Source organism: Rhea americana, unplaced genomic scaffold (assembly GCF_003343005.1).
Source record: "Rhea americana isolate MKP2758 unplaced genomic scaffold, rheAme1 scaffold_17, whole genome shotgun sequence".
NCBI classification, from domain to species: domain Eukaryota; kingdom Metazoa; phylum Chordata; class Aves; order Rheiformes; family Rheidae; genus Rhea; species Rhea americana.
Genome location: NW_028185816.1, coordinates 7,253,242 through 7,316,058, shown reverse-complemented (window position 1 = coordinate 7,316,058; position 62,817 = coordinate 7,253,242). Strand labels below are relative to the sequence as shown.

The following is a 62,817-nucleotide window of genomic DNA, read 5'->3' as shown; positions in this document are numbered from 1 at the left end:
ATTTTCCATGATGAAACTTCAGCCCTTAAATCCTTTACTTTCTTTAGACTATTAGGCTCCAAACTTATTGACTCTACAAGATCCTAAAAAAGTCACCTTTTCACCAGAAGGGATACAGAAGAATTTGACTGATTCAGTAATGTTATTTTCTTTCTTTAATTTATTCCATTCCAAGAATTCTCTCTCATAAACTGGAAAGAAGATATTCCTATTCCTTGCAATTTGTTTTGGCATTTCCCTCACCACCAAGTGCCACTCTGCACCTAATGCTGTGGCACTTCACGTCCTTGCTTGAGGTACCGACTAGGACTAGGCTAGTGGAGCACGCTATGTGGGAGCATATCCTGACTCTGTGTTAATCAAATCAGGTTACAGCTGGCGCAAGCCAGGTAAATCTGGACCTTCCAGCTGGATTTCTCTCACCTCACCCTGAAAATAGAATTTCAGGCAAATCTATGAGATTCTCTGCTTCTCTGAGTGAACAGGGGAGATACAGTAGGGCTGAAGTAGGATGGTGGCAACAGTCATATGTTTCCCTGTGCTCAGGACTTACAGCTAAGTCCTGAACATTCAGTACGATAAAATAAGTTTGCTATTCGTAAATAGCAGGGCCATCTCCAAATTTTTGAAGTCTTAGATCCAATGTTAATGTATGCCTCTCCAGCCCCAAATATAGGCACTGAATGTATATTATATTTCCATTTGTGCATATGTAGGACTGTGAAAGAACTGTAAGCTGTGACACAGCTGAGGGAAAAGCCATATCCTATTGTCATTTCATAATGAACAAGAGGTTTGACCATATTATAATGTGGGATGCCTGGCAACTCCTGCACAGGATTAGCWTGAAGGTCCTTCAAGACTGGGCACGCAGGCCTTTCAAAAGCACTCATAGCTAGAAGGTGGCCATCCCTCCGTTCTGAGAAAATTTAATGACAATAAAGCTCTGCTTCTAGTGGCTGAAGACTGGTCAGCTTTAACAAACTTTTGAGAAGACCTTGACCATATTCAGAAAGTGAAGCTAGTGAAAAATACTCCAATGAAAGCCCAGTGAACTCCAGATTTTTCATTCTTGGGGAATGTCTTATGGTTGAGTTTCATTTCCATTCCTAATGAAAGCAATAAAGCAATCCAGAAAGCTATTATAAAGCGGAATTATGAATAAACTAATTGTTGGTCAATCAAGTAATTTGTTTGAATAAAAGCAAAATACTTCATTTAGATCTCAGCTTGAAATATTATGAAAAAATAGGAAAAAATATTTTGCAATGCAAAATTGAAAACGTCATTTTAAAAACGCAGTAACATTTAATTTTCAGCAAGCTGACTCTTCTGTTTTTCTCTTCAAAAGGAACGTTAGTCAAGATCATCACTTTTAAACAGATGTGTCRTTTTCGTGAAGCAGCATTTTCTGAGAGTCTAAATATAACTGGCTTGTATGTAACATACCTAGCTGATAATATATTAAAATGGTAATCTAATGTCAATGAGTTTAAGGTGTYAAAGAGAAACTATAGTGCCAAAAATATCTGAAACAGGCCTACAGATAAGTTCCCCCCCCCCAAGTTCTTGGTCAGCCAGAGTATTTTTATGGACAAAAATTATAATAAGGGGGAAAAAAAATTACATAAGTTGCCCCGATTTTCATGTAGGTCCAGAATTTTTCTTTAACGGATGCCATTTTCTAGCTCAAGTGGAACAATTTTCAAGCCAGAATAGTGTGCTACTCACAGCAGTCTGTTATAATTCTTCTTCTTTTTTTTTCCACATCCTTAGTTTAAGAAAACCTCTAGAATATTTTCTAGCCAATTGAAAATGGAATCCCAGAAGAGCACACATTTGTTGGTGAGGTAAATAGCGTTCTCTAGGCAACTTCAGCTGCAGCTGTTTGGGTTTATAGCCATTGCTTTGCATTGCAAACTCTGTGTAGCACCGCTCCCTACTGCTTGATAAAAAGAGAGGGATGAGTCCCTGTAGCTGTCCATTGGTATTAATGGAGACCCAGTGGCGATTATGGTAAGCTGTTTTTGTTATGGTAGCAATTAAGCTCAACAGTAGCTTTTTGGAATCAATGGAAATTAAATGCAGATAACAGACATAAATGGAACATTTATTGGAAATAATTTAAATTATGTATGGTTGTGACTTAATTAATGGAAATTAATGACTACCATTTGGGAATAAGCAGAACTGCTGGAAAGTAATGAAAGTCAATACAAGCAGTTACAAATGGTTGAGATAAGGAAGTACTTATTGATATTAGTGATCTTCAATATTTTCCATTGGAAGTATAGTCTAATACAGACCATATTGCTGTGTACTTTGTCTACAGTACAGAGATAATAAATTGATAATAATATTATAGAAGTAAAGTACTACTAATTTGGTAACTTGTTATGCTGAGTATTGAAATAATTAATGCAGTAGATCATTCTTAATTATGCTCTTATAGATAAACTTGAAACTAAGGCTGTTATTGATTAAAAGAGGTGCCACACTGCAGACTTTTCTAACCCTGTAACTATATTGTTCTTGAATTTCATGTAGTGTTGCTCAGATTTTTACATCTGACTTGAATTACATGAATGTCTTAAAGATCTGTGTTCCAACCAGATGTGAGAAATTACTTTGGTTTGGACGGTTTCAGGGAAGGACCACCTAATAATCAGGAAACAAACAATTCTATATTATTTTTTACTATATCATTTTTTACCAGAAACAAAAAGTATAGCCATTTTTTTAAAAAAATATATGTTGAGATCCTGTCACGAAAATGTTTTCTACCTGCCAAGTATGATATGTTTTTTCCAGCCTGCTCTATTTCTGAAATCAAGGTTATATACTGTTTCACCTTACTTGATAAGCCCCTTAATTGAAAGCATTACAAATTTCTGTACATATTATTACTATTTACTTTGCTTTGTGCATGTTTTGTTACAAAGCCACCACTTTATGCAGAATTTCTGCTAATTAAAMACCACTGGTTGTACTAATGGGAATAATTGTGTATACTGATAGACTACATATATTCTAGTTAATCATATAAATATAAATTTATCTTCCTTTTCTTATCATTAATTTTTTAACTTTTTCAGTTAGTTTAGCTAGTTTTTAACACTACTTGTAAGGAGCCACTTATTATTACTCCAAATTTAAAATGAGAGGTGTTACCTCTTTAAGAGGAAACGTGGGCCATGTGGTAATTTGTTTTGTCTTGTCTTTACTTGATTGAAGTACTTTATCTCTCAGAATCAGTTTTGTGTTGCTAAGTCACATGCTAAACATTAAAGACATTCATTTTGTTCTATTTATTCTGTGAGGTGTAATGAAAAACCCTCTACTGCTGTGAAATTCTCCTTGGCAAACTGAAGATGACGGCTAGGAATTGACTGCAGAAAGAGCAAGAAAAAAGGCAATGGGAATTTATCTACAAAGGGTGAATAAAGGTTGGAAATTTCTTTGGAAATACTTCTAAAACTCTGTTGAATATATCGCTGAAAAATTTAGAGAATTCACTAGTCTGTTTTGCCGTATGCAATTTTTAATACTGGTAGTATCTCAAGGTAGTGGTAGAAACAAAGGAGCTATAATAAACAGGTTCCTATTTGCTCTCTAAGATACTATCTGTACTTATCTGTGATAAGTCCAAGAAGTACAGAGACCAAGTTTCAAGTACTGAGAATGACTGGAAAATATAATTGGCATTATTCCTTTTAATTATACCTGGTGATTTGTTCAGGGATTTATAACCCTGACCTTGATATTTTATAAACAGAACCTTCATTGAAAAGGGATTAAGGTTGGTTATGTGTAGTAACTCACCTTAACATAAACTCCACCTGTAAGAATACGCCAGGTTGCAGAACACCTCCTCATCACCCCCTTTTGCTCACACAACATGCTTATTGCTAATGATTGACTACATGGCTTTGGAGGAGGGAGCACATCACACACAAGCCTCCTCTGGGTATAAAACACTGTCTTAYTCATCTCTTATTTGGGATCGACAGACCTGGCACACACAAGATCAATAAGCAGTATTATACGTATTTGTGGGCAGACCATAACTGAGAGTTTTTGGCAAAGCAATAAAAGAAAAAAAGAAAACAGTATTTGGTTCATCTGTTCTGAACCCCTTAGTCTCAGGTAGCCAAAGCTTGCTAATACAGACGGGCTTGTGTACGCGGACAAGCGCAGACCGCGCCGAGCTCTGTCGTACCCTCCACGCCGGTCAGCGGGGGCTGCTTCTGGCCCCAAAGGCCTGTGTAACTTCAGAGCTAGCGTGGCTTCCACGGCTCCCAGGCTGGAGCTCGGGTCAGGACACAACAGAAGAGCTCTGGGCTGTCTTAGGTCCGCCTGGTCKCTGGTTGTCTGAAGCAGAAACTGTAAGGGAGCCAATATCTTCGGTCCCAACAGAAAAAAAATGCTAAGAATTAACCATTTTTCCTAAGTGCAGCTCTCACACGTACAGAACTGCCTGAATCCCGCTCCTGGTTTGTGGCTTCTGTCCCACTGGAAATTCTGGGAAAGATGGCCATTTCTCTTACAAATATATACCATATACCCCCCCCACACACACAGAGTTGTGAAGCGGTTACATCTTTACTGAGGATTTTGTTACAGGCTGGGTTAAGCCTTGTTGAAAATGGTAGGTTTAACCACCACCCATGGCCCTTCTCTTATGAGAGACAGTTCAGCACATGTTTCTGCCCAAAACAAAGGCRAACGCAGGGTTGCCCAGGAATTTAAAAGATCTGGGTGGGGAGCTTTGTTGAGTTTGTTTTGGGCAGGGATGTATGTGGAAAAGAGACAGAGCAGATGATTGAGAAGCAGAGACAGCCCTCAGGAGCAGACGGGGAGGAGAGGTACAGAGTCTGCAGGAGCAGCAGTGGATGGCTTGGGGAGGAGACTGCAGAGAGGGAATTCAGTTCTCACGTTTTCTGGAAAAACCTTGGGAATACAGACAAGGAATCTTTCTCTGATTACATGATTCCTCCTGTGTTTAAGATAAGCGGGGTTCAAGCATCTTGTGAACAAATCGAATTTCAGCAGGGATGGATACCTGTTTCCCGCATTAGCTAGTTTTCCAGCTCAAACAGCTTGCAGTGTCCTGAATATGATTTAGCTGTGGGTCAAAAAGGGCAACATTATATCCAGTCCCATTCAAAGCTGCACAAAATTGTAGTCATTCCAACTAATGAGAAACTGTGGATAAAACATGCAAGACAGGAAGTACAATCAGGAAGAAATTTGCTTACTTTTGATCTATTTTCTTGAAATGCATGACCAAAGTATCTTGCCAATGACTTTAACCATCAGCGAATTTTGAAAGGCTGCTTATTTAGCTGGCCTTAAAAGAATCAGTTTAAGAAAGCTCTTACAGGTCTATTTTCTGTATTAATTGAGACTTACAGTCTAAACAACAAAATTATTTGAAAATTCCCAGATAATTCAGTCTTTACTTGTAGATTATGAACAGTGAATCTGGTAAATTCTGTATACAGCCAAAACAAAGAGTCTGAGACCTTCTTTAGTTAATAAACATAACTGAAATACTTGAACAATCTGATAACAAACACAGAAACAGGCCCTGGACTGCTTATTTAAGTCACAGTTTTCACAACAGCCTGGGAAGATTTACCTGTGTTAGGGCTGCAAATACAGTTACCTAGAGATTTTGGTTGGATTTTTGGAATCTTATAACTGTACTTTAGTTCTCTGTATTTGAACTGGAGCCAGAATACCAGTTACTGCAGATTTATAGCACTTTATCCCCTGTAGTGTTAACATAGGAGGCCACGGAGCCCTCCTTCTTCAACATGCTCATGAGAAGATAATCATCATTGTACCAAAATTTGCAGGAGCCAAGTCTCCTCCTGCCAGAGTCAGTGGAAATGCTATTGCTGACTTTAGTGGTAGTATATCTCAGTTCTAACATTTTTTTACGACATCCCTTTTTGGAAAGGATACATTTACTTGAGCATTGGTTAATAATTATCTGTATTTTTGTTCATATTATCATCTAATGAGACTTGCAATGTATTTCTCATTTTTAACACAATACTCACTGAAAGTAAGGACTGCATGCATTGAGCAATATTTTTAAAAAGTGAACTAGCTTTTTTCCTTGATCTTTCCTTTTTAATTAGTCATTCATTTAACAGGAATGTGTTTATGATATGAAGTTTGACAAACAGTTCATAAAATCTAAATTCTATTTTATTCTTTATGATACAGAGAGAGGGGGGAATCCTCTCATCTCAGCAATTTTTCACACTGTGCTGCAGCTCAGCATGATTTGAAATGATAGAGATATGCCAAGCCCAGCAATGCACGTTACACAGTGGAAATGCCAACTGCTTCTTTAGAAGAGCACTATTACTGGCACCACTGTTCGCTGTTATGGAAATGAATTCAAAGGATCTGGTCTGCTGTTCGCAGATCATGCATTATGTTATCACTTTTCCATTCTCACATCATTTATTTAAAAGCAATTGTTTCCTTGATTCATAGCAATCTCCACATACGCGATATGAAACACTACATGCCATGTTTTATCTCTCCCTGGGTGTAAGTCTACCATATGTTGATGTTGATGTGAGATGAGGATGCTCAGCACTTCACAAAAGCAGGGCCTCAGCAAAAGGAGAATGCAATGTTTCAGCAAGTACAAGTAACAAATGGACATGATGAAGGTAGTGATTAAAGACTGTTATAAATACACTTTAGGTTCTGATGACGCAATACTAGGCTACTTCTATTTCATTTTTGCAACTCATTTCTTTACAAAGTACCTCTGATAGTCCTGTGGTTTATTACTGTTTTCATGCCAGTGCTTTACATACTATTTTTATTGAGTGATTCTTGACTAAGGGAAGAGTTTTGCTTTTAGAAACACAAGATGAAGCACTGACCTTCACAGCACTGYGTGTTTGTTCTGACTGCCTTCCTCTTCCACCAAATTTCACTGTGTTGAGGGCACTCAACCGTCCTGTTCAGCAGACACGGACAGCGGAGCTCACTTCACCTGTAGTGGAGGTAGACATCTGCACATCAGCTGATCATTCACACTCCCGTTGTAGTTGATGGAGATAAATAATAAGCACCTATAGGATGTGATTCATCTTACCTATTATAGACATCTAGAAGAGTGTGAGCAGAAGCTTGAAACTGAAACTTGAAACTTGAGTGCCTCAGGCTTCTCACAGACCACACTAGAAGCCCTGGAATTCAGTGATGGCTGCTTATACCATATGTATCCACTCTTGCTCAGGAGAATCCCAAGGCTTGATACTTTTCTCAGTATGACCTTAAGTCTAGGATAACTCCACCTGAAGCCATTTTCAGGATTTATACAAATTACCTCAAGTCATTTTCCTTATTACCTTGAAGACACTTTGATAAATGGGCACGTTTCAGGGTTTCAAAAGCAACTGAAGTCATCCGATGACTATGCAGCATTCACAGTACCCTAAAAATAGCACCTCTGGATTTCATCTAGATTTCATTTTGTTATCATATCATTTCAATTTCATTTTGGTATCACTAGCAAGCCATGTTCAACAGTCATAATATTGTGAGGTGTCTGTAATCTTCTACATAGTCTCATTCACTATGGAAAAAGAATAAAATTGTTTTCAAGATTAAAAGTAGTCATGCTAAAAACTGAAACAAAGAAAATTCTTCTGTTACTAATTGAGATGTTGAAAGCAACATGTGTTTGATGTTGCTTGATTGAGAAGCCACAGAGCCTCTTACATTGAATCCTGTCATATGCACTGCTCTGTCACTTCTTTATGTATATTTTTGGTTTGTGTTTTTAGAGAGAATTGCCTCATGATTCTGAAAACTGATTAAGTAAGATAGTACTCAGTAAGGCTGGCTTAATCTAGTCTCTATCCTAGCAACACTCTGCTTAATTTTGCTACAAGAGCCAGCAAAATCTCAGTGAGGCCCCCATATTCTGCAAATTCAAAATTTCATCATCAGCCAACTAAATCCCCCAGATCTGAATATAGCTGACATATTGAGTAGAGAAAATACAGCTTTCAATCTGAATTTTGTAGCCTGGGTTTCCCTCTCTTTCCTGTCTGAGGGCATAGTCATGGCAACTACTTGCACAAGTTCATAGCCAACTGAAACGCTTGTGACATACATATGTGCTAAACGAAGGAATGTAATAAAAAATTTATGAGTTAGTTACACTTTGAAGCAATAAAGTGTTAAAGAGTTAAAAAGAGTTCCTTTTTTTCCAGGTCCTTCAGGCCAGGAACTGTTTGCAATGCACAGCGCACACTTGGGATCTGACTGCTATTATTATTCCCTTCGGCAGTGTACTGTATGCATATCTTTTTTGATTTCCATGAATGTGACAAAGATCTACCAAGTGAAGCATGATGTAGTGATATGAAACTCTCTAAGTGCTTTTCAAAATATGGAACCCATAAATCATTCACCTTAACCTAGGCCCAAATTTGCATGAAACTGGGGTAGATCATCTCAGACGCTAATTTACCAATAATCCAACCAATCCCAGCTGCGTGTGAAGCGCATAATAGAGTTACAAAGGTAGGTTTCACATTGCTTCAGGGTTTGTAATGGATGTTTTGCACAGCTGTAATGATGAGTGGGTGAGGAGAGTTCAGAGCGAATAAAGTGTGGGTGGTGGAAATATTCACTGGCCTGACACGGCCAGAGGAGGAAGCACAGGGGCCTCCCAGTCTCCATGATGGGAAAGCTGTCAAGGATCCCTGGACATGGGTTCCACATATTTATTTATTTCAGCTCTGACACATTCTCATTAGGAAGGCAAAAATGTGAAATTGATACAGTTCCTTTTGAAAGCAAGGAGCTGACTGCGGCTGAACAACAGTGCTGTTTTATAATCTGTTTCCAAATGTGTGGGTGCCTCTTGGGTTTCCTCAGACATTTTATGGACCATTTTCAAAGATTTCTATAAAATCAGGCCAACAATGTCTGCATCCTCTACCACATCAGTGAAAAATTGGACCATGTTTCAGAGTCATGTAAATTCCTTCTATAAGAAACATTTACATTTTACAAAGTATAAATTTAGCAGACCACTTCTTGGGGTGAATTCATCCCTAGTGTACCTCCTTCCCATCCCACAGGGATGGGTTAACTAATAGGCTAGCATTAACAAACAGAAAAATGAGTAGCATATATAACTGTGAACATTACAAAGGTTTCTTCCAGGATTGCCAGGATATGTTCAGATAGTTGATAAGATACTTCGTTCTTACCATTCCTGTATTTTCATGGGAACTTGCCTAAAAGTAAACAAAACTCAAAGCCTAGTTTATGTTTCTTTATTGTATTATTATATGGCACAGTGAGTGTAATAAAGCAATCCACTGAACATTCTCCTTGACTTTTCACATTCATTGATACTAGCCAGGGTTTTCTAGCACACGAGATATGAAGGTGAATCAAACTATTGATTAATAGAAGAAAAGATACCTCGAGTGGTAAAACATATATAAGAACTTTCACATCTAAGATCCTAGCAATTTTAATACAGTCTATTTTTTTAATGGCAAAATATTCTTAGCAATTAGGACTTGACGAGGCTGGGACGTATTAGAAGTATCGTGCTAACTGACTAACACTGTTAAAATTCAAGAAGTGTAATGTTTAAATAATGTTAGATATTCATGGTCCAGTGCAGGAGTAATTACGATCTTCTGACAGGACTTTAAATATGGGCTCTTTATTTGCCTTGAATGGTTGTTCATGGTTCATATGCTGTGTTGTAACAGAGGGAAATTACTCATTCTAGAGAAAGCCCTAATAGCTTGTTTAGCAACTTTTAAATTGGATGAATAATTCCTAGCAGACAAGTATCTGTATCACAAACCAGCACCAGTAACAGGCAAAAGTTTGATTTACCTCGGAGACCGAATGGCCATCATCTAGAGAGGGCCTCTGCAGAACATGTCTGGAGAAACCCAGGGGAGCAGGGACACCACAACCAGGCTGTTGTGTTGGTTAAAAAGATGCTGTGCTCCAAAGCTACCTATGTTGCTCAACAAATAAGTTCACTTAAAATGCTTCACTGAAGTCTGTGGCAAACTTCATTAATTTTGGAGGGGTGGAACAGTTCTTTTTGCACAGAACAATGCATTTGTTCAATCTGAAGGACAAGTAGGTTTTTCAAAGTGTTCTTTTAGCCAAGAAAACAGTATCTCAAAGGACTAAAATTGTCTTTGATTCTGTGAAAAAATTAGTGATATTGATAAGTGTCATGTCTGGGGTTTTAAGGAAAGCAATGAAAATTCAAAATTTGCCAGTATTTCATTCTTTTACACTAAAAGACTCATGCTGCAAAAATGTGTAAAGGCCACTCAACCAAGAAAGAGCTTTCTGAACAGCTGATGTGAAACTTGAAAAGAAGCAATGTAACAAATGAAATGTGTGTGTGTGGGGGGGGGGGGGGGGGAGAAGTGCTTTCATTCCAGTTTAGGAACATCTGGTTTATTGCAACAATAACTACTGTAATTATATCACTGCTGGAAAACTTGCTCTAGGTTAGGTTAAGTTTGTGGGTTTCTATAATAAATACTGCTTTGGAGGAGTGGGGTTTCAGTATTTCAGCCATGTCAGATCACACTGAACTGAACTGTGATTTGAGGCAAAAATAACAAAATATGGAAAACATAAAAGCATTGTTTCTAACCATGTATTTCTTGAGATGTGCTCTTGGTCTATTCCTTGTTATAGTAAGTGGAGTACATGCCAAAGCAGCAGATTTTTGGATGATTGACCATATTTCACTGATAAAAACTACAAAAGTAATTTGTTGACAGTTAGAAATAGGCTCATTAGTGCATTATAGAAATACACATTGCTGTAAAAAATTAAAAATTCTGAAAAGGACATTAAATATTGTTATTCTCATTGTACATACAGGGAAAACTGAGGTACTTGCTTTAGGTCAAATAGCGGCTTAATGGCAGAGCTGGGTCTCCAGGTAAGAATACACTGGACTTTTCCAGATGAGTGTGTGTGTGATACAGCACTTAGGAACAAGCTACCGTATTATTTGACAAGACAATCAAAATGAAGCAAGGTTTTCTTGCACATGAGATATGAAGGTGAATCAAACTATTGATTAATAGAAGAGAAGATAGTTCAAGTGGTAAAATATATGCAACAACTTTCACATCTAAGATCCTAGCAGTTTTAACATCGTCTATTTTTTTAATGGCAGTTCCAGTAAAATGCTTTTCCATCTAATGCTTTCTATCTGAAGTCTGAGTTTATACCAACCTTTAGCTACAGCAGAACCAACTGAACTCTCTCCTTGTATTTCATGAATATTATGCAGCAAGAAATAGTTGTCTGTTTGCTTGGTGACAGAGTACACTTAAAGACCTTAGTATAAATAGTAGTCATAGCAATATCATAGGTGTACTTGGGTCTGTGATGTGCCAGATGTTGCACAGGAAAATTTTCTGACAACTGTAAAATATAAACAAACTAACTAGTTTATATTCCACTAATGTTAGAATATGCTTAGGCTAGATCTTACAAGTGTCTACAATGTTAGTTCATCAAGAATGCATAAAAAAAATGGGTAATATCTTGCTGAGGATGGCAAATAAGAATGTTATTCCAAATATATGAATTCCCATTAAAATGCTTCATTACTATAAAACGGTGTGCAACAGAGGCAAGGTAATAGATCCCAAACTGCACCAATCCTTAGGAAATTTAAGAATGATGGCAAAATAGCTATTGTATTACTGTTGTTTTGTACCCTATGTCCATCTCATGATATGGGGTTGTTTGTCTATGTATTCAGATTCACATTTGCACACAATAGGTCAAGCAGAATCTGAAAATTACRTATATGCACCTTTATGACAACTGACCCAGTGTTCTTGTATGTTTATAGTGGTAAAATATTATGTAAGAATCAATTATGCTACACACACAAATGTCGGTTTATGTAGTCGGAAGACTTGAGTTTTATAAAGACATTTAACATTATCTTTAGTTCTATCATCTCCTGCAGCTAAAGTAATTCCTATTGGCTCACTGCTTGGAACCAAAATAAGTTCTTTGCTCCACTACACAGAATAAAATGATGCCAGAACATTATACTCCAGTTATTTTTCTGGGTGTTATTCTACTAGGAAAGTTCAAATTAATGGAGTATAAATTGCATCACATTAATGGTAACCAAATCCTGCTGAAGGCAGACCAGTGAAAACATACTATGATTTTCCCAGCAACATAGGAGAGAAAGTAACAAAGTTCTAAATTTCCAAAATAAAAAGCAGATTTCTTATTATTCAGGAACTGCTCTATCTGAATTCCCCAATGTATTACAGATTTTAGTATTAATTTTTACTAGCCTCATCAAACTTGCATATAGATTTTTCTTCTATAAGGTTCTTTATATCTTATATATCTGATATATATGTGTGTGTGTATGTGTGCATGTGTATACATGTGCACACACCACTCCTACATGCATACCTCTGATATATTTCTCTTTGGGAATGAATAAAGATCAATCCAATTTTCTCTGTTTCATAAAAATCTCCTTTCTCAAATAAAATCACATGAATTCTAACAGAAAAAGCTCTCACTTGAAAATTTCCTCCTTCTCACCTGTCTCACATTTCATCACCAGTTTTAGAATTCTGTTAAGTGGACTGCTGACATTTTATAAGATTTAAAATATATATTTTTACATGCTCATAATATGAGCACTTTTCTTTTGTATGTGCTCTAGTTTTTATTTCATAGGGTTCGGTTACACTCATTGACACAAATGGCTTAACTGGCTAYGATTTCATTGCCAAAAAAGGTTACATTTCAGACTTCCAAATAGAAGAACAGATCATCAACTGATGTCAGTCTTCATACTTCTGTATCAAGAGGACTACAGAGCAATTTACGTGTGCTGAAGTATGAAAGAGTTTGTTTGCTTTCTGATATGTAGAAAATACAAATGGCCTGATGATGAAATAAATGAGGCACGAGCCTGAAGCTTGCTCTGTGCTCCTGCTAAATGCAACCCCCCGCTCTGACTTGGTCTCTCAGGCAGAAGTCAAAGGCAAACAGATTGCATGCTATTGGCAACAGCATTGGGCCTGCCTTACCCACCCTCGCTTTTATATACCACTAGAACTGGAATGAACCTTTCACTTCTCTTTTTTTGGATGTTAATAAATCTGCATATCTGCTTCTGCCTGCTGAGACACTGAATTTTGGAAGACGTTGAATAATGCTTGGATAATGCTAGGTGTCCTCAAATGCTTTTCTTGTCAATGGCTCTAGATACCTTCCAGCACCAGGCATCGATTCAAAAAAAGTTAAATCACTGAAGGGTTTTCTTCTATTTATTTTGTGTCAGAAAGTYTTGTGGTACTTAGGATTGAGTCCTGTAAATGTTGACCTTTTTCTCTTATTACTCTAAACTGCAGGTGAGCTATTCCATATAATCCATACCCTGTTCAATTTATAAATTGAAAGAAAAAGGAGAATGCTCTTATTAAAAAAAAAAAGCAAAAATTTGAATATCAAATAATTGACTGAAAGATGATTAAAAAACCCCACAAGATAGGATTTCCAATTCTCTAGCTTTTCTCCCCTTTTATAGTGTTTCATTAGTACATCTAGACAGCAGAAAAAATTGCTTATAGTTAGCTATCTTCCTTCCACGGTACTTGTAAGTCATCACTGATGGGTTCAACTGCTTTTCACCTCTGCTCAGCTCATAGCAGAATTACCTGCACTGAGGATGTGCTCCCTTCCGGCACTCAGCCCCATGCCTCATTACAGTGGCCCTGGCTGCTCATGTTCATAGCAAAATTCTGCACAGGAAGGATGGGGCAGCACCTGGAAGTGTGAGAGACTCCAGCTTCTTCTGCAGATACTGTTGCAGATGTTGCCTTCTAGACTTACTCAGTTCTAGACTTTCCTCTTTTAAAATGCTAATGTGGAATAGAAAGCTCTCTTTTCAGAGAATAATAATAACAAAAAAAATGTTTGCAAGTGAGGCCATGAAGTCTATCAGAAAGAGCAAAGGTCTGGGATATTTGCAGTGATATTACCAAGCTTAATAATTGATAGTTTTCCACCACATATAAGATGTAAAATAAACATGAATGAGAACTATTACATACACACACACATGCACACACAAGAATAAAAAGAGCTAACCCTAGTTCCACTTCTGTGAAGTCCTGAGTACTCTCATACCTAGTCTGTCACCTTCTTCTTTTTTGTTTTTTCCTCCCCCCTAAGTTGCTTTGTTGTGGTTGCAAGAGCTGGTTGTACTTTGGAGACTCCATCACTCACAGAACTGCTGAAGCTATTCTCTGGATAAATACAGAATAGCTTCACATTAAGGTTCTGTGGACACGTTAAGAGTTACGTATTCTGACACCCAGACTTCATTCGTTCGGATAGTGAATAAATTCCACTAAAAACCAGGGAGACAGAGACACAACTATGAGAGAAAGTATGTTCCTAATATTACAAAACTTTGTAGTAATCACTGCATGTGCTCTTGGTGAGTGGTTTTCTTGGTGAGTGGTTTTCTCTGACTTCGTTTTGCAACTTCAAAATCTTCGTTAAAGAGCCTTCGGTAGCCTAAGTGTGTTTCACAATCAGCTAGTTTCATGCAATAGCCATGTCATTACAGGTACAAATTAGAGATAAACTCAAATCATAAAATTCAGACGACGAAATATGGAACACTCCACAACTCCAAGTTCAGATACCAAGTCTGACCATGCAGAGTTGAATGCTGCACCAGAATGCCAGACAAAAGTATAAAGCATTGGCATAAAGGACTGTACACACGTCTCAGGTCTGTGTAAGGAAAGCCGTTTGTAAGGAAAACTCCTTGGAAGTTCAGACTGTTCAGATTAATGTCTGCTAAAAATGGAAAATATTGGGGACTACTAAACACTGCAAATTTTTACAGAAAAAAAAGTAACAAACCTAGATACTCACTTCACAATCACATTTTTAGAAAGGTAAATAGGTTTTAAGTGCAAGACATATCCAAAGCTACAAAGGGAATTAATTTCACATCCAGAAGCAGACATGAAGAATGCTTTGCTGATTTTCACTTAAATGGTTAGATCAGAGTGCTCAGGCYATGGCTACTCAGCCATTTCATTCCAGCAGAAATCCCCAGTGCCAACAAAACGCGTGGTCCTGCCAGTCCTCCCTGCTCCCCCACAAGGCCTGTCCACTGGGCTCGTTGCTTGGTCTCATGCCAGTTACCATGTAACAAGAGCGGACCACTGCTCTCCCTGCAAATGACCCAAAGTGGTTAGTTTTCATGGCTGAATCAGTGCCCTAATGAGGCTCCCGGATTTCCCAGGGGCCGGGTGCAATGGGACAACCTCTCTCAACAGCAGCCCACACTGACATAAGACTTATTAAGTGATTGCTTAACTGTGCCCTCCTTCACTGTGTATTTGTCACTCACTCACTGTGTTGGACACACTGAATTTTGCTGTCCAAAAATCATTCCACATTTAAGCGAAGCTTTCCCTGTGCCATCCAGCATCTTTCATTTCACAGCAGTCCCTAATGCCACTACAGTAATGCATTTAATTAGAGTTGCATCTTTCGAGCTGGCTACTTTTTCCACGGTTTTTCTTTTTCTTCCACTCCCCGTTCCAATTCAGAAATCTCTCCCTTGTAGCCTCCAGAGAAAAACCCACAAGGGAGAGCTCATTTTCCCTTCCTCAGAAAACTTAATGTCCTTTCCATGCTCTCCCACGGCGTGTCGGCCTTTCCTCTCTGCCCTGCGTCCTTTAGTGGCTGCGTTCATACTGGAAGAGCTTTTCCCACGTGCTGGACTGTCAGGGGACGTCCAGACCGTGGCCAGCGGCTGTGGTGAGCATGCACGGGGGTGGGAGGAGGCAGGGGGCCACCGCTGCGCGGGACAGCAGCACTGCAGGAYGCAGTCCCGCACCAGAACCAGGATCTGTGCGCGAAGGGCTGCTGACCTCCCAGGATCTGGGGCCTATGCAGACAAGTATCAATAAAGGCATTAAAATAGAGAAAGAAAAAATGATGGCATCTCAAATTGCAGCCCTTGATTTGCACAGAGAGGTTTTGTGCGTCCCACAGTCAGGAATGTAAATTTGTCATCTGTCTACACCTGCTGCATTTGCTGCAGAGCTGCTGCAGAGTGACAGGACACTTAACCTGGAACGTTATTTATGCAAAAACTTTGGACTATTTCTCACCTGATAATCTGTTAATAGCACTGCCTTTATATATTAGCTGCTGTTGTGGTTTTGGGACCCCCCTCTTGTTTCTCAAAAATACATCTGGGCTGCAGAGGTGTTACCCAGAGTAATGAGGGATCCCAAACTCAAAATTCAGATCCAGCCTTTTCCATCCTTCAGGTCAATTTGGCTCTATGCTTGGGATGCCTCTCTCATGGGAAGCTGTGAAATTCTGTGTTCCCATTGCTGCCTGCCTGCCCCTGCCGGCAGGGGCACACGGAGCAAGAACAGTCTCACACACCTGCTCGCTAGAAGCCTCCCGTGTGTTAGCAGACCTATACGCCAGGCACGACACCAGGTCGCAAGAAACAGAGTTCCACGATCTTTTACTCACGGAAAAATGAAACAGGCTTGCAGCTTGGGATTTTTTTGTTTAGTTCTGTGTGTGTGTGTGTGTGTGTGTGTGTGTGTGTGTGTGTGCACATGTGTTTGTGTGTTTATGCCAGATTTATCCAAACGATGGCTGGCAATACTTCTTGATTTAGTAGTTGAAACAAACAAATATAGCAAGGCCAAGATAATATCTAGTAATACAGTACTTTTTTCATCCTTAGGCATTGACAGGAGTCAGTTCTAAACTACTTTACAAGAACCCCCAAAGTGCAGCCACACTGTACCTGCAGCAGTAGGTGCTCGGACTGGGCCTGATTTTTCAAGCTGCTGATCAACATCTGTTGGTGCTCAAGCTCTCATCAAGGTCAACAGAGACCAGGAACATGCAGCACCCTTGAGAACTAAAAAGTGTTTCAGAAGATCTAGGTCCAYGGTTGATTCAGGTTCAAATCAAGACTATTGATATTGTCTTTAAGTTGATACCTTAGACCCTCGGTCACAAGAGGTGAAATAAGATTAAAGAACTAAGTTTTTTAATCTATTGAATATTAAAAATGGCCACTTCTGGCTTTTCATTCGCACCATCTGTTGCTAGCAGGTTGTATATGCAGTTTCAGGACAGATGATTGATAACTGTTCCTGATTTTTGAGCACTGAGAGGTTAAAAATAAATCAATAGCCACASAGATAAGTCCCTAGTCATTGATTTCTCTAAAATATTTTGGCAACATGAAAAGAAAATATACCATATGAGGCTTCCTAGAATTATTTCTCCCAGCCACATGTGATATAAATAAAACAAACCTCAAGGATCTGGCTTAGAATATGGAATAACATTTTGCTACAGTCATTTCGGCTGTGTTTACCACAGCAAATGTTAAATTATAGGCATCATCATACATAATATTTGAATATTTCAATGATACCCAGAGCTCTCAACACTCTTGTTTCTTTCCCTTGTTCACAACAATTTGCYAGCAACATTTCAGAATAGAGCAGTCATTTTATAGCAATCTTTTTGTGTCAAGAAATTAGTGCACAGTACACAGCCGCATCTAAGATGCAGCATGACCTCCTGCTTTGGCATCCTTATCATGTTCTGGGGYGCAAAAGGATTAAGATAGTCCCAGAACGCCTGAAGATTTCTCTGACCTAGGGGACCCCCACCTTTGGTTTGGAGGTAGTGCTGTCAAACGTTGTGAGAACGGGTGCCGTACTCCCAGCCGCCACGGCTGTCCTGAGGAGTCACTCCTCTCGGTGAGACCCAGTGCGGCCCTACTGGGGCCACATGTTGAGCCAAGCAGTGCAGATCGAAGAAGTATCATGCTAATACAACTCTGTTATGCTTCTTCTTTGAGAATAGCCTGGCTAAACAGAAGTCCAACCCAAACGAAGAATGAAAATTGAGAGAAAATGRAGAAAGAAGCCTGCAAAAACTTTCCGTTATCTGAAGTATAAGAATGAAGACAACAGCAAAACTATTAGATGAAAACAGTGCAATTAAGATGACCTATTAAAATGCAGAAATCATGTTTTAATGTATAAGTAGCAAATAAGTAACAGACCAAAAAAAAAATAAATAAAATAGATCCACAAAGATGGTTTAAAAAAAAAAGTTTTTTTTTTCCCCTGGCCACTACAGCAAGACTTCTCAAGAGAATATCTGGCAAATAAATGTAAAGTGCTAAACACATCTGAAAATTTGGTGATTATTAGGTGCCTAACTGGAAGCTGAGTTCTTCTGGCCAGTTTCCTACAGAGTGAAACTTTTCTGCATAAAACAAATATTTACTACAATTCCCCTTAGGAAACTGGGTAATAATTAGGCATCTGACAGCATCCACCAGAAGGTGCTGTGGCAGGGAGGAAGGAAAGAGTTTAGTCACAGGATACTGAGACCAACTGAGAGGTGGGGGGAACTATCGTGACCCGTCCCACTTCCTCCCGCCTCGGCTCCCAGACWTCTCCTGAATGCCAAGTGTTCCCGGGTCTGGTCGGAGCCTCCTCCCAGTTCCAGCCTTTCCCCACTGAGGACAAGCAACTGAGGGAGCTGGACCGTAACAGCAGCTGAGGCCAGTGGGGGGAAGGATTCGGAGTCTTGCTGGCAGCGCAGATGTAAGTATTATCTGATGCAGCATCAACTGGAAATGCATTATGTAGATCTTAATGAAGAGAGGGGGAGGAACAAGTTGAACGGCTAATACAAGGCGTGAGGGCAGGTGCTAGCGGGAATTAAGCAGCTAGATGAAAGGTCCTTWTTTGATGGAAGGGAGGGAGCAGGAATGAGAAGGCACAGTATCTTCCTTTGGGCCAAAAGAGAATCTCCATGTCCATCTTCCTCTGTTTTTAGACCTTGATGAGTTTTTAACATGCCTCAGAAGCTATGGGTTGAAGGGCCTGAGTTCCTACAGAAAAATAGAGGTGTTCTGAGTCCCGCCATCTTCTTTGCGCTGCTGATACAATTTCTTAGTGGTCATTTGACAGTACCAACTGAGGATCCAAAAGCCTCCTAAAAGCACTGAAATGACCTGAGCAATGATTTGGAGATTTGGCTATTATCACCTGCACTTTAATGACAGGCTACATAACTTGTACAAAGTCAAAACTTGACTTCATATCAGAGCAAGGGAAGAAGCCAGGCATCTCTGCTCGCCATCACATGTTCTCCCGCTAGCAGGACACTCTGCTGCCACATGACCTTGCAGCTAGGACACTGTGGACAACGGATGTTTTTTCTCTCTGGAAGCCAGTCAGGAGCAATGTCTACTGACAGCATGCAGGATCAGATCATTCTGTGGTCAAAATAGGAAACATTATTCATGCTTCTTTTGGGACTGCAGCAACTCCCTGCACANNNNAAAAAAAAAAAAAAAAAAAAAAAAAAAAAAAAGGCAGTCAGCTAGAAAAAAAGCATACTTAGGAAAAAGCTAAATGATTTTTCATTAAAGAGTGGATTAACTATCCCCAAGGCCACTAGCAAAAACATCACAAGCGCATGCAAATGATGGGTGTTTTAGATGGACCTACACAACCTTTTTCACAACCTTTTATATAACTTTAGTGCAGGCTTAGACAAAAAGTAGTCTTGTTCTTTACAAGCCAGCATGAAGTATAGCCAGAAAGTATTAGTCATCAGAGATTTTTGGTAGTTATAGTTTGGAACCCCAACTGGAGTGTTTGCTTTATACAGTTGTAAAAAAAGCTGAAAAATCCAACCAAGAATCAGCCACTATCTTGGACAAAACATACTTCTCTTTAAACAACTTTTAACTAAAGTAGTGTTATTAGAAGAAATTTTACTTTTTACCCCCTCACACAAAACAAATACAAAAGAAATAACCCTTCCCTCTTCCCCAAGGAACCATGACAACATTTTTTCAGTAAGATTTTGCAGGATTACGTATTAAAATATAGGCTGAATTGTGTTTTAATGAGAAAAAACAAAAATAAAATTATGATTTTTGTAATCAAAACAGACAGATGTAAAATACTTCTCAGAAGGCTTTTATCCCCTTGAACGAAGCCGACTATTTTTCATGCGTTTGTCTGAAAAATGCATTTTAAATTTTGCAAAGCAATACATGGATTTCTTCAGTTATTGGCCATTCGTGACAATACATCCATCCTGCTTATTTCTGTGTCCCAGTCATTTGGGGAATTGTCACAGTTTTGGTCAAATAAAAAGTACTTTTGCACACAAATAGGATTTGCTTCTGCAATCAAGATGATTTTCTACAAAGCATTCAAGCAGTAAGTACAAATGGTTATGTGTACTTTGAATTCTTGAAATGAATCATGGAAAACCAACATAATAATGTGCTGTTATTAAGTGCTATACAGTTGCTACAAAAAAGGAGGAGAAATCTGAGGTAGTGAAATAAATCTTCAGCTAGTATAAATCAGCACAACCCTACTAAACTCAAGAGAGCTACACTGATTTAAATGGACTGAGAACTTGATATGGTCAGTGTTTCACTATATTAAATAAACTGTGGCACAGGGTTGTGAAGAAATATGATTTGCCCTGAAACCAAGGTGTCATCATGGTCCATGCTCTTAAGGATCTCTTCAAGAAGGCCTTGTCAAGCATAAGACACAGCAAAGAAAAAGGAAAAGAAGGCGTGGTAGCTAAAGGGTAAGCTCAGAGCTCCTCATAGAACCAAGGAGACAGATGTGACTCAGGAAAAGTCTAAGACAGCATGTGATAGAGCACGTACGGAGGCACCCGAGCGAGTGCTGAGACAGAGCTGAAGCACTAGCTCTGCTGCTCTCTCTTAGCTCCTTACTGCTCTTTGCTCCTGTCCATGCCACCTTCTCTCTTGCTGACATAGATGGCAGCGGGATATTCACCTGGATCAGAAAACTGAGCTGGGTTAAAATCAACTTGGCAGAAGATTGCTTGGTTTCAAATGGATCAACTTCCTAATTGAAGTTCAGTCAGTTCATAACTCTGCGGCAAATGGGAAAGGGTGATACTGGGGACACCCAGGACAGCTTCTCTTGGTGGGAGCACCATTAATATTGACTTAAAGAGTTTTCAAAAGTACATGAGGAAGAGGAATTCCTATGTCCTCTGGTCAAATTCTCTTGCCTGTCAATATTCAGGATAAAAGGGAAGAGAGTATGTTAGGAGCAGAAAAGCAGTGAGTCTGAGGAAGCCTGACTTAAGAGATTTTTATTACTAGCTTTCTCTCTGCTCCTTGCTCCCTAATCACTTACTGCATCAGGAAGAAGTGTTTGAGAGATAAGGCCATTCCTTCTGGGCCTTGGCACATGGCAATAATAATGTGGCAGGTGCCCAGCAACACTGTAATTAAAAGCAACTCTTCGGCAATTGCTCACTCACCCAAGCAGTGCAGCGCCGGCTCCCCTCTATTGCTCGGGACTGCTTACTTTTCGCTTGTTCACCCAGCAGCTCTCACCTCCGCAYGCCACATCACATCTGCATGGGAGCTCCAAGCAATGCACAGGATCTGATCCTCATGGCCTTGTACGACTCCACTGAAACAGACCCCTCACCACTGCTGCACAGCACATGGTGTAGGCAAAACCTTTCCCAGCACGATTGATTTTGTTCAGTATGCGATCTCCTCCCAAACAACGATGTGTTACCTCAAAGGTGGCTTTGCCTTAAGCATCACAAAATAACACCAACCCATGAGAAGCCAGACTTCAGAGCAGGTAAATTTAATTCAGGTTGTAACAGGTATGTTATTCTCAGTTCTGTAAGCTTCTGTTTCAAGAGTTGCTTTGCTTAAGGAGCAAAATTATTTTAATCACAAACGCACTCTTTTCRGGCTTGTTGCCTTTAACGTTCAGGATTCTGAGGAATTTCATAACAGTGCCTTTACATCATTGCATCCTGACACAATGTTAACCATTGTGAGATTAATGCATGTTATTTGCATTTGCTGAAGTGTGTAGCTTTCCTCTCTCTTCGCCAAAATGTAATGTTTTCCTTTTTGAACTATGAATATTTCAAATTATGCACAGTTCTTCTGGGGAATGATAAAGACATCCGTATTTTAGGAAAAACAATGCTGCTTTTAAGTGACACCAGAGTGGAGCGGTTATGCATTACCTACTCACGCATTATGATCAAGATTATGTCAGAAAGTTGTACAAAGCYGAGGGCACACGAGAGGTATGACGCTTCCAACATCGATCTCTACTTCATGGTAGGTAGCTCCCCTGCCTGTGACATCCGCATGGCTTTGATTAGACACCAGTACATTCCAGCAAATCTGTAACTATCCTTATGGACTCCAGTTGAAGAAATGTGATAGCAATGATCAGAATAAAAATTGAGATAGTAGTTACTTGTATGATTGACATTCTGCTTCAGTGTTTTCACACAAAGAGCTCTCTCTCTCCCTGACATGCAGGCACTGCATTCCCAACGCATTCTTGCAGCCTACACCACATAGGCGAACAATAGGGAGCCTTCTTTCATTTTCCTGCCTCCTCTCTGTGAACAGAACTCTGTTGACAACCGAGTCTGTTCTCACTCCTGAAGAATTCCAAAAATTGAACGATATAAGGACAGCCTGTGACTTTCAGGAGGCATCTTAAAGCAGTCTATTTTTAAAATTGTGGTTTGGTGCTTCTTTTTTTGTTTTGTTTTGGTTTCAAAGGAAACCTAAAAAAATGCAGTTACCCTGCAAATCAGTCCTCAGACCAGAGAGCTGTTCTGAATATGGCACTGCTAACAGCAGCACTAAAATGCAAATATGTGGGTGACTTTCCCTCTCTGACCATTCCAAAACAGCCTTTACCCCCTGAACTTTAGTGCTGATGCACAGTGCCAAACTGACAATCCCTGTGCAATTGAAATCTTTTTCAGAGGAAAAACGGACATTGGTTTCCTTTCCTCATTAATAAGCCCCAAGCCAGAAAAGGACAGGCCACAGAGAAGATTAAGAAAGTCCAGCCTTCCTAATTTTCATTCTGACCTTCCCTCCTAGTCCCAAAAGAACACAGTTTTGGACAGATGAAAAGGACTTAACGAAAAACAAGCAATGTGCGCAAAAGACCCAGATCGCTCTCTCCTTGGGCACACATGAGCAAACCTCTCTCACCATGCTAGCATGGCTGGCTGCAAACCAAAACAAAACAGAAGTCACTGCAGTGAGTTTGCTGGTGTGTTATCTCTTTCTTTTGTTACACATCTACACATCTTGTTGATACACATCTATACCAGGGTAATACATCCCATAAGCCAGAAGTGCTTTTGAATTTCTCCTCCATACTATGCTCTCACAAAGCAGCAGTGAYGAGAAATGTTCTCTGCCATCTTCAGCTGCATCCCATTAGTGAGGACCACTATGGGCCTTCATCACCTTTCAGCTGGACTGCAGAAATGCACTATACCTTGGCATGAAGTGCTCAAGGACTAGGACACTTCAACCAGTGTTGTATGAGTGATCAGCATCTTTACAGCAGCAACRCTCATTTCAAACCCAGGAATCTGATTTCCCGTAGAGTCGCCATTGACTTCATTCTGTTTGAAGCAGACGCCCAGTATTGAAAATTGCATCTTGACTCATTAAAGTTATAAGCAACTAAGTATCAGATGCTCTTAAAATAAAAGGCACTCGAAGTGCTATATATAATAGAACAAAACAAAACAGAATAATGGCTCTGCTTCCTGGCTCTGGCTAAATGTTCATCGAAACTACCAAAATGTTTTATTCGATCTGCCATCAGATGGCCATATATATTGGATAGCCATATATATTGGATTTGGTACCAAATTACATAATCTGGTTACAKGCGTAGGTTAAGCAGAACTTTAATGTTTATTKTATTTCAATTTATAAAGTTGTATCACATGATCTGAATAAGCCAAGTTAACTATGAAACAGCAACAGGAGACTCAAATAGAAATACTGGATTTTTGTTATTGCAATACCCGAAGGACTTAGCTGAGACCAGGAAGCTACTGTACTGGATCCTCAGAGCAAGAGCTCAGCCAAGTCTCAAGCCACTTCCTATATCCTTCAATATGCAAATCCTCCAGCCCCTAGCACACATCTCTCACCTGCTCTGTTCATTGACGGAGATAGGACTGAGTCTTTGCCAAGAGCCTAATTTCAGTCCTTCCATGTTCTTGGCTTGCCTCTGGCGTGCTCCATACACTGAGGCTCAGAAGGCTGGATGTGTAGAATTGCTATATCCCTACACTGTCCCACTTTTTTGTGGTAGTATGTTTCTTTTGCATCACCAGACTAATCCAAGAGACTAGAAATGAACAAAACCTCTCCCTATCTAGTCAACTGTACTTATTTTCTGTTTAGAAGAAAATATGGAGCTATTTTACTCTRTTTTCACTGCAGCATTTCTCTTGTTGGCATCCTTGATTCTGAATGTGTGTGCCTATGCACATGTACTATTTCCACCCATTCAAGAAGCCTGATGAATTCAAAACACCCTATGTTAACACTGCTTATACAACACTTAAGCATTGTCTGCATCTTGCCTCAGAAGCTTGTATACGAGGATGCTTCAGGGAAAGCCCATTCTTAATTTAGGCCCAATTTGTTCTTGGCTTCTGACTTCTCTGGGTGGATCTGGCACAGTCAAGGCCAAAATGGAACATCAATAAGCAAGTGTGCTGACGTCACCGAAAAATGAGAACAATTGGAAAATGACAATCAAAGGAAGGTGAAAGATCTAGTCCCAGGGCTTCCTGTTTCAGCTGAGAGTTTATTCAGATGGCCTCCAGATAATCCAAGCCAGATAGAGGGCACACAGACTTAGGATGATGTTTATTCTCTTGATTTTAGCTATCAAATGCAGGAACAGTCTATCCTGGATGCATTTATGCCCTACCATTTCCACACACCCTTGGATTTAGGCTTTGATTTATGGTGCTGCAATGTTAGAAGTGATATTGAATTGGAAAAGGATCTAAGAAACATAAATGAACAAGAATAAGCAAGAGATTTCTGTCCTCTGACATCTATCAGGRTATAATTATGTAGGGCATTATTTCTATAGCAATTATACATACTTAGTAGGCAAATATAGTGCCCTCCYTTACACATCTTTGCTCTTGAAAAGAGCTTTAACCTTATTATAAATTTAGTATTACCCTTAGAGTAGTGTACGGAAACCACAACATCCATGAAAATCAGTTCCAAGCTATGCTAAGTCTTTCCTGCAAAAATTGGTTAGCCAATTCACACAAGGCTATTTTGAATTAGATAATTCAGTTGTTAAAATAATACTAAATATGAGGAAAAAAGGACRAGTTAGTCTAAATGGGAAGCACAAGTCAAAGTCAAGACATTTAACCAAGTTAAAAACCTGATTAACTTGTCTTCACTGCACGTGATCTAATAGCATGCAGCTCCAGACCAGCAGGCAGATCTTCACCATCAAATTCCATTACCTCCACTGCAGAGCRCCAGCTCTGGAAGTCAATGTGGGAACAAGGTTTCCTTAAAATATGTAAGGAGTGAAGAGGAGAGATGCTAGCCTAGGCAAAGGAAAAGGACAAGGTTKAGAGCAGTAATAGCATTAGTTAATAGTATATGCACACTGCAGAGTTGACAGACTGTTTGCTTTGCTCGTTTCCCTGTACAATGAGCTGTGTTCACGGCTGAGTTGCAGGGATAACCCTGCTGTAGCTCCACTGAAATCTATGACTTGCACTAAGAACCAGCAATTTCTCGCTCTAAAATGCATTTCTTAAGCCCCTCAGTGAAAACTTTTTGTTAAGGGTAGCTCTCATGGAACTACTAAGGAAAATGCATCTCCTTTTCAACCTCAAAGAAACSAATGAATTTAGTTAAGTACTAAAAACTGGAACTAGTCAGAAGGACTAGTGTATTCTTCACATCTCTTTCTATCCTATGAACCCATGTGCTTGGGAAGATGTCTCTCTCTCACATAAGAGTATTTTCAAAATGTAGTTGACATTATAATACTCATTTATAAGGTATATTTTCTGTTGATTTTTTTTTGCTCTGGCTTAGGTGTTTTATCCTAGGTTTTACATTTAGTGCCTTTAAACTCAAGATCCATCTTGAATATTATGCTASCCATACTAATCCAGTGCTTCCCACTTTTTAAGATGTGGTTTGCATTCGAAAAGCTCTTAGGTCACAAGACCCTGAAATTCACCATGCCTAATATACAGTCACCRCAAGTCACTGAACTAATTTCCTGAAGGGTACTACTATTAACAAATTTAATAATGCTTGCTCAGGTATTTTACTTTGAGCAGATGCTTAAGTTCAGCCTGATCTGTTGTGCATTTTGCTGAATCAAGAGCAATAATAGTAGATGCAAAGGTCCAGTCATCTAGAAAAAAGACAATTTTATTACTGATGCTCAAAATGTTGTCTGAAGCAATGGTAACACAAGCATTGCTATACATGCTGTATGGATGTACACACAGGACGTAAATTAACTGAAGTATTAAGCCGTCATGGGATTTTAGAATTGTTGTCTAACTTCATCCCCAAATCCCAAGTGATTTACTATTGCATTGCCATCTATCCGAACTCATTCAAGACAGAAAATAGCCAAGGAAGGTTCTTACTGAAAACCAGACACAAAGMACATCTGCTATAGAATACTGAAGTAAATTAATCTTACATGGCTTCACTTTTCAGGCACAAGTGGCTTGGTGAGTGCCAGGCAATTGCTGGACAGCTCTGAAGCAGAGCCTGGTGGTGCGGGTGGCCCGCGGCGGGAGCCTGGCCAGCCTCAGAGGAGCCGTGGCTGGACATCCTCGCTGGCTGAGACCCGCCACTGGCTTCCCTACCAAACACTCCTCCTTCCTTTTCCACACAGCAAAAGTTGGTGTGATGTGTTCAGCGGCTATCGTTTGAAATGCCTTCACCATTTCTTTTAATTGCATTGGGATTTAGGATCTCACTGCAATTAAAAAACTGAAGTCCACCTCTCTGCCCAATTTCGGACATCAGAAACCATAGCGAGRACAGAACACATTATGCTTCCTTAAAATGAGAATATGAATGCTTCTGTTACCAAAAAGGTATACAGAAACATGAGCATTGCAATGAACTTGACAGCTGTCTTCCCCTCCTGAATCAAGAGCCTGAYGATAAAGCAGAGAGCGGGGCTCTGGCCCCTCTCCGTGTCGCTACCCCAGCCTGCRCGGCAGCGGTGCTCCTCTGCAGCCCCAGCATAATAGCTGGCAACTGACATTCATTTGAGCAAACTTAATCTGCAATAATTATGTATTACAAATATATTTATTCTTTTTAGGGAGAACCCCCTTTAAGGCTCCAGCTGAGACATTTCTCACACATATTATTTAGCTTTTCCTGAGGCCTTAATGAATTGCTTTAAATTATAGACTTAGATATTGATTAGCCTCATTCAGTTGAAATCTAGGCTTAACAATCTATACTGGTCTATAGTTTATTTGTGATATTATTCCTAATAAAGAGCTGCAATTAATCCACATCAAGAAAAATCAATTAATACAGATTTGTATCACAAAGAAAGAAATCCTCCTTATTTCTGTCCACTAATCCTAAAGCTTAGGCCTTTCTTTGCTACCAAGGAGGATAGAAAAAAATATTGATTTCACCCTATTTCTAAAACTTATAGCGATACAATAATAGCACGCAGAACAGAYGGGGCTTATCAATTAAAACTATTTCTGTATTTGATGGTAGATGAGGACACACCATGCCTCAGTCTTCTGCATTATTAATTTTTATTAATATGATGGACTACAAGTTCTTGCAATAATGATAACCATAAAACTTGCATTTACTGCAATTACTCCACGGATAGTTCTCAAAGAGTTTGAAGTCCCTTGTAGTATGGTTATGAATTTTGCATCCTATGAATTACAATTCATTAGTGGTTCTTGAAGCAAAGTTGCAGTTAGCAGCAGCTGCATAGGAAARCAAAACTATTCTGTATAATTTTAGTCTAATGATATAATGTGAAGAAAGACAAGACGTTGTCCAATCCAACATCATTCTAATTTTATCCAGGTCTATCTCACATTTGAGCTGAGCTACTATCTTACCTAATTTATTAGAAATAAAAAAATCTTATCAGAGTTGTCTTGCAGGAAGCATCACATAAACACTATGAATTAGATTTCGCAATTCTAGAAGCCAAACTTTATCCATACTACACAAAGAAGACAACAATGTGTCATTGTCCTTTCACAATTCCTACTGTAAACAGTTTATGTGATTTATTCTTTTGCATGCTAGATAATTACATATTTTATACCAGTGTATCATCAGTAGGTTGTTATTCTGACTGCCCCATAATAGAAATTGTGTATTTTCCCACTGCAGTGAATGCTATTCTTAACATACATTGGCCTCAACCRGCTAAAAATATCAGAGTTCTGTTGCCTGTGGGAAAGTTATGCTGAAGTTATTTCTATTAGAAGTTTAATATTGGTCTCTTCCATTCTTCATACTGTATGTGTCATACACATTCAATGCTGTCTTCTCTCATATGCAATTACTTACATGTACTTAAGCGTCACATATGGCACATATTAGGCAAATAATGCCTTAATTCACTCTAATGATAACATTAATATGAATGATTAGGACTAAGATTAGTACTAAAGCATACCATTTTAAAATAAATTGTGATGACTTAGCGACAGCTATATGAAGGATTAAGGAATATGGATTATTGCAGGTTATGGTTCAAGATATCAAATGATACAGCTCTGTGTCTGTTCTTGCCAAGGACACCAGGCAATTAGAAGCCCAAATTGGCAACTATAATTCTTACACTGAATCTTTAAGCTTGTTGAGTTTTTTTTTTTTTTTTACTCCTCTGACTTTTTGACAGACAGTAGATTCTGAAAAAAATAGAGGACAGTGTTGCTGTGACCTATATGCAGAAAGGTTTCTCCACAGTCCTTTAAATTATCTGGTGACTTGGAAGCAATCTGACAATGAAGATAAAAAGGAAAAACTCTAATTCTATAAGCATTCTCTTTTGAACCCAAATTCATATAAATGATGAAGATGCCACTAAAGAAATGACAACATCTATTTTCTCTACTGTATTTCTTTAAATTGATCTCTTTSTAACAGTATTTTATTTCTCTTTCATCTTTCTCCAGAAGGTAACTGAAGCCCATTTAGAAACCTTAATGTATGCAACTAAACCCACAACGCCCATCTTATATAGTCCTCTACCCACATTGTCTGGTCCTCATTTCTCTCTCTCTCCATATAATACTTATGTATTTCAGCAACTTGTAAACCAATACAGTTCCATTCAAGGAAGTGAGTAGAGAGTTGAGAAGCACTAATTAATTCCTGTTTGGGTTATCAGATTTTAGGAAGGACCAACAAATCTAAAGACACCATGAGCTTTTGGCTCACTCTTTTCTAACTCAGAGGAGAGATAACTATTCTAGCTACTGAAAGTGTGACCAAATATCAATTGCATTCAGCTTCACTGAAGCTTGTAAGTGAAGGATCATCAGCGATGTGTTGTGTAACTTAACATCATGATTGTTAGCAACAATAAGAGATGGTGYAGCTAAGAAAAAAACAAAGCGGCAATTAAATGGACTTCTTTTGGTAGCTCTCCCACACTGGTATGTAAAGATCAATCTCAGTCCAGTATCTGTTTCAGCTTTGATATTCTAAGTTAGCTCATGCATAGTGTCTTCTGGAGGCAACAGACTTCTGATTATTCAGGACAAACAGTGATCTCYGGGCCTCACTGGGGTTTTGCTCATTATCACCAGGAAGAATCCCATTATCAGCATCTGAAAGTACTGTAACAAAACTTCCTCTTACTATTGCCAGAACCAAAACTCTTAAAAATYAGAAGGTTCTGAGAAAATAAAGCAATATGACGTAGAAATGTAAAAAATGTTGTTTGCCAATCAGTTCTCAAGGGCCAGCAGGAAGAGCTTCGTGGACCAATACCTTCTGTGTGGCACTATATGTTATAAAATAACGGTGCCATTAGTGTAGTATCAAAACAGGGAAYTAACGAAATGAGCACCCAACGTCTATTGTACCATGAAACAGTCTGATGCATCGTTTCTCATTACTAAACTCGCATTGGTTTAGATCAAAGAAGATATGTTTAATTTTACATATAMGACAAATGGAAACCATTCTGGATCACTCAAGACAAAATTTATAATGGAGACTCCAGCTCAGATTACAACTTGTTACTCTGAGGTGTGCTGCTGTGCATACAGTGAAAGCACTGAGTTGGGATCTGATCCTGACTTTGATACCTTTTTTTCCCAAGGTACAGCGAAAACTTAAAAATACATATTATGATACCCAAAGACTAGCATATAGAGTTGGAAGCCACTTTAGACAGCTGGGTTTTGAGAATAGAAAGTAGGACATAAGAGTGTGYGTACATTTATCCCACAGGTTTCCTCTCAACATAATATATTCTCTCAGGTTTCCTAGATRGATTCTTACTCAAACTAAAGCATATCTTTCAACACATCATTTCAAAATTTGCAGCAATACAGAATCCACCTTAATCTTCATATGTTATTTTAAAGGCTAATCATCCTTATTACTTAAAACAGACCTTATATATAGTCTGCATTGTTTAGRTTCAGTTTACCACCATTAACTCCTGAAAAGCTTTTGTCATCTAAACTGAAGATTCTTCTATTATCTGCACTACTTTTCTTCATATAAGGTGATCTGCTCCCTATCTTTCTTCCTGAAAGCCTAAAGAGAGTGGAACCACTGGGAATTTTTTTTTATTCCTTTAAAATTTCTTACTCTTTTCTTAGTACTCTATGGTTTTTTAAGGTGATTCTTCAAGTGTAGATGGACTTCAGTTAGAGGTTACACCAAAAATAAATAATACACCTTTTACACACCTGTTTGACAGCTTCCTTTTGATATGACCATGGATTATATTTGCCACTTAGTGTCTCTGGAAGCGTATAYCCAGCTGATGTCTATTGCAGGCACTGGCAGTCCAGGAAACCACATACTGAAGCTCTCTTAAAATTCCAGGATGCAGGTATACAGATATTTTGATTTCAGCTCTAACTGCAGTAGTGTTTAATAAGCTCCTGAGTTACGTATGGAAAAGAAAACATTTAATGATCACTATACTCATTATATGATATGGATTTTTCTGGAATACAAGCCAGTTCTATCTCTTGTACCTTACTGTTCTACCATCTTGAGCTAGTAAAAAAGAAATAGCATTGTTTGGTTTTTTTCTTCTTAATGTATTTAAAAACGAGCCTGCTGGATACAGATTTGCCCGGTCGCTTTATGTTTCCCTTATTGCTTTTCTGCAGTTTTAAGCTTTTAACTCACATGTATTGCTATAGACTTCCTCTTCTTCATACGTGTATATATATATATATATACACATACACACACATGTATATATATTTACACATACACACACATATAATTAGTGTTCTTTCTTCACTAGCCTAGAATTTGTTGGTCTTTTTAACTAAAGTGAGTGTCTTTATTGATCGTGGCTTTTCTGAGCACCCAGTAAAATTACTTCACCGGGATTACTCATATGCTTAAAGTTAAGAACATGTTTAAAAGTCTCCTTGAATTGGGGTGTATCTGTTTTTAATGAAAAAAAAAAAAAAAAAAAAAAAAAGAAATAACAAAAGTGGTTTGTCTTAATCTGGAAATCTGAATTAACTAAAATGGAATACAGCCAATTCTTAGCATAACTTCCTTTCAGTTTGTTCTTTATTTTCTCTCCAATTACTTTTCTGTTTGATCTTTTATTTTCACCTCTCACTCTGTCATTTTAAATCTGTCATGCATGTCATCCACGTCTTTGTGAAGGCTGTCTCTCAGATAAAATGCTAATGTGTTGTTTTATATACATGCGCACACATAAACACACATACATTACACTTGCTTCTTCACTTTGGTATAACGAATGCTTATGTTATTTTTCCAGCTGTTTCTGTGAACTCARTATGCTTTAATGTAACAAATATTGTATTCATAAAAAACAATCATAGCTGAACATAAGCACACGTATTACGTGTGAACTAAAATATATATACATTTTCCTTTAAAGGTGACCTGCAAAGGGAATGGAAGCACAGAAATAAATCCACCTTTCAATTTTTTATTTAACACATGCAAGTATTGCCTGTAAATTTCTACCTTGTCCCTCTTTCCTCATCTTGACATTCCTGGTATTTTGAAAGCCTGTCTGCCAGTAGAAGTTTTCCTAGTTGGATCATTTCTTGTGGACGTAAACTAGATCTATTGAAAATGATTGTACCTACTGAAGAGTTTACTCCAGATGCTGATAGGGGTTTGGGTATCTGTCAGAGGAGCGCATCCAATGTATCAAAATCAGTCTAAACTAATTCAGTTGTGCTGGCAAGATTTTTGTGTGTACAAAATCCTGAGATACACACATATACACACACACACACATATATATACACACATATATATAKAGAGAGAGAGAAATCAAGCTGTGAACTCTTTCAAGCTTCCATTATAAATCATCAAGAAGTGACGAAAAGTATAAATGCAATAAAAATAATCATTTGCAGGTCACTTTTCAATGCTGTGACAAATGAAGACAGTAATACCCTAACACTGAGCCAGAGAAGATTCATATTCTCTCTGATCAGTCATTTCCTTTCTCTGTAAATTCCCAAGCACTGTACCTCTTTTCCACTTTTCCTTCTTCCTATTAACTCTTCCACGCTGTCTGTTCCCTTCATCTCTGAGGAGCATGCTGCTATCATCATAATTTCGCCAGGCCCCCTTGGGGACAGCAAGCTTTCCCCAATGAGATTGTGGCACTTCCTCTTGAAGCTTCTTCCAGAACCTGGAAGTGAAGAAACCTGTGAAAACAAAAAATGAGAATACTCACATCTTTGGAGCTTCAGAGGGACCCTGGACTGTGCTTTAAGGAAAACGCATAAGCCTGGCCAGATCTCATCCACTATTAGCAAAGTAAATTCAGTGTAAGGGCTCTGAAATCAGCAGAGCTGGAGGAGTTTGAAGGCTGCCTGGAGCTGCTTGGAGCCACGCAGGACTGAGCATCAGAACAACCTCTGGTAATATTAATTCAGACAAATGCTAATACATGATTCATTACATTGCAATACCTAAAGCTGGTGGGAATCAAAAGGTATTAGTCAGGAGACCCAAAATTATTTCTAGCTAAACAATTAGTCTGCTGTGAAATTCTTATGTATTTGTTTCTCTTCACCTCCTTTCTAAAATATTTGTGTCTGGGTAGGAACTATCTGAAGGCCGCTTAGCACAATCTGATCTCTGTTTTGGTTARGTTCTGTAAGCACTTCTCTAATATGAATAAATCATCAGTAATGAGACATCACATCAAATCACATCATCAATGAACTCTCAAATATCTTGAATAATGTTCTACAAACACACTGACACAATCCTACGTGTTTTAGTCAAACATATACATACCTACATATATTTGCACTCATACATGTATGTGTGGGTATTTATGTGGGCGTGTATTCATACATATCTGTGTTTATGCAGAAAGTATACCTAAATTAAAGCAGAACACAATGTTAGCACAGTTTGAATTAATGATGCTGTTCTTTTGGATAACTGGGTTCTTCACTTACTTCAAAAATATTTTTTGTTTCAGAAACTCCTGTGGTCATTCAGAGGGATGCTAATGGATAGAGTTGTACACTGCTCCATTATAAAAAAGAGGATTTAAATGTGTTACTGACAGGTAAGCTAAATATTAAATGCTGTCTAGCCAAGCTCATACAATAAGATACAAAGTGAGGCAGGCAATGAGTGTTCATGTGTGCATATACTGCAAGCCTGAGTGTGCATCATACTTGCTGATAAAATGTGTATGATTCCATCATAAAAAGTAATACAGACAAACCAATGCAAACAGGTTTAAAAGAAGCCTGTTTTGCTCTTTGCTGCGTGAGAATTCACAAGTGTGCCACGATCTCTGGGAAAAGGATGCACTTCTGTACGTACCAGAAAGGCTGCAGAAAGGGYGGTCAGAGGGCAGAAATTTTCTATCCCCAATCTGTAAATCCCGCCAACCCAACTCTGCACGCCAGCTATGACAGAAGCTGTGCRACTGTGTTCCTGGTGGGGTCAGGGGGACATGGGCCATATGTTTGAGTACATAAAACTGTAATTCAGCAATGGAAACCACATACCTCAATGGGAGCAGGTATTTTCTCCTATTATCTAAGTGGAATCAGCTCCTGAAAGGATCTGAACTTGGCTAGGTATCCTGGAAAAGGGTAATTTCCCAAATTCTATTTTTGCTTATTTTCTAATCTCTGGCCCACTTTGTTTCTATCATGCACATTTTCTAAAGTGAGAAAACAGTCATTCTGTTTGTGGCGCTATTTTACTGGGATTCGTCAGCTGCTGCCATGACAGATAGTTTTGCTGGTTCCATATCAGCCACAACATTTAGAAAAAAATGAGAACTTTTTTATGGCACAGTATGCAACATGTTCACTCCCTCAGTGTCRCGTCTTGACCATGTCTAGGTCCCATGTTCTCAAGACCTATACAAAGAATTTCATACTGTGCTGAAAACACGTAAAACTCTCAATAACTTAAGGCAATTTATGAGACCAAACTGAAATCATAACACTATAAAGTAAAACATAATTAGCTAGGAGTTATCTGTGACATTATGTTTATTCACTACACCAGAAATGTGTATACATCAGCCAAAGCAAGGAAACGTGGACAGCCACAGGACTGTCTACATATCTGAGCAGGTTTTTGGGCCCAGCTCTAGGTAGCTGTTTTGCTGCCTCTCCTCTGCTCTGTCCTGTTGCTCCTACTTTCTTCTCTCACGTTCTTCTCCCCTTCTCCCATTTAGGTTACACTTCTCTTCCCCCCACCCGAAAATGGGGGCTCCCTGGTGCTGGAGAAGGCCACGCCACTCTGCTGCCCACCTGCATCCTCTGTCCTGTAACGACAGATGTGAGATCCATTGGGCACCATTTGCCTGCTCCCACTACTGTAATAAGCATCATTACTAATTAAATTATCACATCTACTTTTGCAAAAATGATGGAAAGATGGTCACTGCATCAGAAGAGGCTGATAGCTTGAACGCTACTGGAGTAAGCACCTACAGCACCTGCTAATACCAAGTTTAGGTTGATTCAGAAAAAGGCATGCCCCTTACTCTAGCAACACCTCTCCCRCGGCACTGAAGAGCCCTCTACAGARGTACCAAGTTAGCATAYGACAACCGATGAGATCACAGCATGGGGCAAACTTGGCTGCAGGCATTGCCAAGTTTTTAGTATCTGTCAGGCAGTTTTGCTTGTTTTTTGTTTAAAATCAGTCAGCCTGTGCAGTAACYTCTGACTGATATTGCTGGTGCCGTGTCCAGCCCAGCCAGGATACCCACCACCATGCACTATCCTACCTGGCCAAGAGACACCTCCTGGCAAGGTCCTGGAGTACCTGGACGACATAACGCTGCTGTACTAGGGACGATGATTCGGTAGCTTTGACATAGTAAAAAGGCTAACAAATATCRACCTCTCACCATCTGCCTTGCCAAATCTATTGAAACTACCATAGGCGGCAGGATGTCTTCACATTCTTTGGCACCTAATTTCCAGGGTTTAACGCAAGAGTGACAGTTTCTGTGTCATGCCACTTAGGGGAAAACTTGCAAACGAGTGTCTTCAACRCATGATGTATAGAGTCATATGAGCACCTGTCTGTATGCAGAGGGATTTCTGCACATCTAATGGTACGAGAAGTCATTTGGGTAAYGTATTCCATCACACCTTAATGACATAAGTTAACACCACACCAGTAACATGTATGTCTGATGACAGCTAATATTTGTAATTTGACTGGTGCGGAGCTGACTGAGAAATTCACGGTGGATAACTGAGAGGAATTTAGTTTCATTTGCTGCTCTCAGATATTGAACGCACCATTGTGCAACACAATCATACAAGCAAGGGACGTKTCGCTCCTAAAACTATCAGACAAACTGATATAACACATCAGAATTCGTTATTACCTCCCACGCACTTCTGGTTTGTACTTTGCTCGGGCTTCATCACTTACGAGATGTACCATATTGGATCCAGGAATAGGCTTAACACAGGCAATACAAGAGAGAGGTTCTTGGCTTAGGGCAACTGCCACTGTACTTGGCACTGATTCGACTAACATCAGGGACCAGTTTAGAGGGGGTAGCTTAATCCTGACGGCCATCAATTACTTGTCGAGGAAGATCACATCTTCCAGTTAGCTGCAGCTGTGCCAGTGGCTTTTTATATACACGATGCTATGCTCTTAAAGGAATATGCTAATAACGTTTTGCCTGTTCTTTAAGACATTAAAGGAATATGCTTAATAACCTCTTGCCTTTTAGGACATCTAGTCCTTCACAGGAATGGGTAACATTTCCAAAAGAGCCTAGAGCTTATTTTCCAGAATGATTTAGTCACAGAGTTGTACATAAGCTTATTTATGCTGCTCCTCAGGCTGTGGTTACACATACGCATTTCTCCAGGACATAGGGCAAGCGTCAGCAGCCCAGGTCCACTCTGGCTCTCCGCGGCTTGTTCCCGTTCCCCTGCCACCCCGGCACGCAGCACAAAGAGGGCAGTGTGGGGACTGCAGCTTACAGCCCTGGGTGGTAGGAGCATGAACTGCTTAAGCCAAAATTGCCACAGAAAGAAATGTTTGTGCTTCAAGCACTTCTCAGGAGGGTAAACTGGTGTCCGTGGACCTCCATCCTACCACACCTAGACTACTTCCAAGAGCCAAGCTATAGTGATAACCCAGTTGTCTTTCCAGGTCACCCTGACAGGTGCCTATATACACTTTTAGATGCTTCTGGCAAGTTTTACTCTGTAGCTGCTGCTTGGGTTTGCCTCATCCAGTGGCAGACATAGTGCTGTTCCACTTTTCAAGTAGCTAAATCCCATCAATTATTATATTCCAATGGCGAAAGAAAGCACGAAAGCACCTGGAGATGGACAGGCTTGGGCTAACAAATCCTGATCCCTCAAGGCCTACTGCAAACATACTATCTGACAATCATAAATCATAAACTTATTATGTAATGGTCATGCCATTTCATAGACAAAGATGCATTTCAGAGAGAGTATGGTTTTAATAAACAGGCAGCCTTTCAGTGGCTAGACTGGAATAAGCCAGTGATCTCAGTCCAATTCCTGTTGGAAAGGTAGTCGCAGCACAAAAACCGCCAGCTCRAATGGACAGATTGTTAACACACTGCAGGAGGAAGCCGAGTGCCTTTCTCACCACGGTGGTCGCGGGAGGCACGCTTACCGAGAGGGTGCCCTTGCCTTCAGCAGCTCCGGGCGAGCCGTCGCAGAGGCGAAGCTTCGCAAACGACTCTGCGGCTCTCCAGGTGGTACCTGGCCTAAGACAAAGCTGATTTGGCTCCCCGGGCTGCCTTTCTGGCAGCCTCACATCTCACGTGTGCACAATTAACTTCAGATATTTAATTAAWTCATCTGAATGCTACCATGCAGTAAGCAGAGGAATACACAGAGCCGTCAGAACCGAGACCTAAACTCACATGTGCAAAGCATGCTCTTCTGAAATGCAATGGCAAATATTCATTATTCTTGGATAGAGCTCCCTTTTAGTTCAGCAGTTATAGCAGCTGTCGTCATTTACTGCATTAGCAAGCACTGTTTCTGTGAATTTATATCATCGTATCCTGGAGTTCTTTGCCAGCAATATGCTTAACCAACTGCTGCAAAATAATCCCATATATATTGGCCACATATTTGAGATATTATGATTAGACTTTTTAGAGGGTGTTAGGAATTATTTTTATAAATGTAGCATGTGTGTATGCACAAACTTTTTTACAATCAACCTTAAAAAGGAAAGAAATATATATTTTTTTCATTTTTAAATGTATATTTTGACTTTCTTCCTCCTGGTATCTGATATGGCATCAAATTAATACAGCCATGCTGGTACTGTGAAACATTCAGAAAATAACCAAGTTCGAAGAAATAATGTAATTTACTGTACTTTTCTGAATTATGATTCTTACAGATCTCCCATGGACTATAAAAGCTTCTGTCACTGTAAAGGAATAGCTGATGATCCCTGATGGTGTCTGAAGATAACAATTAGAAAACTAACAAGTCTGTGCCTTTGAGAAGCAGAGGCATTACTAAGCAATCTTACTTGCTTACTCTCTGCACTTCCAAGTCATGCAATACCCTTATCTTTCCTATAACATCATCTTTAACACTTTCGAGAGAAAATGCATTGAGGAAAGCCCAGATAAATACATCTCCAAATTTTAGCTGTTATAATGATACAAAAAAATTTACTTTTTTTTTTTTTTTTTTTTTTGTACAACAATGTTTAGACCTCAAAGGATTCAGTCTGCAGAGGAAAGGGCTGTTTTTTCAAACAGAGAAAATGTCATGTATTCCAATATAAACTGATTTCATAGAGGAGGATGAATTTTACTAATAAAAATCACACAACAATACAATATAGTACAGTAAAATAAAATGGTATGTGTGACTGCAGTTTGAACAGGAAAAAATAGATTCGGGAACAGCATGTTTTAAATCTTTTTGATAACCCATTTAGACTGATGATATATAATTCATGTACAGGATACATTATACATTCCCTGCTGGGTCTCATCCACTAGGGATATAAATCTGCCACTGCTGACAGCTCCAGAGTTTGTCCGTTAAGTCAAGTTGTAGAGACTGGTATGTACCACTAGAAATTGGTGTGTTAGCCAAAACGGCAACCCTCAAAAATACCCATGTCATGAGAGTATTATAAAGTTTCTTACAAAGTTATTGCTAAATTTGCAGAAGATACTGTGGCCTGCATTAGACCACCTTTCATCACAGAGGGTTTGAAAACATATAATGTGTTCTCTACATTGAAACTCAGAGACTTCTGAGATAGGGGATACTGCAGCTCTGCCCTGCAGAGTTTAAACTTGAAAATAAAGGTGGATGCTTTACTCAGCGGATAGATTTTACTGTTCAGCCAGTTGCTTTAGTGTTTCTGTTACGGAATAATATTCCAGCTAGTTTCTTCATGCTCCCCCTCCCTTTCTAATGCCATTTATTTGTGAAAKGAAAAGGAAGATCCTAGTGAGCTCCGCGCACACCTAGATCTGCTCAGATTTCTTGTATGCCAACATTGATCCAAAGCCTGCCAGGCTGGGTCTGTTCCTAAAAGCAACCTTGCTGCTAGCAGACACAAACACTTATGCATTGCCCTAAGGGCTGGCAAAGAGTCTTTTGAGCACTACTCCACCACAGGAAATGCAGGAGTTGCAGGTATCCCCATTGCCGACCAGCCCTCACTCTCACTAGATCGCCAGAGCCGGATCCAGATGAAGACACGATTGCACCCGAGCGAGCCAGAGCTCACTGACTCTACTCAGAGGAGCATTTCAGGACCGGTGTGGTGGCTTAGCAAGCTAGAGGTAACTTGCTGATCCTACYGCGCTCAAAAGATTGCTGTCAGGCACCCTCAGTGAGATTGAGATCTCTGACTACAATAACTAGAGGAAATTTTCCATACATCCATGTGCCAGGAAAAAAGGGATACTCCTTGTAGCAGTTGCTCCCTGAGGGTGGAGGAAATTTGGAAGAGAGAAACACAGGGAGAGTTAGAGCTACCTTACACTACTGTATTGGCACATGTGCTGGTATTATTGGCTGGCAGAGCCTTGCTTTAGACGAATGCTGTAGCCACATCTTTCTGAACTCTGACAATGCTGGAAAGGATATAATATTGCACACAGAAAGGGCAGAATAAAGTAAAACTAACTGATGGATCTGATCCTGCAAAGATAGCCTGTACTTACACAGACTTCCTTACAGGGCACTCAGCTCCTCAGCAGACTGGACCTTCAATTCAAGGCCAACTGTTGTCATAAATTTCAGATGATGTATTATAGTCTGATCCTGCKATAAAGGTACATTTTTGGTGAGCTGCAGCATTAAGCCTTTTGAGAAAGGGTCTTATTTCATTCTAATTTGAAATGGCAAGAGCCTTTCTACACAACTGGCTTGATATTTTTACATTATCTGCTATTAAAATCAAAGCAAGTGTGCTGCATCACACTTAAGTGCCACCTGCAAGAAATAATCCATCACTAAGGTAAGAAGACAGCAATAACTAAATGAATGAATTGAAGTTAGATACTCCCCACTCCCTTCATAATTTAACTTAAAAAAAAAAAGTGTTTTGAAAATAGAGCAGAGTTTCAGAAAAGACTCTTGGCACTAACCGACAGTTTTCAGTGGAAACCATGTGACGTGCCTCAGCAGCCGCTCTCTAGCTGTKTCTGAGCTGCCTACTGCTCTGCTGAACATCCCACTTCCTGGAGTCACTTCTGCTTATTTTAAGGCATCCAGCATGCCTTTTACTTACTGTTCATTTGTAAGTGTGGAGGAGTACAAATCATTTTCAGCCTAACACCCAAATATTTTGTTTGCRTATCTAAAAGCACCATTCATTCCAWCTAAAAGCCACACCTTTGAACCCACGAACCCWSCCGCCATCTATGCAGTCTGTCCCAAACGGAAAGTTATGCACATTATTGCTAACCTAGTTTTGGGGTGCGTGTGTGTGTGTGTTTTAACAATAGGCCTAAATCCATATTAATGATCCAAAAAGTGACCAGGCCTCAGCACCTTTTGTCCTCTATACATTAACTATCCAATAATCAACAGTAGCTGTCCTGTACTCTGGTGTCTTTGGCCTAATTCAGAGGGACAGATATTTATCATCACCCTTGAATTGGGTGACCCATTCTGACAGGTCGACATCCTTATTTATGTAACAACGTCATAGACAGTAACTGCTAATGAGTGGAGTGACACAGAGGTCTGTTAGATGGAAAGGCAGAGGAAAGCTGAAAAGGGCATGAGGGGTTAATGGGACTTTTCTGTTCCAGCCTCCTGGGATGTGTAATTATGTTCTAATAAGAAATGAATGTATTGATTAGATTAATGTGCAATTGTGTTCGTGTGCACACGTTCAGGGACGCATGCATACAGTCACTAATTGTGTGTGCCTCGATTTTCTTCGGTATGTATTTTAACGTAAAATATCTTCATCCTTCAGCGAAAACCAGACAGCACAATTCCCCAGTCATCTCCTTGGGCTTACTGTGGCAAACTCCCTGTGATTTCAAATGGAGTTTATCTAAGTAGAGACAGAATTTAACTCTAGGAAACACCAAAGAAGGACCTCAGCATTAGACCCTCACAAACAACTGGCTTCCTATTTGCACTGTTTGGTACACACACCCACCCTCACTTCGAAGAGCAACAAGAGCAGCCAATACATTCAAAATAACGTAAGCGATGTCTACTTAGGAGAATTTTCATGAGACAAAGACAACCACACTCATCACTGATTAAGTCCACTTCTATCAGCCCCCTTACAGTAGGAAGGAATTTGGCCCAGCACTCTTTCCCATCAAGCCAAATATGTTCTTTGACAGGTCAAGGAAAGCATCCTTCACACACTCACAAAGGGCTGATTCTCCGCTGCATCTCCTAAGTGTGTGTGAGCTGAACTTGAGGGTGAATTCCCTTGATGGGAAAGACACAACAATAGAAAAGAGAAGTGGGGGGGGGGGGGAAGGAAAGCATGTCTGAAAATCRGAGCTGCCCATGGATCAGGAGACGAAGGAATGCAGCTGATAGCGTTACTCTCGCTTGTAGTGTCTTATTGGTGCTGATATGGGACTGCAGCAGAATTGTGGCTTTTCATACCTTATAAATACTGTACAAATTCCAGCTACGAACATAGCCTTATATGTCCTGTAGGCCTGTATTTGATGTTTGAGTAAATAAGGAACAACCAGGGTTAGCCTGGCAGTGGGAATAGACTTTTTGGGTCACAACCTCAGTTCCTTGTTCCTGGGATAACGAAGGCCATAGAAGCAGCATGCACAAGCCTTTGATAAATGAGTACCTCCAGTTGCATGCTTAAGAAATAAATTACTTTCTAGTGACTCCCTCTGGAAACAAGTAGCATTATTAGGCTCTAATGGGATTTCTTCCTATCTCACTCTTGACTGGAACCTTTGTGAGGCAAAGGAGGGGAAAAAAAAGAAAAAAAGAAAAAAGGGGAAAAAAAGAAAAAAGAAAAAAAAGGAAAAAGAAAAAAACAGAAAAAAAGAAAAAGGAAAAAGAGAAAGCCTCAGAGGGCTCACTTTACCTGACCATAACTTTTGTAAATTGTGGCTAGGATTCCATATTCAAGAAAAGCTGTATTACAGACATACAACGAGATGCTTGCTAGGCAAGATTTCTAAACATTTCAGAAATATTTAAATTATCTAATGTAACACATAGTCAGATCAGTGTTATAAGAGGAGAATCCCTTGAAAATGGTTTGTGATTAATCTGGGAGAGGAGCTTTTTTCTAAAGAATGAAAAATGGCTGGTATTAAAATACTGCATTTTGCACATAYGGAGAAAAATGGAGTCCTAAAGGCTGACCACTACTGAGCTACAACATCATGGTTAAAAACAATTCTTTTCCATTGCCCACTATTTTTACTTTTATTTTTCCCATCTGAGAAGCACTAAGGAGGTATTTTTCTAAGTGTTTGGATGTATAAAATATTTTAAGGAACTTATTTATAAAAGAGAATATATTCATGTTCCCTAGAAGAGGGACTTAAAATCCAAGCTGGATCTAACTGAAGGTTTGTCTTCTGAAAATCTGCCTCGGGAGTCAAAATGGAGAGTAAGAGCCTGGCTTTGGTGATATCTGTAGGTATTTTATCTCTGASTTCGGTAGGGCCAAGACTGCATCTGAAATGAAAGCAATGGAGAAGGAAGAGCCTAACAAAACCATGGTATTTTCTTCCAAATATTGTGTGATGTTACAAAAAGTTCAATATCTAGGATGCACTCTTCAAAGGAAGAGGCATTCCTAACGCCATAGTTCAAATGCAGGTCTGAATGGCAGGTGCAGAGAAGTTCATTTTTCAGTGACTGCTGGCCCTTTGACTCTTAATAGTTGAGGGTGGGCTCACATTTGAACGTTCACACAAAACTGATTTTGCCATTATATTGATGAGAACTTTGTAACACAATGAATCATCATCAGCTGGCTAATTTATTTCACAGGGCAACTTGAGGCACTAAACTTGGAACAAGGTAGCCCAAACTAAGCAGAAATATCCTTCTCTGTCCCATTTATTAGTGTCAGCATCAGCATAAGCTTTTCTCCTTAATGGACCAAGCTTTCATTCAGGCCATAGAGGATCCTGAGAAAGTTTTCCTCGTTTCTTTATATTTTGCCAAACATCTAAGTGAGCTCCTAAAAAGTTATTGAAAGAGCATTACTCAGTCTGACACATTCCATTTATTTCAATATGGTGACAAAGAGGGAAGATCTAGTTAAAAATATTGCAATAGCCTTATGGGATACTTATGGGTTTTTTAAATGTAATACATCACAATAGAATACTTTGTTTTTGTAGAAGGGCATTCTGTATTCGCCCCAAAAGCTGCTGACTTAATCATTAGTTATGATGAGAAGAGATTTAGTGCTCTCTTTCTTTACACTGTCAGTGAGAACAATGTCTATGAAAAAGCCTATGCTTCCCATTATAAATCACTATAAGCTCCATGAAAATTTCTCCACTACCCTGGGGTTTAAGTGAGCAAATACTTGGTGATGCAGACTCCCAGTAGTAGCACTTTATGCCTAGCTCTACAAATTTATGAAATGCTATGGCTCACTATAAGTCCAGGTGCTACCCCTGCATGCCGTTTCCATTGTGTAGCAATTTATGAATGGCTAGGCTTTGATATAAAATGAAATGCCTTCCAGTTCCCCCCTCTTCCTTTGCAAACTGTATATATTTTTAAAATGCTTTTAAACTGGAACACAATATTGCTTTTATCATTAAATATATATATCAGGGTTTGTCATGAGATTGCCATTTGGAAATAGAATACACCYTCTACCCCTTCATCCTCTAATGTTGAGGACAAACCATTTCAGGTCTTATTCTGAGTAAGCAAGGATTCAAAAACGAAGCCATTCAAAATAGAAATGGCTTATAGATGTTTCCCATCACTGAATGAAGAACACTGTATGAGACCATTAAAAGAAGACAAATTTAATCTTGAAGTTCTGAGATACAGATCTCTAAAGAAAGAGGGTTATTTGTAAATGAAATATGGATTCAAAGACCTAGAATTAAGCATCCAGGTTTGAAAGTCTTTAAACTTCTTCCCTGCCTTCTCTCTTTCCCTCCTCCCCCATATCATATTCACAAACACAGGCTGGATTTTATTGTATACTTTGTAAAGGAAAAAAGAGAGAGTGTTCCACACGTCTGCCAACCTCTCTCTCTCTCTTTTTTTTTTTTTTTTTGGCCCAAGCTGACAGCTTTTTTGTATTTCCTGGTTTATCAGAAGTCTATCTAAATGTTTTGAAGAAAACAAGCCAGGACATTTTTCCTAGAAGATCTTAGTGCTCTCTAGTATTTAAATTCATCCTTCTGTTTTTTCCTTACTGTTCCCATTTTTTCAAGATAATATTCTCATTTCAAGAGGATCGGAAGTTGTTTGTTTCATGTCAAACTGTGTCAGTMTCCTTTCCTGGGCAAAGGGTACTAGCTCTGTGAGTTTTGTTCAAAATTTGTGTCTTTAGGTTAAGTTTTGAAAGGGAGGACTTTGATTCTCAGCCACCCACACTGGACCTGAAAGGCCACTAGAAATAGCTCTTGTCTGCTTTGTTTCTCAGGAACCAGAATAGACACATTCCCTCTGGTCTGCTGTGAGATATGGATTTGGCTCAATAAGCAAATGTCAGCTGCAGAAGCAGCTGGCTGCAGAGCAGTTTTCATAGAAACGAGGAGCATGTGTCCTCCAAAAAGTTACAATACTATTTTATTAATTGTTACTACTTTAAATTTGTTCCAAATGAGCTTTGAACACATCAGAATGATGAGCTAAAGTCAAGTTCTTACTAGTCCTTTTATTTCAATTTGATTATTGAAATTATTACCGTGAATAAAATTAATGAAGAATTTGTTTTGAAACACTGTATCTATGTGTGCTAGACATGCACAAGACATTTTGCACTAAAGTGTAACAAGACRAAAGCACAAGCATTACAGGTCCCTGGCTATGATCGCAGCTCCCAAAGCCCCACGCTAACATCACTATTCCAATTTTCACGCAGAAGCAAGCCATGCCCTAGCCCTCACAGGTAAATAACGCCTGGAGATGTGASCCACCTTAATTGCTTTACTGATGTCTGGTTTTCAGGCAGACTAAAACAACAGAGGCAGGGGCTGGGCCAGCCCTCTGAACGGGTTGCAGTGCTGTCAGGGAACGGAGGTGGGGAAGCGGCTCCCTGCATGCTGCCCTGCCGCCGGGTGGACTTCTCCCAGACAGACCTCACCCTGCCCAAAGATAAAGAGCAGCTGATTGAAGCACAGTGTCCTCCAAGAGAAGYAGTTGTAACACAGGAGATAGCTCTTGTGTGGATAACTTCTGCCATTTACATAGAAAGCAGAGGCAAGGCCCAAGCACAACTCCATGGATTGCCAAAGCCTCAGACTATCTTAACCCATCCAGACTCCAAAGAGTTTAGAACCAAAACAAAACTCTTTCAACTTCTTGAAGGTACCAAATCCTCCACTAATCAAAATAATTACCATCTGCAGTACTCCCCCATCCCCACAAATCCTGCAGTCACTGTGAACAATGAAGTTACTCAACCACAAATCTACTTCCCAGGCCTGTGTAGATCTCTGTTCCTGATTCCACCATCCCTTTTAAAGTGAAATTTTTGCTTTCTGATATCCCACTGGCATTGGTTGTGGTTAAATTAAACATGTGGTTAAATTAAAACTAAAATTACAAGTAATAAATTATATGAGACTGTGACAATTATGGCAGTCATCTCCTTGCCTGATCTATCTGGAGGCATCGGTTTCCTGTGCCTTCCATCTCAGGGCATGTGGCAGCTTCAGCCATCCAGTCTCACACTAATCTAGTCCTCTCCAACAACATCTCTTGCTTTGATTTTGAGTCCCACAACTTTTTGAGACAGTACAAGGCCAGTCTACTCCTGCTTCCACTTGGTTGCTGTCCAGGGGGCTACACTGGATTTCTGCTAATCTCTCCTGGGAAAGGCAGAATYGAATAAACAGATGCTTTTCTCCAAGGATCCTTGTCCCTTGTGCGGGGTCCTAACTCTGCATTAACTCTACTATTTCCACAGATGAAAAAAATAAAGTAAATGTGACCCATACAATTGAGATCCTTTATTCATACAAGCAGTCCTATTAAAGTTGAACGGGAACACACATCATCATAATTAAAGTGGGCACGAGCTGGCTCTGAAYTGCAGGAACTCCGGGTGACCACATTTCACCTTCCCTGGCATTGACTAAGATGGAATTTCCTCCTTTCCACCAAATAGCAACTCTTTTATTTATGGATCACATTTATATTTTGGAAGAAGGTAAAGTTRCTGATAAAGTTCGCATGAAAAACATACAGCATTTTGTTTCACAGATGACTGCTGTTGATCACATCTGGTTTGCAGCACACATCAGTGTATCCAATTAGAAAGATCACAGAATATTTTAGAGGACTTGAGATCACTTGGTCAGCCAAAATATTTGGGCTTTGAAAAAGAACAATACAAATATGGTACGTGCTATTTTTCATGACAACTACAGCATAATATTCTATTAAAAATGGTTACACAGATGTCATCTTTAGCATTAAGTATATATATATACATATACACGCACGCACACATTTATACACACACATATATATATATATATATATATATATATGTACAAAAAATATATACAAAAACCAAGAGGATCAGATACATGTTGTATTATCTTAAAAATAATAATGGCTCCATGAGTTGTGGCCCTGGCTTTATCCACAGAATTGACATGAAAGGATTGGGTCTTCACGGTCACACGATATTCCAAAGRGGAAAAACAATTAAAATCTGTTCTTCCTTGAAAAAAATAAATGTAATCTTTAGTTAATAACATCCATTACTCACAAGGATGGAAATACTACCAAAATGTATCTTAGTTTTCACTTTTTAAAAAAATTTTGCCTTCTGGTTTTGAGACTACAGCTCTGATAAGACAAGTGCATCAGAATATTTTAGAATAAAAACTAGGTTTGGGGATTTCATATTTCCAAACTAGAAAAGCATTTTAAAAAAACTTAATTCTACAATGTTAATGACAGCAAAGGGCAACCAAATTCCTAGAAAAATGCACAGGACAAAATATTAAATAATTTAACAGTTCTTAGTTCAAAGTCTGAAAATGTCTTTAGTTTCCTTAATGAATTCTCCTTTTAGTTTTCCACTAGTCCTTATGTTTATGATGTCTTCCTGTTACTCTGTGAATAACTTGATGGGATCTGTAGCTGAAACTATAGTGCCTCCAACCCATATAATAAAAAAGAGAAAGTAATGAACAGCTAAGGACAAAAAAGCCAGAGCAAGATATACAAAGCCAGAGAGAACACTGGAAAAAGTGACCTAGAGGAAAGCTAACTGAGTGAGCTTTTGGGCTAAGTACTGCTTGTGAAAAGGCCTTTGAACTGCAAGCCACAATATTCTTCCTTGTTGCTTGATGCCTGCTGAGTTCAAGAACACAAAACTCTCTATCTGAGTAAACAAACAGGACTATATGAAAGATTACTCTTTCCTTGTTATTAAAAAAAATGGCAAAACTTGCAATTCTATGGCTAACCACCTAATTTTAAAAGGGAAAGAGCTGGTCAATCTTCATTTTATGGCATGTCTTTCGGATGAAACCTTGAACACTTCAAGCTTCTTTCTTCCGAGCAGGCACAAGAGGTCCCACGCAAACGCCTCTAAACAGCTAGCATCCTCTCCCCTTTCTTGACTTTAAAACTTCCCTCATGGTTACGATTCATATTCCAGTAGCCCCCAAACATTTCTGCTAAGAGGGAGGCCCCTTGAATTGCCACTTGACCAGGCACTGTTTAACAGAACAGACGGCTCCTGTGGCAAAACGCTTGCACCCTTGGATGGACGATGGCAGAAATGGATCACAGGTGCACACAGACCTGAGGAGAGAGCATCCCCTTTGCAGGGCTCACGTGGAGCCCTCCTGCCCACCAGCAGCCCTGCACCCTCGCCGAAGCCGGGGGCTAAGAGTGCCCAGTTCTGCACCTCTCCTCCCCGCAACTCCACCGGGATGCGGGGACAGAGCCGCTAAAGCCCTCAGGAGGAAAGGTGTTCTGCAGGACCCTGTTAGAAGTTAAATAGGTACATTGTAGCCTTGCATGCAGTCTATTTTACTTGCACAGTATGTTTTTCGTTAAACACATAAAATACAGAGTGGGTTTTAATGGTTGATCAGATCCTGTTAAAGCAAATTGCATGTTTAAATACTAAGGATGAAAGGGCTTCTATTATTCTACAAATTTCTAGCAGCGCTGCACCTTAAAAGGAATTTTATAGCAAATTTGTAGCTTTGCAACCAGCTCATGAACCATGGGGCATAAAAAGGACATATGTTCCAAGAGCAAATGCATTCCATATTTCAGAAAATAATAAGTGCTTGCGTGAACCCAGATCCCAGCAATGCAGAGAAAAGATTTTGCATCCATGGCAATTAGGACTTTACTATCTTCAGCAGAACATTATTCACTGAGGTTGCTAGCCTGTTATCAGGTTATCCCCGATGTGTTACATGACTACCTATGCTACAGCCAGTCAAGAAATGTCTAAAAAGCCCCTGCTCTACACCCAAATGCCACAATGCCCTCCTTGCCTTACGCTTTAACTACAGTCTGCACTAACATTCAAGAATAAAGATCTTTAAGTAAAACACTGGCCCTGTGGATCAAGGCTCATTAAAGGCAGCTAAAGGATTAAAATACCCAATAGCAAAGTCTAGCAACAAAGTTTATGGAGAAAGTACAATGCATCTGCAGCTGGTGGTGCCTGGGTACACAAACAGCTCGTTTATGCAAGTGAATCTTCACGCAGCCAGGAAGCAAATTTTCAGGTAGTCTTAGAAATGCGTCTCTTGCTGTAAAATCAAGGTTGTAGGGGTGGAAGTTGCAAGAAATACAAAGCTTGTGTAGCCTCCAACTACAGTAACATTTGAGCCTCTGTACTATGTATTTATACGGATGTCTGTAAGCCTGTGAAAATGCTGTTGTGGCTTTAGGTTGAACTGTGTTTAAATACCATGGAACACCATGAACACTGCAGCCCACAGCCATTAGGAATGCAGATGTCACTTTACCAGGCATAAGAGCAGGCAAATACTGAAAAAAAAAGTGAAAACTGATAGAAACTGAATGCTGCAGTGGATGAATCCTGCTGGAGTTAACAGCTCGGGTTTAAGGCACTGTCGCTGCCAGCTATCCGCTCCACCTGCCTCTCACAGGGTCTCACCCCGATCTCCTTGCCACGTTCTCTTCAGCTGCCACCAGTTTTGTTTCAAAACACTGTGTTATAAATGACGTAACTGAGGATCTGACACAGGCTTGCTTCTTGTGCCTTGCTATGAGCAGAAGTAACTCCTTCGGCTGCCCCGGTGAGATTCAGCAGAGGCTGTAAGCTGGAGGCCTGAGCATATTGCTAGCGGAAAGACAGTGAGCGTACAGGATGCTTCTCTACTATACAGAAACAATTTTACTGCTTTGTAGTCATGGTTCTTGATTGTTACCTACAGCTTTCTCTCATATTAAGAGTTTGCTCACATGCATTGAAAGTTCCTGGTCTCTCGTGAAGAAAAGTTTTACAGTGCTAACGAGGAAATGAAAATGAAAGAAAGAATGAAAATAAATCAGAAGTCAGAAAAAGGGCAGATTTTTAATGTGCAAAATTATGTTCTCCCATGAGAAAAGTCACAGTGGACTGAAGTCTGCCGAAGTCATCAGTGTCTTGACCAATACCTGAGCCACCCACAAGGAGCCATAGAACATTTTCTGCAAACTCAGTGGGGCAATAAACGTGGTAGAGCAATACAAAGAGTTGTCTGCACCAACCTAGCACCTAGTAAACCTCTAAGTTTTGAACTAATGATGTTCTCTGTTCTTGTTTATGTTAAGTCCTTGGTTACTAATACATCTCCAAAGTATTTGAACTCTTCCTAGTAGCGTGCGAAGCAGTAATGCACTAATACCTGCCACATCTTTTCCTCTGCAGAACATGAAATGGGAAAGAAATGGGCTTTGACAGTAGAGCAAAGAGGATGGTAAGCTCTGTGACTGTCCACACTGCTCAGAGAACTTCATGCCCGTGTTGTGCCCTCAAAAACGTCTCTTGCACAGGTCTGCTTTATCTATTTAGAAAAGTACAGTTGTCCCAGAGGGTAAAGCTATTGAAGTTTTTCATGTCAAGGCATTGGTATGGCTTTGCTGAGTGTTGAGGGAATGGCACGTAGAATCATTTTTCTTCATCCACAGGTAGCAAGCTATAAAGCTTTATATTCATACGTAGACAGTACATTTTGGACAGCACAGAAAAATCAAATTGTGGGAGAAAAATCTTCCAAAAATAATCACAATCCTAAAAGGCTTGAATAAAATAAGCCAAAGCTCTGACTACAAACTTTAGATAAAGTGAAGGTGAATCCTGTATGATCAGTCAACAATTACATAAAATATTCTAGTTAATTATTTCCCACTTTCACATTGCCTCAAAGCTGCAGTTAAAACAGGAAACTCCTATTTGCAGGCTGGAGAGATTTTCTGGGGTTCAAAACCAAATTGTGTCTTTAAGCACCTTTTTCAAATACATGGCTCCAAAATCCTGTCACAAGTGGTGACCTACATTACTGATTTATTTTCAACTTGCAGGACGTCTAGATAATGTCTGGCATGAATTTCAAGCTCACACTGTGTCTAAGTGGTTCTGTTGTACAAAACTCCACGTTTTCAATGGCTTAAAAATTGTTCACATTGTGAGAAGAGAATTGTCTCACACTTGGAGCTAGAAGGCTAGCTTCATTTTCTATTCCTTCCTGCCATCTGCAAGATTTCATATGCAGTAAAAATGGGAAATTACTTGAGCAAATCTTCAGCTTTCTTTAGTTTTCTTTAAATAATGTCCTCAGCTTTCTGCCTCATGATTTACATAATAAGGAGACTGAGTTGTGTTACTACATCAGTTTGATTTCTTCAGGGAAAAAGGCTCCAGATGTATTTGACTAAGTCATTAGTGCAAACATCCCATTTTTGTAACATCATTCCCCTAGATCAACTGTAAAGACACACTGTTGATTTTGGCTACAGGCTTCGCACTGGACAGACACTGCCACTTGATCTAAGCAGCTGCCTCCTCACTGCTGCCTCCAGCTTCATTGTCAGGGAGAGCAGTACAACCCCCTAATGGATCCACAACATGAGCACCGATTCATAAAACCTGGCAGATGACTCATCTGATAAAAATCATCATTGCACAGCTATTCAAGGAGTAGGGGGGAAAAAAAATCTAGCCTTCCTTAGAGAGATTATTTCCTTTTGTCAGTATGTTTTTCTTCAGTCATATGGGAATGAAATTACAAACAAATATAGAGTGCTAGATCCTGACATCTCAGCTCAGGTGGAGCGCTRCGGCCAGTAGTTTGTATAAACTGCAGTGCTGCTTGTAGAGTAAGGCATGCTCAAGGGGAGGAAGGTTACTAAAGCCATTCCTGCCAGAATCAAAAGCACCAGTGAAGTATAAAAACAACAGACGTGTGCCTATTTTTTTTACGTTGAAATGTTATTCATTTTATTACAGTATTTGCTGTTTGCTGCTAGTGATAGCAAAAACTTGACTACACTAAATTATTACCTACTATCACATCTACCAGGAGCAAGCTTTTTTTTAATGGCAAATAAAACATCATTGTGATTTACTTTTGTATCCTTGCATTGATCAGTAGAAATCGAAAAAGGTTAACTAAAATGTGTATTTTCAATTTTTAGTAAATTGTTCCAAATTATCAAATTATCAAATTATGTACATGACAAAAATGTGTAAATGAATTCTCTGACACATTTGGGCTGCCATATAGCTATTGCAAAGTAAAGGAATATGCAAGGTCAATCCAATGAACAGCTTCTAAAATGAAATCATCTAACTACCCTGCTTATGAATAAATGTCTTAAGAATAGGTGAGTAATTCTGGTAGATGCTGAAAAGCTGTATTACATCTGTGTCACAGACTATTTGATTTCTGGATGCAATCAGAAGTAAAGATTGGTTATTTTTTTAATAAATGGATGGAGTTATAGCTCAGATATGCACAGTTATGTATCTAGGCAGTAAGTACTATAATTTTCATGTGGAACCTCAGTAATTCACCTAGTATGATACAAAGACATACAAGCATTAAAATGAGCACGTATTATAAATAGGCAAGCAGAAGAGACGGTTACCTTTTTACATGGTAAAAAAAAAATCGTATTTATTACCGTCTACTGGATCTGTTATAACTGTTCAGATCCCCATTGATGTACAGGAGATGTGGTATTCGCACTTAATTGCATCATTTGAAAGCCTTAAAAGAGGGTATTCTAATGATTAAATCAATGTAAACCAGGTTTCACAGCCAAAATAATCAAAAGTCTGACCAAGGCAAATGTTCTCAATAAACTGAGCTTGCCAAACACAAGTGCTAATTAACACCTGATTCTCATTTGGTGATTGTGAAAGCGTGGCAATGGAGCCCTACAATTTTGCAACTGGAARTAACACTGCTTCTCTCCACTTGGTGGATTGCATGAATTGCCTTCATGGGCAAAATTCTTCCTTTGGATCTGCTCGGGGGACACTGTGGCGTGGTGGCAATGACACCCAGGTTGCACAATACTTCTCAGTCTAAGGCTATTTACTGTTTACCATTCCTTGGTGTTTTCCCAACTGTAATGAATGAAATGTGCTTCTCCTTGATATTGCCCTTAAATAAACATTYTGAAGATTGTCTGTTAAGTTTAAAATGTTTTACTGATTGCAAACTACAAGTCCAAACCAACATATTCTCCTTTTGTTATGATTGTTTCAGATTTTAGAGAAAGGAAGAAAAGATTATTCTCCCTCTCAGCCAGGTTGCACACAAGGACCTCCTACATACCCTATCAAGTCTTTGATTCAGCAGCATAAAACAAATGCAGAAGTTAAAGCATTTAACTCCTGAAGTCATGGGTCATTAAATCAATCACTTGAATAATTAAGGTTTTGGCAATGAGTTGCAAAGAAGTTCTCTGTCCTGCTCACAGTGGGTGAGGACGCACAACAGACCCAGCCAAACAACTGACATCAGATGGCACATTTGTTGATAGAGCCAGTAACCAACTAAATGGGCAAAGAGACTCACTTCTCAAACAGGAAAGGACTGGGAGGACTACTCTCTTTCCAGAAGTAGGTAACAGCAAGTGTTGCCAGTGCCCATGATGAGTCTGCTCTGGGTAACTGGAGCACTTCAGATCTTAGGACCATTAATGTAATGCCCTCTCTCAGAATAATCCTCTTTTTTGAAAGAATACACATTTAATGATACTCCTGCATTTCTGCGCACAAATGAGTGATCCAAGAGCACCTTTCTACCCAGAAACAAAGCTGGTATGGAAAAAAAATAAAGTTATTACTACCTTAGATAAAGTAAGTTACCTGAAAGTTGTAACACTTATCACTTACGATATGCCTAAAATAACATGCATTTGATCTTTGTTTGTAACGTATCTAAGTAATTAGCAAAGCATACAGTATACGAAACATCTTTGAAATCACAGCTAGATAAATTTAACTTTCAATTGACTGTCAGTGAGTTTGGTTACAAAATCAGCAACTTACGTAATTGATCTATACAACAGTTACATTATACCATCTATATATTTTTTTTAATTCAGTCTACTCAGTCTTTCTTTAAAAACGTATAAAATTCAAATTTGTTAAAAGCAAGAAATATTTGGAGAGACTCATAGGTATTTTATTACCTCTTGCAGTACAAATGTATTTGTGTGTTTAAAGCAACTGCAGCTTATCCTYAGTAAGAGTGAATTTGCACTATAAATGGCATCTCTTTAGAAACAATACTTCCTTTATCTGCTTGCGTTCAAAAGCGCCTAACAGGGAAACCCACCTTATCTGCTTCATCTTAAAACTGGAGCTGCCTGTCAAGACTTGACAATCTTCAGATTCTTTTGGAAATAGGAAGCAACCCATTGTGTTCAAATTTGCTCTTAGTGACAGCTGATCCCACAGGAGCATCTAGTTAGAAAATAATTGATAGTACTTGAAATAGAAAAGATTGCAAATCAGGTATGACAAGTTTGCATTCTATGGCAGTCCTAAAGCTAATTGTTCAGTTAAGAAATCAGCTTCAAAAAGAGAAAAAAACTTAAGGGGAAGGAAATGAGAAGTTTGTTTATTACATACACACTTTCATTATGACAACATTTTCCTTTTAAAAGGCAGGTCTGGAATACGGAGTACATTAAAGGGATGGGCCCAAAGCAAAACCTCTGATCCGAAWACTCCAAACTTTATGACTCAAGCCCATCTGTAGTTTGTTATAAACAAGTCATAAGGCATAAATGAAAAAATCTGGATGCAGAAGGATAGAGGCTCGATCCTGCTACTATTGAAGTTAACAGAAAATCTCTTGCTGACTACAGAGGAGTTTGGATCAGGCACTCAAATTCCRAAGTAATACTGGCAAAGCTTCAATCGTGTGTCTGTGCGCGCGCGCATGTGCATATATACATATATATATACACATAAGCGCACACATGCACAGCCCCTAATATTAGAAGTTTTTAACCCTGATTCTTATATCAGACTTTACCACCGGATGTCAAAAATGAAGATAACATGGGAGGAAGTTTATTTTGATGAGGAAATCCCTAAATGCTGTTGAAAATATGCTTGGAATGGTTAATTAGTATGTAGCAGCTTTGGAGGAAATGATATCTTGCAGCTTGACCATCATCTTTTTGCCAGGTTTCCCTTCGATTTATCTCTTATCTGCAGGAAACTGTCTCACAGCTTCTGAATCTGCTGTTGGCTAAAAAGAGAAAAAGGACAATGACTCATTGTTGGGCATCAGGACAAGTTCTATTTGGATTCTAAATTTCCACATTAATGCTTGTTAATGTCATATCTAGTGCACTTCAGCCCATCCAGGGGATATCCAGGGTGGGCTCACAAACTAACCAAAAGTGAAAGTTCCTTCACAAAAATAACAAACAGTAAATTAAAAGAAGACATAATACCCACGGGATGAAAACACTGAGTAATGCAAAAAGTATCTGCTGCATTTTCTATGACTAAGGCATCAAAAATGCCTTGTTAATAAATGAAAGTATTGTAAAGTGGTAAGCGACTGGTGACAGGATGCAGCAACTGATACCCACCAAAGTTATTTACGGCCAGAGAATATTAAGTATGTCGCATTCTATGACTTGTATTTGTGGGACTATTTTCACGTACGATCAAACAACGCAGGATTCCTTACTGCATAGCTTTTTTCGAGGGCTGGCAATGAAGCTCACATGAGCTGTAGAAAAGCCTGAGAGGAACTGTGTGCAGCAACCACAAGAGGAGCATGGTCTGGGGAAGCACACAGGCATAACAGTTGAGTGTCCCCACCGCTGTGCTCAAAGCTAAGCACGTATGTAAATGCTGAGCTTAAGGAAGTGCTGGGGGGGGGACGAGAATGCGTCAGATGATTGCTGGGCCAACACTGAAGAGYACATCAATGAAGGATTAAAAAAGGACAGGACGTGTTGCTCCCATTCCCTCTCCTACAGCGATTGCTCCAGTGCTCAGAGGTGTGGCTTGATTTGGGTAAGAACCGAAAATTCAGCAGCTTCTCCAAATATTGCATAAAAGGAAAGAATGACATAAAAACACGATCTAACTGTGTAAATATTTTTTCCAGTTTCACAGACCAAATCCCAAGCATGTCATGCGTCTTACATTTTTTATTCCCCCAGCTCTTTCCCCAGTGCTGAGCTAACATGTGAAATAAGAGCGCACAATCAGTATGTTAATAATCAAGGAGTCTGCTCGCTGCATTATACAGACATCAGAGGAATTTCTTCCACTGTCTGATGAATATTATAAACAGGCCCGTTTGTATTAACAGAGCCTTATGTAGCAAATCCAAAAGTGACAAACCAAACAGTTTTAAGTGGTTACATTCCACCGCCAAATGTCCCGACTATCATACATCATTAGAAACCTGCATCCTGGCTGCATGTGAGGAAAACAAAGCCCAGCAGAGGCCCACAGGCAGTTGGACTAGACTCTTGGCGGTGAAGCAGATGACTACGACAAGGTTTTTAAACTGCCAAAGTGACACTGCAAATGCAATCTGGTATTGCAGCTGCAGAGCCAGAAATACTGTATCAGTTACCAAGAGGGAAGGCATTTGTTCTTGAGAGCGACACTTCAGGAAGGGTTTACATCTGAGTCATCAGCTTTGACAGCGTGTGTGTCCATCAGCAAGCTGAACGGCAGAGCTTCTGCAGAACGTTTCTGGGAGGTTTTTGGATCTGCAGATCACTGCGGATTTGATCCGCTACCCTGTGAAGTTAGTGGACAGGTTCCCTTTCCCTTGATTTCTGTGGGTTGAGGATTGATCCCTAGATGGTGCTTTTTGGACTTAGAAACGGCATTAAAAATTCCAAGCAGGTGGCCAAACTGACTGAATTAGCACCTAGGAACCCAACATTTTAAGCAAACTGAATGAATAGACACAACTTCCTCATCCTCCTTAYGGTAGGTAACACATAAAAGCAACAAGGGGCAGGGGAAATGCAGGAAAGGAAAGATGAGAGTYGTATGAACGATCCTAAAGCTAGCAGGTCTTAACTGTGTACGTTGTGATGGTTTCTGTGGGCAGCTCCTGTGACACTCTTTAAACGGATCAGCATAGCCGTGAGACTGCCACTTTGCCTCTTTTTCTTTTCCTCGAGCCTTTCCTGCTGGCACGCTCTGAGGCCCTCCGCGAGGCCACCTCCTTGCCGCTCGGCTGCAGCCCTAGGGCACAGCGGGCGCTCAGGGACGGCCAGGCTGTTTCGGAAGGGAGAAGGCTGCCCGCAGGCAGAGCTCCTGCGTTCGCCTTAGAAAACTGGATGCAAATGCAGGTTCGGATTGTCTTGAGCGGGCCGTGAAGGACCGTCGTCCCCACGTCCACCACACACCGCCAAGGATGTGCACTYGGGTTCAGGGAGAAAGGGAGCGGAAACGGCTGGGAGAAAGCGCTTTATTCACAAACCCGGGCGATGCTTACTCACTTGGGTCCAAAGCAGAGCTGGAAACGGTGAAGGAACAGTTCTTCTCATGAGATTTCCTGTTGGTGCTGCATCCAGGGCGACCGGAAATATCACAAGAATAGCTTTTCTTGTGGTATTTTATTACTTCTGCTTCTGCTGCTGGCCGGAACCGGGAAGTACAGGGGTGCATGGAAATGAAATATAGTGGTCAGAGGAGAGTCTGCCAAACATTTGGAAACGATGACAGCAGGAAAGGTCATTCACTGAAAGTCTCAGGAACTGCTTCTGCTCTGCTCTTATTTTCTTCAGACACATTTACTTGATGCTGCTTTTAAGTCACATTCAGTCAAGGGTGGCATCAGCGCGTATTCAAACACTGAGCATCTGCGGTTTAGCTCGGAGTACTGCTGCTAAGTTCCTACAGAGAAGCGACTTCTGCTTCCTAAAATGTTTAACTGAAATAATCCATCTAAATAGGCCCATGAAAAATAATTGCTGAGCTTCACAGTTGCATTCCCCTTATGTAACAGTGTGATAGCACAATTARCCATAAAAGACAACATGCAGAACTGGGCATATATATTCTTCAGTCAAAAACTATCCATGAAGAGCATCTATTTCTTGGATTTCCTGCTCAAAGCTGCTTGCCAAATGCTCTGCGCACCCAACGTCAGTCTAGTGCTTGTTTCTAACACCCGTCGCAAATACTGTTCCAGGCATCTGAGGCAGCYGTTCAACGGCTGGCGGTGGTGAGGACCAGGCAGCCCTCCCCGCGCGCACGGGCCGCCAAGGCAGCCGGGGCGCGCAGGTAGCGGTGGCACTCGGCAGCCGTCAGGAGGAAGGAGAAAGAGGACAACGGCTCACGCCGGGGCTGCTGCCGAACAGAACGGTCATTCCGCAATTCACACCCTTGGCGCTGCAGTCGAAACTACCTCAACCCCACGGGATTGCCTCCCAGTTTCCTGTTTGGTTGATGTAATCTTTGTAAGATACTCCTGTTTCTTCCTGAAGTCAATTCTCCTTCACTGCAAAACTAATTTTGCTCCGTTATTAAATGAGTGCTGGCTACTAATCAACACTTTGCTTTCCTGAACAAGCTCCATCTGCAGAGACGCTGATAAACTGAATTAGAAGATGCATGAACACAGACCAAAAGCAAATCTGCTTAAAAGCCAGGACAAGATTCCCTCAATCCTTTTCCCTAATTATCTGACTCTCTTCCTAAGAGGACCCAGCTCAATTATGCCAGAAACTTGAAGATTTGCTACAGATATGTCAATACCAAAAGCAATAATCATGGGCACTTTTACTTCCCTCTTTCACAAGTGACACAGGATTATTGATTTTGCTCACTGGAATAATCACATTGAAGTCAAGGGGCCTATTCCATAACGAGAAGGGTAAAATGTTTTTGGTCCAAGCASGTTGTTTTTCTTCTTCTGGAGTTTTGGAGCATAGAAGCATATACCTATAGAAGAGAAAACTGTAACAGTTGGTCCCATATGCTCTGTGATAAAATGAGACTGACTCCTGCATCAACAACCTGTACAAGCAGGACACAAGACATTTATTCTACAGTTACAAAATCTGTTTCATCCTTCACTCCCTCGCAACTGCACAGATACTCTGAAGCATGGTTCATAGCTGAAACTAATTATTGTTGCAAAATGCCTTGGTTATCATCAAGGACTTTTCTGTTGCACTCTTCAGATGGCGTGGCTCCACTCCCCAGATGTCTGCTCACGTGCTTTCACTGGAGTCACCCAGCACACAGTCTTCTCTTTCTGCTCTGGGCCAAGGAAGAAGATAACTTGAAGCCAGCTTCACTGGTTTCTCTCCCTAGCTCCCCAGGCCATATGTGATCCCACRGGCGCTTGGCCAGCCAGCCAGCCTAGTCTCCTCTGTTTCTCTCTACCTGCAAGTTGATTCTAGCACAGTATTCCCCAGTTTTTCTATCTCGAGCAGGGAGATGCATCAAATCTAATTAACTGCCCACATAGGGAAAGGTGTAAAACAAAAGGCAAATTCACGTAGGCCCTATCATTGCAGAAGATGGGTGAATGAAACTGCTAGAAGCCAGGCTGGAAAAAAATTTGTGACGCCTTACCAAAAMAAAAMAAAAMAAAACAAAAAAAAAAACAAAAAAAAACCCACTTATACGGTCAAATCCCTTTATTTCAAGTTCTGTGCTGTTTAGAGCAAGAGACGCTAGAATTGGTTCATACCTTGTGATTACCTATGCATCTACTGCACATCTACATTCTTCACTTTAATTAAAGCTGGGAATTTAAAGTATAATTCTGTGATAAAAGAGAATTTTATGGTATATTCCACAGTTGCAGAGTTGCAGAATATATGCACAATTTGTATGTATATATAATAAAAATTAGGGATCTTTTTAAGTAAACTGAAAAACATTCTCAAACATCCATAAATGAAATCCCATGTGCTGGTAGTTCACTGTARCTAGCGCTATTGGGAATGAAGAACTAAAGATTATCACAGACCAAAAAAAACAAGTTTTCTCTTGTTGAGTGTATTTTCACCCACATTATGATTTGCTTTTGACAAAACTATTATAAAGATGCACATTCAAGCCTTCAAGATCATGCAGTGGCAACCTTAATCTAAAGAACTGCAAGAACCCCTCATCCTTACCCCAGAAACGCAAAACAATTTGGTCACCTCTCCCTCCCATTTTGCGCTCATTTCTTATTCAAGTAAAACTCCTAGGGTTTGCAAGGGGAATTTTAAAGTCAATGGGAGTTTTGATTGAAAAAGGCACACAATCCCCTTTACCTGGGATCTGCCATGGAAGAGGGAAAGTCTGAAAATTCATAGCTGGAATACATGCACGCAGTGTGCTTTTATTTCACAGCACTGCATAAAATGAGAGTTACTGGACAGGAATGGGTGGTCCAGATGAATATAGCCATCCCTTTCCAAGATATTCCTGAAAAAGCCTGCAACAGCGACTGTTTTTTATGTTGCTTCACAACCCTGAAGTGTTAATAGTACACTCACAACAGAAAGTTTTCAATGTGCCTTAGTAACTATTGTGGCTGGATAGTAAAAAGTTTGAACAGCTGCAGATTCCATGTCCAATCTCTAGCTACGTTTTTGACAGACCTCTTAAGAGTTGCATAATAAATACAGAAAAGCTTAAGCAAAGACACTGAATATCATTATCAACATTATTACGCGAGCAGATTGCAAACCACTCAGCATCCTAAAATGTGTCATTCGACCAACACATTTTCCTACCGTTTTTTCTGTTCTTTGGAGAGAACCAGCAATTCTCAGGGCAGCCATGGATCTGAAAGCAGAGGTGGGACTCAGAACATGGAGTGTGCGCAATGTCACCGAGGAACTCTAAATTCAGCCTCTTCCACTAGAAAAGCAGCATTATTTAAATGAAGCTTTGCTGAGAATCTTTTACTGATTTTACTGCATTTAGAAATTAAAGGATGATTTTTTTTCCAAGTGAAAGTCTTAGAAATGGTAACATAATTGAATTAAAGATTAAAGATAGGTGCAAGCTGCAAAGCTCAGATTTGCCAATAGACTGAAAACATCAGTGAAATTGAAGACTTTGATTGAAAGGTTCAGAGGCATTCAGAATCAGGGGTTTGGTTTGGCCAATTCTCAGAACGGGGTAAATCACAAAGTATAAATCTGGATTCATTTATATATTTCTCTGGCATTTGGGAATGTTTGGGCCTGAGGTTTTGTGTTGAAATTTCAGCTACCAATTGCTATGATTTTAGTATCTTTGTTTAAATTCTTTTCTAACACTTCAGTAGAACAGAGACTTTCAATTAACTCAATGCTCTCTACCTGCCTTTTCAAAGCAGCAACTGTAAATTAGAAGATAAAGAACTAGAAAGGGTATGAGGGTCAGACCGTGATAAAAATTCTGCAACTCGAGCCGGCTGAGATACTGGCCTCTGAGTTGCAGTCACTGCCGCTCAAGCACAGGGCAGAGTTTTGGTTTGATTCCTGATAGTCTCATAAAATTCTTTCGGTATCAGTTGTATTTTATGTAAATGAAGGATGGAAAATAACACTCCTATTTCCCAGGACGGTTTCAAAGATAAATTCATTAATGTTTACATATCATTTGGCTTTAAAGTACATGGAGGGGGAATATGGAAGAAACACTCAGCTGGGCTAAGGAAAACAGCAGATTCTCTTCATTCCCAGCTCAGCAAACTACACAAGCACGTGCTTAACTTTGAGAATGTACTTGAATCCACGGCAGCCAACAAGAGCAGAAGCACGCACGGAGTTAATTACGTGCTTTGGTGCTTTTCCAAATAGGGGAAATTAACAGGTATGACTGAAAAATGCACTTGCACAGAGTATACAGGCTGAGCTGAGAATGGCAAATAGCACGTCCCTTTAGTGCTCCTTCATCGGTCTCAAAGCCTGGCGTAGCCTTGTCTTCCCTGTCACGGTTCCTCACTGAGTCACTTTGCAAATATTGGATATACGCAGGGTAGTTCCAGCAATATTCATATACTTGAAAGCAGAATTTGTGTCATTATGTTTGAACGGGAAGTTTTAAATGAAAGGCGGATCAAGAGAATGGTGGAATACAAGCCACATCAGAGGGGTGCCCAAATCACAACACTGGATGCAGGACTTCTTGAATGGARGGGGAACTTGGACTCTAGCTGAACTTTGCAACTTGTGTTTACTCATATGAAATAAAATTGAACTGGAATGTCAGTCCTTAATCAGCAGTTATTTTATCAACAGAACAAATGGGTGCAGGCTCAATACCATCCCAGCTCATCTCTACAGTAACAGCTCTTGCATTTATTTAGGGTGCACTCTTTCATTTGGAAGAAAGCAACTCACAACCTGAGACATTAGCAGTACCCTGCATCTCAGGCTCTAACACATTTTGGAGCTAGCTATCAGTTGCAGTAAAATAAACATTTTACGAGCGACTATTCTCATGCCCTATTTGTAAAAGCTGAAATGCTATCACCAGAACAAACGCTTCTTTCACTGGCTTTCTGGAAATGTAAAATCCAGAAAATCAAATTGTGTTCGTTTGGGAGATGGCATGTAGACAAAACCTGCTTCAAAAGTCAGAAGGCCCCTAAGTCAGAGGAAAGTTCAATTAATTTGTCAGCGAACCAAAACCAGCTGATTTCAATCAGGACCAAAAAGAAAAAAAGAAAAAGATATAAAGGACCTGGCAGCAGGCGTGCCCCGAGAAGGTGGCGCTGCGCTGCGCTGCGCTGCGCTGCGCTGCGCTGCGCTGCGCTCCCCTCCCCGCGCGCAGCCAAGCGGCCCCGCAGCACGAGCCGCTCCCGCTCCCGCCGCACCTCGCGGCCCCGCCCGCCGCTTCCCGCCCGCGCCATGCTGGCTCTCATGAATGGCCGCGCTCCGCAGCGGCCCCATTGGCTGCGCCGTCCGCGGCGCTGGCCAATGAGC

General features: G+C 39.9%; 1 long non-coding RNA gene across 2 annotated transcripts; it reads left to right on the top strand.

The window, feature by feature from the left end:
* Positions 1-22,159: 22,159 nt before the first annotated feature.
* LOC146598151 (uncharacterized) lies at positions 22,160-38,091 on the top strand. Of its 2 annotated transcripts, XR_014895329.1 has the most exons (4): positions 22,160-22,300; positions 32,856-33,156; positions 33,729-33,818; positions 34,953-38,091. It is a non-coding gene; the product is annotated as an uncharacterized LOC146598151 (long non-coding RNA). The 2 variants fall into 2 exon arrangements; XR_014895328.1 differs by lacking the exon at positions 32,856-33,156.
* The last annotated feature ends 24,726 nt before the right edge of the window (positions 38,092-62,817 follow it).